Source organism: Cnephaeus nilssonii, assembly GCF_951640355.1.
Source record: "Cnephaeus nilssonii genome assembly, chromosome: 6".
Lineage (NCBI taxonomy): Eukaryota > Metazoa > Chordata > Mammalia > Chiroptera > Vespertilionidae > Cnephaeus > Cnephaeus nilssonii.
Genome location: NC_137077.1, coordinates 55,063,248 through 55,135,336, shown reverse-complemented (window position 1 = coordinate 55,135,336; position 72,089 = coordinate 55,063,248). Strand labels below are relative to the sequence as shown.

Genomic DNA, 72,089 nt, shown 5'->3' with positions numbered 1-72,089 from the left:
GCACTCTTTCTGTATTAATTTTTCATCCAAAATACTTTTGCTTTTCCTTTTCCTTTTGAAAACATCACAAAATTTAATTGCAGTTAAGGTAGAGCCTACCCAAGGTTCACATACCCAACTGCCTATTCATCATCCCCACGGGTACGTCCAAGTCAACCACAACACACTCCCACCCATCCTTCTCTGAAACCCAGCTCTCTTCTAGTGCCCCACCCAAGGAATAACATCCTCACCTCTCCAGTTTTACAAGCCAGGTATTGGGGAATTATCCAACACCTTGTACTCCCTCAACCCTATAGTCAATCTTCACCAGGTGCTCCTAAGACTCTCTCAATTCCATCTGCTTCTCTCCAGCTCAACCACCACTGAGATCTTTGATTCAAACCACCATTAGACAGCAAGCGAGTCTGAACTTCCTTCTCAGTCACCTTTGTTCTCCTGCAATGCACTGCAGGCTGAATGGTCTTAAACATGCTTAAGGCTCTTTTTTTTTCTTTATTGATTAAGGTATTACATATGTGTTCTTATCCCCCCATTTCCCTCCCCCCCCCCCACTCCCTCTTAAAGCTCTTTAATGGCTTCTAAACATGCTTAGGACAGCCACTAATCAAGTTTACAAGGTTTTTAACTGCCAGGCCTTTGTCATTCTCTCCAGACTCATCTGTGTATCTGTGCTCCCGCCATCCTGGCTCTTATCAATTCCTCAAATACGTCATGCTTTCTTTCATCTCTAGGTCTCTGCCCATGTTCATCCAGCCCACCTTTCCTTCACCTGGTTAATGCCTACTCATTTTTTAGATCTCACCACAAACATCATTTCCTTCGGAAAGCTTTCTTGAGTTTCCTTGCTTATGGCTTCATTACATATAAACCTTTTCTTTATATCATTTATCAGAATTTATGAATGCATGTTAAATTGAATGATCACATTATTGGATCAGTTTTCCCCACCAGTCTATGAGCTCCATGGTTCACCATTACTTTCAGCAGTTAATACAGAGCTGGACACCTAAGAGATGCTCAACAAATATTTGTTAACTGAGTGAATGAGTTGTAACATCCATATTACTCATTCCATTCACTCACAATGCATGGCACAAGCTAGGTGCTATGGTTAATGTAAAGTAACAAAATGTGATCTTACATTCCAGAAGATTTAGAGATGAAAACAGACATGTAGTAACAGACAAGATATGAGAAGTGCATCAGTAATAGAAATTGCAGGAAGAGATTAATTTCCCAAAGGAGAAGAGGGCAAGGTTAAGAAAGGTGATCTAAATTCCCAACTTTTATCTATACATTTCTTCAGTCTCCTAACAAGTTATATTTTATATCCTACTCAACACTTCAGCTTTCCAAAATAAAAATCTAATTCTTTGATCTAATAATCTGTATGTTGAACAAAAGTATAAAAAGGTGAAATGGAAAAAAGAAAGTATGCATTTTTCTTTTCAAACTTAAGCCAATATGTTCATTCTTCTCCTACCCAAAGCTGCTTGGAATGACATCGGAAGACTTGAGCATAGGGCCCCACCCCATGACCTCATTTAACCTTAATTATCTTCTGTAGGCTCTGTCTCCAAATACAGTTACATTGTGACTAGGGCTTCAACATATGAATTTTGGGGTAGGGGCACACAATTCAGTCCATAGCAATATAAGGTCTTGAGTAATCCACTTTATTACTCTGGTCTTCATCCAGATTAAGGTTTGGCAACTATAACTCAAAGGCCAAATCCAGCTGGCTTCTTATTTTTGCGTATAAAGTTTTATTGGAACACAACCATGCCCAATTATTACACATTGCTTATGGCTGCTTTTGTACTACAAGGGCAGAGTCGTGTGGTTGCAGCAGTGATCTAATGACCTGCAAAGCCTAAAATATTTACTATCTGTCCCTTTACAGAAAAGTTTGCTGACTCCTTACCTAGAAGATCCCTTAAGACTCTTCTTGTTCTAATAGTCTAAGATCCTATTCATGCCTTCAGCCTAAAATATCTTTTAGCTTAAGTCAGCGATTATCAACCGTTTTCATCTGATGGCACACATAAACTAATTACTAAAATTCTGCAGCACACCAAAAAATATATTTTTTGCGGATCTGACAAAAAAAATAGGTATAATTTTCATTCATTCACACCAGATGGCTATTGTGCTGGCTGTTGCCACTTTTTTATTTGACAATCTAAGGGAAAAGAGATCAATGCCCCTGACTAAGTAGTCAGATATTGCATGTTTTAAAAATTCTTGAGGCACACTGGTTGAAAATCACTGGGTTAAGTCTTCAAGTTCTGCAAAAGGCATTAGTGACTTAATGATTAGTTTAATAAGTATTAAATGCTTACATTGACAGAGGTGTTTTCATTAATCTCACATTGAAACTAACCTCTGCACTGTTATTAAGTGAGCTTAACTAGACATGGAACAAAGTCTTTCCATGTAGTAAATTCATTTTATATCTCCATAGCCAAATACATTCTCATTAATGATTGTCTTAAGGGCTCTGTTGAGTGCCTAATGCAGCAAGAAAAAACAGAGAACTAGAAGTGTTCCGGCCTCATTGGTTTCCCCTCTCTGCACTTGGATAGCCCCTTTAATCTGCACCACACAATTTGGCACAGAGATATGTGCCATGTTGAACTGCTTGCTAGTTATGTCATTTGTATTAGTCTTGTACCCCAAGCTGGACAGTTAGCACTTTGGGGCCAGGGATTGTGCTTTATGAATCAAAAAAGCATAGAACTAAAGAGCTAGAAGAGACATTAGTAGTCATTATTTAACCTTCTCATTTCACAGATGAATAAACTGAGACCTATACCAAACAAATAATTTATCTTACTTCCCTTGACTATCATGGTAGATAGCAAGTGCTTGATTCAGGATTTCTGTTTGGCAATGATTAGAAAAGTAAGTAAGGAGGGGGGAATTTTTTCTGGGTCCTGACTTGAAAGGCTTTTGGTGGAATGTTCTAGAAAACAATCTAAAATCTACTTGTTCATGCATCTCTAATACCGCATTTCTTAACATGTATTCTGTGGAGCACCAACTCCAAGAGATGCTCCAAGTAAACATGGTCCTGGAGTAAAACAAGATTGAAAAAGGCCTCACACTGTGCACCCCTCTTGGAGAACTGCATATCAGCATAGCAAGGCTCTGAGAAGCTCTGCAGTAAATGCACCTGATTAACACCAAGGTGCACAAACATTGGACAACAAAACAACGTTTTTTCATAGATTATCCATCAGCACTTGAGAAAAAAAAGAATAAAATGGTGTTTCTCAGATATTACTTTAGAAAAAAAGTCTGTCACCAGGCAAATTTTCTACGTGAGAATATTTCCTAAAACAATTTTGCACATTTATCCATGTATTTCTGCTAATGTGTGCCACAAATCTGAGAGGGAAAGAGGCTATCTTTCTCTTTGTTAAACATCCTTATATAGAGTTCCTATCCCTTCCTTTACAGTGAGTTACCTGCCTCCTAATGCACCATGTGCAAACTCTAGACTGCCCAGGAATCCATCCGTACTCGAGAGTGGCAGGTAGAGGAAAATGGAGAGGGATGGTCAGGAAACCAGGACTGCCATGATCGCCAGCAGTTGAAAGCAGATGGATTTCCCCAGAGACTTCCTCCTTTCTGGTTCTACTGTAATTTACAGAACAGAAAGAGTTATGTGAGCAACTTATTGTGTGTTATAATCCTTGGCATCTCTTTTAGATATAGTAAATCTTAGACCTAATTTCTAATTGAATGGCTAACATTTTAAAGGCCGATTACATCAAGTAAGTGGAGCAATTGGAACACACTGCTGCTGGGATGTAAAATGTACAAGCCCTTAATAACACAGTTCAGCAATTTCTTAAAAAGTTAAACATATATGAACCCTGTGATCCAGCCACTCTACCCCTATATATTTACCCAAGAGAAATGAAAGTATACAAACACTTGTACATGACCGTTCTTAGACTCTTTATTTGTAATAGCCAAAGGCTGAAACAACCCAAATGTCCTGCAGAAGGCTATTGGATAAACAAACTATGGTATATCCATACAGTGGAATACTATTCAGCAATAAAAGGGAATGAGCTATTTGTAAACTCTGCAACATGATGAATCTAAAAATAATTATATCAAATAAAAGAATCCAGAACCTCCCCCCAAAAAATGAACACTGATTTCATTTATGTAAAATTCTAGATAATGCAAACTAATTATATTGACAGAAAGCAAATCAGTGATTTCTTGGGGTGGGAGGGCAGGGGGATAGCTGGGAAGAATTACAAAAGATTACAGGAAAATTTTAGGGGAAGTAGATGTGTTCATTATCCTGACTGAAGTGGTGGTTTCCTTGATATAATCATATGTGAAGACATCATACTGTATAGTTTAAAAGCATAAAGTCCATTACATATCAATTATACCTAAATAAAGCTTTGTATAAATAAATAAATAAACAAACAAACAAACTCTTCCATGATGTCACTCTCTGTTCCCTGAATGCTGCAATCAAGTTCCACTATTTCTAATAAATGTATTTGGTATAAATACAGCTCAGAAACATTATGGTGTATTTCAAAACTAATACCTATTTATACAATGCACTGAGAAACAGAACCTGTGATTACTAACCAATGTCTAATGATCTTTCATTTGGCACAGGACAATTAACTAAATTCTACTAGAGACTTGCTGAGCTTACAACTTAATCCATTACTTTCTGGCAGAAAACTGGAATGGTGCCAATATAGCCTAACATCCTATTGTACCTTTCTCTTCCACAAGATTGTTTTAGCTTCTCACAGTTCCTCTAGGTAAGAGAATGTTAATTTACCAACGGGGAACCACCTCACACCACAGGAACTCAGAGGCCATCTAAGGCCTCTTGGGGTCTGAACCATCTGAGACCTCTGTGTCTGAACCAGGCTCACCAGTCCTGGCAACCCACACCTATTTTATGCACAAGAGGCAAATGGCCATATGGCAGAGAAAGTAGAGAAGTGTGTAGATTATCAGCCTTGAGACTAAAAAGATCCATGATGATAAAACTGCTGACATTTAACCTAAAATCTAAAACTTCATGTCTTTTTGCAGCTCAGTGTTTTCCCTCCTTTCTCCCAAAGCATCTGAGGTAAAAGTTTCATTTACACATTTTGCTAGAGTTTGACTACTGAGCACTTCTCAAGAAAATCATTTGTGAAAACAATTGATGTGATTTGTCCAAGTTCAAATATCTACAAAATTCACTGCCTTCTTAATTAAGAAAGCAATTGCTGCAATGTTCAATTTGTCACTGAGCTTCAAATTCCAAAAATTCTACTTGGTCAGTCTCAGTTTGGAATTGAGAAGTTATTGTCCATGAAAACGATGCTCTTACTTATTGATTCATTCAGCATACTTTTTAAAGGGCTGCCTATACTATTGAAGTTCCTGTACACAGAGTTTTTATTTTAGTAGAGAAGTATAGATGTTCAAAAAATAAAGTAATATATATGTAATATAAATTGGTATATGGTAAGTACTATGAGTATCATTTAGAGCAGTGTTTCTAAAAGTTGGCCCATGAACCACCCACCCTCCTTCCCCTGGCAATCACCACACTGTCCATGTTCATGAGTTCTCTCTCTCTCTTTTTTTTTTTTTTTTTTTGCTTAATCCCTCCTTTTGATTTAATATTATGCTAACTAAATCTCTACCTCTTTATTCCAATTTACAAAAGATCCCCTTCCTACCTGCGATGAGAGAAGAAATAGAAGCTGTCAGGAACAAAGAAAATCCTATCTTGCCAGGTAACTGTGTTAAGCACAAAGTTTGTCTCGGCCTCTAGAACAGAGTCTAAACATGGTAGTCCCCTAATAAATGTTGGATGGATGAATAAAAGAATAAACACAAACTCCAGAGTAAAACACGGCTGACCTGAACAGCAATGACCATGGCATTCATGATAGTCTCTCTGAGCCTTTTGTTTGCACTCTGTGTTAGATTGGTTGCAATAAGAGTTCCAGTTTTTCACACCACCCTGATAAACACCTTTTGGTAGTGCCTTCTCACATTGACTTTGGACGTGGCCAGGTGATTTGCTTTGGCCAATAGGAAAGCAGCAAATTTGACTAAGCAGAAAAACCACTTGCACATTAACTGCCACTGACATGAGAACAAGCCTGAGATAGCCTGCTGGAGGCATGTGAGAAACACATGGAGGACAGGTGAACTGTCCCTGCCAAGCTCATCCTAGACCCACCAGCCACCAGCCTACCCATCAATTGACCACACAGATGTGTGATGAACCCTAGTCGAAATCAGTGGAACCACGCAGCTGACCCTTTAACTCATGAGATATAATAATCAGTTACTGTGCTAAACCACAAGGTTTAGGAAGTATTCAGCAGCAATAGCTAACTGATACACTTCTAAACCCCAAATCCCCATCCAGTTGTGTGATGCAGAGCCTATATGGCCATGTGCAGAAGCACTGCTGGGAGAGCACCAGAATAAGTAAAACTTTCTCTCTCCTGCTTGCCCTTCACCTTTAATTACATAGGGAGAAAGGAAATGAAAGTTAAAGGCAGCATGAGCTGCCAAGACTAACTGCATATTGCAAAAGGAACCATTTTCTTTGACTAAACACTTCCAAACAAGTTTCAGCTCCTGAATGCTTTAAATAACATAAATAATGTATGTGTGTGTATATACACATATACACATAGATATGTATTTATATCTATATGGCTCTTAATGAATCATTGCAAGGGACATTTTGAATGTTAAAATGGTGTGAATTTCTACACTCCTTCTATCTGGCTTTTCAGGCACCAGACCCATCAATCTCTAAACCCTGACACCAAGCAGTTCATTGTTTTTCAAATTTATGACATGTTTCAGTCCATTGTTTTTAAACTGTCACCCTCAGTGGGTTGCTGGCACAACTCATTGCTACTCTGAGCTCCCACTGAATTCATCGCCCTAAGAGTGATGTGCTAGCAAAATTTTCAGTTGACTGATCTCCAGGATGGTAAATTCTCTCTGTGTGCTTCCTCTGCTGACATCATTAGTACTGTCCTCCACCCTTATCCCAAACAGAAATAATTAAGATTGTGATTGTCCATCCTAAACACAGATCATGAAAATGACGGAAATTGAAAACAATAATTCTATCCAAGTTCTTGGTAGGATGGAAGACTAACTCTCATCCAGACATCCCAATAGTTTTATATCCCTGCAGAAATGTCCCTAATATTGCAGCATCTATCTGGTCTCTTGAGAAACTATTCTGTATCTGATTCTCAGTTTTTAAAGGCTTATTTTGATCTGCTGAATTTTCTCATTTGTTTTCTGAAATGCATGACTCAATGTACTTTATTCTCATCCCAGGGAATGGCCTGATTTTCTCTCCTGGCTCTAAAAGTAATTGCATGGGGTTCAGTGAACATGGAAGTCAGTTCCTTATCTCTGTCCTTGGTTGGGCACTAGCATAGGGTGGAGTATGTGTCTGGATTCAGGAATCAGAAAACTAGATCCAGCTGACTCTGTCCCTAACCTGGAAGGTGGCCTTGTGCAAGTCACAATCATGTGTGATCCTGAGGTTCCTCATCTACTGAATGAGGAGGATTTGGATGATTTCTAAGGCTCTTTTTAGCACTGAAAGCTTATTAAATTATCCATAGATTTTGGTGACATTTTCTTTTACTGTAGAGAGTATAGCTGCTCCTTTACTTAAGAAGGGGTTACATCCTGATAAACCCATCCTAAGTTGAAAATATCATGAATTGAAAATGCATTTAATACTATACTGTAGAGTAACTAAAGGTTGTTTACCCTTGTGATCACGTGGCTGAATGAGAGCTGTAGCTCACTGCTACTGCCCAGCATCAGGAGAGATTATCATTCCACCTAGCACTAGCCCAGGAAAAAATAAAAATTCAAAACTCCAAGTGCAGTTTCTACTAAATGAGTATAGCTTTGGCACCAACATAAGATCAAAAAATTATAAGTTGAACCATCAAAAGTCCAGTACCATCTGTTCATGTTTTTTTCAACATTTATGGTGTTTCCAATCAGTATGGTCTCTTATTTAAATTGTACACCTGAAAAAAATGTATACCTGTATACAATTTTTATAAATATATTTTTAGTTTCCCATTCCATCTTGAAATTGGAAGGATTTGGAAAGTAATTAGGTCATTTGATCAATCAACAAACATTTATTGAGCACTTATTATGTGCCAGGCCTTAAGCTAGGTGCTTGAGAAAATAAAATGAAAGTGATTACAATACTGATGTAACTAATTACTTCTTTACAAAATCGTTGAGTGGATACTTGTACACATCTCGGCCTCAACCCAAAGTACACATCTAGCGCAAGAAAATGTTTAATTTAACAGATAACTATATTATACAAGACTCAATAAGAAGCTAAAATCTTTTGTTAAAACGACTGTATTGATAATACACATCCTCCAGTGTATTCTAAAGAGATAGTGTGAAAGTGATTTGAGTTCTGATACCTATTTACATTAACTAAATTGCTGAGCTCGGTGTCTGGTATAGTAGGAAAGAGCTGTAATAATTTTTATGTTCCTATCCCTCCTTTCTCTTTCCATCTCCTTTCCCTAGGATTAATATGATTTCTCTCTCACTCCTCCTACCCACACTGTACTCAAGGATACACTAGTGAAGCAGTAGAATCACCAGGCATCTCCATCCTAGCTATCAACACTGTGAAAGACAACTGCCTTCTTTGGTTCTAACCCGACCACTTCCTACCCTCTGCTCAGTACATGCTTATGCCAAAATGACCTGGAAACCAAGAAGGTGATAGAAAATCTGTTATAATCAATAGGTTTCTGTGTATTAAGAAACTCACAGAAGTCCTTGTATTAACCAAGAAGCCCAATAATTCACACAGGCAGAAAACTCTACATCTGTCATTCTCCACTCTTTGACAAGGCTCATAAGAGAGAATCTGTTTTGTGACCACATTTTACAAAACAGATTTTTCTTTGGGTTTTTGTTGTCATTGTTAGTGTTGTTGCTCCAACTAATTAATTTAGAATACAATTCTAATCTCTACAACCCCTCCACACCAGGAACTAAGTCTTTTAGAATGAAAACCTTTGTAACTTGCTTTTTTAAGTATAATGAAGGCTCATTAGTGGTGGTTTATAAGTCATTAGAAAAGATAGTTTACCACACAGAGAAAAGAAACCATTCAAATATTTTTTAAAACACAGTATTTGAGCCATACTTATTTAATGAGATATAGTCCAAAGACAAAAAAAAAAGAAAAACTTAAACTTTATCCAGTAGTCTAACCTCTAGCAGTAATATTGGTATTGGTAGTTTTAAGTATTTAAATATATAATCCTCTCTAATAAAATGGTAATATGCAAATTAACCATCACTCTGCTACATAAGCCACGCCCACCAGCCAATCAGGGTGAGTATGCAAATTAACCCCAATCCAAGATGGCTACAGCCACAGAGAGCAAGGTTTCCCAGGTAACAGAGGAAGCCAAGCTTTCCATAGCCGTTGCAGGCCTAAGCCTCCACTCAAGCTACAAAGTTTCAATTATAGAAGGTAAACAAATTCAAACAAATGGCAGCAGAATGGAGCTTGAGAGAGCAGGCCAGGGTTGCCGGCGGCAACAGGGGAAGCAAAGCTTTCCGCACACCCTGGCTGGGCTCACCCGCTTAAGGCTACAAAGTTTCAATTGTAGAAGGTGAATTAACTGCCACAGAAATGGCTGCCGGAGCCACAGAAATGGCTGCCGGAACCCCAGGCTTGGCTCTGCTCCAGGCTACAAAGTTTCAATTGTAGAAGGAAAATAAATTCCAGATACCAGGGCCTCCCCTTGGGTTGCCAGGGGGCGTGGCCGGCCTGCAAACCACCACAGGCCCCTCACTCAGGCCGCCCCACACCCCAAGGGAACCCCCACCCTTATCTGTGACACCTTTCAGGGCAAACCAGCTGGCCCCCACCCGTGCACCAGGCCTCTATCTTATCTAATAAAAGAGTAATATACAGATTGATCATCACTGCAACACACAATATAGCTGCCCCCATGTGGTCAAAGATCCTGCCCCCATGTGGACACAAGATGGCCACCACAAGATGGCCAGCAGGAGAGGGCAGTTGGGAGGCACCCAGCCTGCAAGGGAGGGCAGTTGTGAGGGACCAGGCCTGCAAGGGAGGGCAGTTGAAAGGGACCAGGCTTGCAAGGGAGGGCAGTTGGAGGTGATCAACCCTGCAGGAGAGGGCAGTTAGGGGTGACCAGGCTGGCAGAGGAGGGAAGTTGGGGCAAACAGGCTGGCAGGGGAGCAGTTAAGCATCAACCAGGCTGGCAGCAGAGTGGTTAGGGGGTGATCAGGCTGGCAGGCAGAAGCGGTTAGGGGCAATCAGGAAGGCAGGCAGGCAAGCAGTTGGGAGCCAGCAGTCCTGGATTGTGAGAGGGATGTCCGACTGCCTGTTTAGGCCCGATCCCGCTAAACGGGCAGTCAGACATCCCTCCAGGAGTCCCAGATTGGAGAGGGTACAGGCTGGGCTGAGGGACAACCCCCCGCCGTGCACGAATTTCGTGCACCGGGCTTCTAGTATGATAATAATATGGAAAACATACTATTGTTATTAGAAATTAAGATTTTCAGTGTAAGAGAAAAAAGGCAAATGTGTAAATTTTTTTAAAGTAAAAACTCTAGAGCTTGAAAGCAGTAATGGCCCAGTAATGAACACCCCTGCTGAACAGATTTGGGACTCAAATATTATAAACCACAAAAATGAACCAGGACTCCTTGGGGGGAAAGCTGATTACAGGTCTGCAGCAGGAAATTATATAAGATGAGCTTGGAGCATTTTGTTGCTCTGGAAAGCAAGGAAGCCATCTAAGTTTAAAGGTATTCAATAGGTCACAGAAGCCACCTTCAGAGGACTCCTGCTGGCCAGAGATGGGACAATTTGAGTATCAAAATGAATAATGATTGCAATTGGTTGAAATACACTGAATATATCAAAATCCATGATGAAATTTTTTTTTAGAGACAGAAAAACCTTTGAGGAAAATGAACTTAGAATTTACCTTCCCTTCTTTTTAAAAAAAAACAAAAACTTTATTTCAGTATACCAGTTGATAAGAGAAAGCTCTTCTTTTTTTTCTACTCATATCTTTTATATTTTTTATTTTATTTTTCAATTACAGTTCACATTCAATATTATTTTGTATTAGTTTCAGGTGTATAGCATAGTGGCTAGGCAATCATGTACTTTACAAAGTGTTCCCCCTATATTTCAAGTACCCACCTGGCCCCATTCATAGTTACTACAACATTATTGACTATATTCCCTATAATGTACATTATATGCCCTTGACTATATTATAACTACCAATTAGTACATATATATATACTGAGTGGCCAGATTATTATGATCTCTGAACACACACACACATATATATATTAGAGGCCCAGTGCATGAATTCATGCATGGGTGGGGTCCAGCCAGCCTGGCCATGGGGAGGGTACATGGGTGGTTGGCTGGCCTGCCTGCTGGTTGAACTCCTGGTCGAGGGGACAATTTGCATATTAGCCTTTTATTATATAGGATATACACTGAGTGGCCAGATTATTATGCATTCAGAGATCATAATAATCTGGCCACTCAGTGTATATACTATATAATAAAAGCATAATATGCAAATTGACCAAATGGCAGAATGACCAGTTGCTATGACATGCACTGACCACCAGGGGGCAGATGCTCAATGCAGGAGCTGCTCCCTGGTGGTCAGTAAGTTCCCACAGGGGGAGCACCACTCAGCCAGAAGCCGGGCTCAAGTCTGGTGAGCGCAGCAGCAGTGGCAGGAGCCTCTCCCGCCTCCATTGCAGGTGGGCAGTAAGGAGTGAGGGGTCCCAGACTGGGAGAGCCCCGGACTGCGAGAGGGCACAGGCCGGGCTGAGGGACCCCACCCCCCCACAAGCCTGGGGGATTGGCACAAAACTAGCTCTCGAACATCCCCTGAGGGATCCCAGATTGCCAGAGGGCACAGGAGAAGTTGGCTAGCCAGAGAGGGACCGCAGGAGGGCTCTAGGGTATGTCCGGCCCATCTCTCAAAGTCCCGATTGGCGAACCCCAGCAGCAAGCTAACCTACCAGTCGGAGGATCTGCCCCCCAGGTCAGTGCACGTCATAGTGAGCAGTTGAACAGCCTTAGCATGTCATTAGCATATTATGCTTTGATTGGTTGAACAGATGACCGGACAACTGGACACTTAGCATATTAGGCTTTTATTATATAGGATTTTTTTTTAATTATTATTTCAGGGAGGAAGGGAAAGGGAGAGAGAAGTAGAAACATCAGTGATGAGAGAGAATAATTGATTGGCTGCCTCCTGCATGCCCTTACTGGGGTTTGAGCCCGCAACCCAGGCATGTGCCCTGACCAGGAATTGAACCATGACCTCCTGGTTCATAGGTTGATGTTCAACCACTGAGCCATGACAGCCAGGCCGAATTAATACATCACCTTTTTCACCCAATTGCCCAATCTCCCTCCCCTCTGGCAACCATCAGTCTATTCTCTGTATCTATGAGTCTACTTCTATTTTGTTTGTTCATTTATTTTGCTCTTTAGATTCCATATATAAATGACATCATATGGTATTTTTCTTTCTCTATCTGACATTTCACTTAACATAATACCCTCTAGATCTATCCATGCTGTGACATATGGTAAGATTTCATTTTTTTATTGCAGAGTAATATTTCGTTGTATATATGTACCACCACTTTTGATGGGCACTTGGGTTGTTTCCATATCTTGGCTATTGTAAATAACGCTTCAATGAGCATAGGGGAACATATGTTCTTTCAAATTTGTGTTTTGGATTTCTTCTGATATATACCCAGAAGTGAAATCATTGGATCATAATGCAATTCCCAGTTTTAATTTTTTTTAGTCCATGTATAATTTTTCAAGGAACGTCCATATTGCTGAGAAAGCTCTTCTTTACAAAAGAATCTTAACTAATAAATGTAGTAGGAATTTCAGCACTAAAAAATCACCATTTTACAACCCCTAGTCACTAGGCCCTAGTGGAATAATTATTCAGGCAACCATTAAGTGTTGCTAAAACAATTAAGTGAAAGAATAATGATAACTGACATTCATAGGCTACCAAGTAACACCCCATTGATTATTTGCTGAGCTTAAGGGAGGAAATGCAACTTTACAACAGTAGGATCAGATGATCATTCTTTGCATCCTTAAAATTAGAAGACAACATTTGCCTCCTGATATGGTGTAATATGAAGTACCCATATACACCTATGAAGTATTCTTGTCGAAAATGTTGAACCTGAAATTAATCAAGTATATAGCTCTAACTTTCAGTTTATGAGAAATATAAGAAAATAAAACCATGTTAAATGCCATCATTCAGAAGCAATCATATAAATCAGAATGAAAGGTATTCTCCATGACAACTAACCTGGTCTTTTCAACAAGTAAATGGCATAAGTGAAAAGGGGGTTAAGGATACTTTTAAATAGTAAAAAAAGACTCCAGAGGCACAATAATCAAATGTATGCACCTTATTTGTATTCTGACTTAAACAAACCAATTCTTAAAATAAAAAAGAACAGCAAGGAAATTAAAAAATGGACTGAGTATAAAATAATGAGGAAATATCGCTAATTTTGTTGGACATTATAATGGTAGAGTGGTTAAGTAGAAAATTTCCTTATTTGTAAAGATATAAAAATATGTTGAAATATTTAAGGACAAAAAATATCAGATTGTGCAAGATTTGCTTTAAAATTCTTCAGCCAAAGGGGGAAAAGCAAACATGGTAATATTTATTTAAGATGAGTATGTAGAGCTTCACTACACTATTTTTCAACCTCTATATGTTTGAATTTTTTTAATAACAAAAATTTAAAAGAAAAGGTTTTTCAAATGTGATTTTTTAAAAGCCCTTGCCTCCTGGATGGCTATAATTACTTTCATTTTAGGAAAATGACCTTTGGCTTTCAGAATCTCTCTATAAGCATCTGAAGTCTTAAATTCATGGTGAATATTTTAGTACTCCCTGTTACTGTTTTCCCCAAATTGGGTATTATATTTCTTCTGAAATCTTTCCTCTAAATACTATATCAACTGCCATCTGCTCCACTAAGTCTATTCATTCATTCATTTAACAAATAACTATTGGATGACCTCAAAGTGCTAGATGGATCCTGTGCTACACACAGAAGATATTGTAGAAGCAATAAAGACAAGTTCTTGATTCTCTCTGAGCTGACACTCTATGTGACAGAGACAAGCAAAGAGGAAATTACAATGCACAAAGAAGCGTGCTCTGATAGGGGAACCGGAAGATATAAGAAAGAGACATAACTCAGTCTAGAAGGAGTGATTTGTGCACTGAAACCTAGAGATACCTTAGGAGTGAACCAGGGGTCAAGAGACTAAGAGTAGTCTAGGCATAGGAAACAGCATGTGCAAAAAAAAAAACAGACATAAATGAGAACAAGGCATATTCTTGAAAATTGTGATGGTTAATCTCATGTGTCCATTTGACTGGGTCATGGGGTGCCCAGACATTTGATCAAACAATATTATGGGTGTGTCTGTGAGGGTGTTTCTGAATGAGATTAATATTTGAATTGGTAGACTGAGTAAAGCAGATTGCCATCCTCATGTGGGTGGGCCTTATCCAATCAATTGAAGACCTGAATAGAACAAAAGGCTAACTAAGAGAGAATTTCACCTGCCTGGCCATTTCAGACTGGAACTTGCACCATCAGCTATCCTATTTCTCAGGCCTTTGGATTCAGACTAGAGCTACACACTGGCTCTCCTAGATCTCCAGCTTTCTGACTGCAGATCTTGGGACTTGTCGGCCTCCATAATCACGGGAGCCAATCCTAAGAATAATAATAATAATAATAATAATAATAATAATAATTTACTATTATAACACATATATACATACACTTTTGGTTCTGTTTCTCTGGAGAACCCTGACTAATACAGATCTGAAAAATGTCTAGTAGGAGGGAGGAACCAAGATGGCGGCAAAGGTAAACAACTAAACTGCCGCCTCGCACAACAATTTCAAAACTACAACTAAAAGACAAAAACGTCTACCACCCAGAACCACGGGAAAGCTGGCTGAGGGGAAGTTTTACAACTAAGAAGAAAAGAGAAAGGAGCACAAACGCTGAAAAGCTGAGGTACGGAGGCACGCGAATCGGGCTGGTGGCTGGCGACTGGGCGCGCGGCTTTTTATCAACCCGAAGGGAGACAAGCTCCCAATCACTCTGAAATCCAGTTTCTGGGGACATGCAGGGGACCCAGACGCCTACAGGGAGAAGCTGGACTGTCGGCCATCGGGTCAGAAAGTGAGAGTGACTTTTTTGCAGAGGTGCACCCAGCAATCATTGTTTACTGCACTGGAGCACGGGTCACGAGGACTTGGAAACGCGGAAAGGCAGAGATGGCTGATGGCAGCCCTCGCCGTTTGCCACGCCCTAGCCTAGTGACACCCTGAGACCCCGCCCCGCACATTCTACAAACCCGCCCAGGTTCCACACAGCGGCTTTTGCATATAAATGTCCTGCCTTGTGGCAGCTTAACCAAATCAACTGAAGCTCCAGTCAGACTGCTCCAAAACCGCCAAACCCCAAGCAAAGAGGAGAAAACTGTAGTTCTTGCTGTAGCTCCTGCTGGGTGGCCTCAGACAGTAGCTGACCTGCACCCCATTGGAGATCCACAAACTAGTGTATCTAGTGGTCAGTGTAAGACGACACCACATTTCAACTACTCTCATCAGGGACACATTCAAGAGGCAGACTCAGTGAGCACCAAAGCCCTACTGGAACAAGTCCTGCCCCATAAACGTGTCTCCAGCACAGCAATTCTCCCATTATAGACACAGTGGGTCCTCACAGCCAATTGGCCTGGAGGTCAATTCCTCCCAGGAAACAGATCACAAACAAAAGAAATGGAGGAGAACAAATGACTGGACATAGAATTCAAAACCATGGTTATAAGGTTTTTCAAGAATTTCCTGGAAAAGGCCGATAAATTTAATGAGACCCTCAAGGATATGAAAAAGGATCAACTAGAAATTAAACATACACTGACTGAAATAAAAAATATTATACAGAGACCCAACAACAGATTAGAGGAACGCAAGAATCAACTCAACGATTTGGAATACAAAGAGGCAAAGAACACTCCTCCAGAGAAGCAAGAAGAGAAGAGAATTCAGAAAGTTGAAGATAGTGTAAGAAGCCTCTGAGACAACTTCAAGCGTACCAACATCAGAATTATGGGGTTGCCAGAAGAAGAGCGAGAGCAAGATACTAAAAACCTATTTGAAGAAATAATGACCAAAAACTTCCCCCACCTGGTGGAAGAAATAGACTTACAAGTCCAGGAAGCACACAGAACCCCAAACAAAAGGAATCCAAAGAGGACCACACCAAGACACATCATAATTAAAATGCCAAGAGCAAAAGACAAAGAGAGAATCTTACAAGCAGCAAGAGAAAAACAGTTAGTTACCTACAAGGAAGCACCCATACGATTGTCAGCTGATTTCTCAACAGAAACTATGCAGGCCAGATGGGAGTGGCAAGAAATATTCAAAGTGATGAATAGCAAGAACCTACAACCAAGATTATTCTACCCAGCAAAGTTATCATTCAGAATTGAAGGGCAGATAAAGATCTTCACGGATAAGAAAAAGCTAAAGGAGTTCATCACCACCAAACCAGTATTATATGAAATGCTGAAAGGTATTCTTTAAAAAGAGGAAAAAGAAGAAAAAAGTAAAGATAAAAATTATGAACAACAAATACATATCTATCAACAAGTGAATCTAAAAGTCAAGTGAATTAAAAACCTGAGGAACAGAATAAACTGGTGAATATAATAGAATCAGGGGCATAGAATGGGAGTGGATTGATAATTCTCAGGGGGAAAGGGGTGTCTGTGTGGGGAGTACAGGAAGAGACTGGACAAAAATCATACACCTATGGATGAGGACAGCAGGGGGGAGGTAAGGGCACGGGGGGGGGGGGGGTAGTGAGAACCGGGTGGAGGGGAGATATGGGGGGGGGCGAGAAACAATTGTAATAATCTGAACAATAAAGATTTACTAAATTAAAAAAAATGTTTAGTAGGACTAGCACATGAAGTATATGTTTGGGAATGAGAGAAGTGGAGGAAAAGAGATGAAACTGGAGAATTAAGCAGAAATTCATATATTGAACAATTTATCCCAAAGAAAATGAGAATCCATGATTATTTTTAAGCATAGTCAGATTTGCATTTGAGAAAGAACATGTTGGCTGTTGTGAGGAGTAGATTGGAGGGGGCAAGACAAGTCAAGCAGATGGGGTAGGAGGTTGTTACAATATCCCAGCCAATAGTTTATCTCCATAGCACCCACATTGAGGCATTTTGAAGCTCCTCATAGCCTTTATCCCTCTCACCTTGAAGCATAGATATTTGTGCGCATTTTCTCTCTTCTTCTAGAATGGGCTACTTAAGGATGGGAACTAAATCTCATCTTTCTTTGCTTCACATAGTCTAATAATATTAGCAAGCACTTAATACTTAAGATGTGCCAATCACGATGTATACATAATGACTAATCCTCACAATAACCATACAAGATAGCTATTATCCCCATTTAGAATGAGGACATATTCAGTATTTGCCCAGGCTCACACAGCTGGTAAATGTTGGAGTTTGGATTCCCACTCAAGTTTGCCCCACCCCAGATCTCATGCTCTTCCCACTATACCATGTACTCCCTGAATAGTGCCTGCCCCTCATAGGTGAGCAATAAACTCATATTCAGTTGAGTTGCAAGATGTCTGAGTCCAATCTTATTAAACTATGGATTTTTTCTTTTGATGTATGCTTACCTATAGATGTGTGCTTACCTATAGATGTGTGCCTATCTACAGATTTGCCCATATTTCAGGGCTGCTGGGGATTTTTGTTGTTGTTGTTGTTGTTGTTGTTGTTTTAATTTCTAAAGTACTCCAGAGCAGAGGCTTCTTTTATTCTCACAATGAATGTGAAGGTGCATCTCAGGGATTTTCTATATAATAGTGTAAGCAGTGAAGTGACTTGACTGGTGATGTCGAGAGAAGTAGAAGAAGAGGATGCTGGAGCCAAAAAGGAGAGCCAAGGCCGGCAGGAGCATCCGCGGCAGGCAGGCTCTGGTGCAATTCGAGGAAACATTAAAGGCTGGCATCACTCTCCGCTTAATCCATAATGCGACTGAGCCGCAACCCCAGGGGTTTTGAGAAACAAGAATCAGCAGAATTTTGCAACTTTAATAGAATGTATAAGCAACTAGAAGTTTCAGGGAAGCCTTCACTTCATTACCTCAGCAGTTGTATCCTGACCTTTTGGCTGCTCTTTGTACAAAAACGCTTTTATGTGTTTTCACTTAAGTAGAATTAACATTTTTTCCCTTCGTGGCATGAACCCGTGGTAGAGGAAGGCTTTAATAGATGGCAAGCAGTTTTTCAATGTCACATTCCTATAACAGTGTTATGGAACAAAACTAATTGTTGTCTGTATTGGAGGCAATTCTATTCACAGCGAGATAAATTGGATTTCTGAACTGTGATTTCCATTGTGTTACCTCTATGTATCATGAAAGCTATCCTGATGTGCACAGCGGTCAGACTACTTACTTATACAGTGAGGTCCAGCTTTATGCTGAATCCATCATCTCTCCCTTCCCCAGGGAGGACAGAAGCACAACGGAAGCATAATTGTAAACCAGCATCTAATAGAACAGGTTCATGAGGATACACTACTCTAAATATCAGTATGAACATTCAAAGACTAAAGAAGATAATCCATTCCTTAAGAGGATTAACATCACTGTGAATTTTCCAGTTTATCACTGCGGAGTTTGTGTATATGTGAGGCTCTCTCTGTCTCTCTCACTTGCTTTTTTAAATAACACTTTTTTAACATATTCATACATACAACTATTTCAGGATTCAAACCACCATCAATAAAACAAGCTTGTCCTTCAATTTGTAAATTTAGATGCCACTGATCTCAACTTTTAATATGTTGGGCAGTATGTTGGATGGCATTTTCAGGCTCTATTTAAAAAGATTTGCTAAGGGAATTAATAGAGCAAAAATATTATGGAAGACAAGATGGAAAGTGTGGATGTTCCTACTGTTGTAATTGAAAGGCAAAGTTGAGACAGTAAAACTTAAGGCGACGGACCTAGACACAGTCCTCCTGGGTTCAAATCTTGTCTCAGCACTGTTATGATGAATTACTTAACCTGACTCTGCCTCAATTTTCTTATCTGTAAAAAGAGATCACAATAGTGGTGATTGCCATTGTACAGATATATACTTTCACACAATATATTTCAAGTAGATTGTCATGGAGGTCAGCATTAACATACAAAGGTTCCTGGCACACAATAAACACTGGTCAGGGCACATACCTAGGTTACGGATTCAATCCCCAATTGGGGCATGTATGGGAGGCAACTATCACATCGATGTCTCTCTCTCTCTCTCTCCCTCCCTCCCTCTCTAAAAATTATTAAGGAATATATCCTCATGTGAGGATTTTTTAAAAACCATAGTAAGATATGACTGTACTCTGGCCAGATTTGCAAAAATTTTTAATCACACTATCAAGCACTGGCTGGGAGGTGGAATAACAGAAACAGTTCTATCTGCTGGTAGGAGTGTAAATTGGTAGATTCACTTTGACATCATCTAGTGAGGCTGAAGGTGTGTGTTAGCTCCACTCCTAGATAAACTAGAGAACCACCTACCCATGGGAACCAAGTATGAGAATGTGCAGAGCACCACTGTTTTCTAAGGGAGAAAACCAGAACTAACTCAATGGTCATCAATAGAGGACTGGATAAATCAATTATACTATTTCATATCATGGAATTCTTTGCTGCTGTGGATTACAGCTACATGCAACAAAGTGGGTGAATCTTAGAAGCAAGTTTTATATCACGCAACTCACCAAAGTAATGATTCCATTACTATAAAGGTCAAAAAACATGTAAATAAAACAATATATTGTTTGTGGAGACAGATACATGTAGCAAAACTATAAAGAAAAGCAAGGACATAAGAAATTCATTACACACACAGACTAATTCATGTTACTCTGAATGTGGAGAGAAGAGGTTGGGACAGGAGGGATGCACAGGACTTCGAAGGTAATGAGAAAGTACAAGTTCTTCAGCGGGGTCATGAATTCCTGGGAATTTATTGTATTGTCATTCTTCAGCACTTAAACACATTTCATATACTAGTATACTCTTTTATAGCTGTAATATTTAATTTAAAAATGTTTAAAGAAAAGACAAATAAATGACAAAACATGTTTATCACATATTTAAGACAAAGGATTAAAAGTATAAAATAAAATTATCCCCTATCAATTACTAAGAGAAAAAAAACACAGTAGAAAAATGAGCAAAGGATATGAATATGCAGGTCACACAATGAGAAATACAAATGGCCAATAAATATATAAAAAGCCATTCAACTTCACTAGGCATAATAATGCAAATGAATCAGAAGTGTATTTCACCCATCAGATTGTAACTATTTTTTTAATGTGATGCTATCAGGATTAGTAATGGTATAAAGAATGAACTGACAAAGTCCTATAGTGAGCAATTTGATATTATCTACCAAAATTTAAGATGTAAATATGCTTTCACCCAGCAATTCCATATCTGGGGATCTATCTGATAGAAATACAAACACATTTGGTCAAGTTTTATGTCAAAAGTTTATTGTAGCATTATTTGCAATAATGGTAAATTAGAAACCACTTAAATGCCCATCAATAAATAGTTAAATTGGAACCCAGCTGCATTTTATCATTTTAAAATGTTTTCAGCTGCAAGTAGAAATTGTGCTTTAAATGAATAGGGCCTCGTTTTTATCACATAACTGAAGTCTGGATAAAACTAGTGCCAATGTTGGTTCAGCTGTTCCACGTTGTCATCAAGGACCCAGGGTCTTTTTATCCTTCTGCTCCTTTATCCTGGATTATTGTTCTCAGCCATTCGCTCTCCTCTGCAGTGTAACCCTGCAGCGTGCTAGAATGGGTTAATGTTGGACTTGGATTTGCAACATGCATTAGCCAATTGAATGTATGTGGGAGGAACTGTGTGTGCTAGTTCTAGGCCAAGTTCTTAAGAGATATCTCACTCTCAGACACTACTGTGATCCACCATAAGAAGAACTTGGAAGCCACTGACACAGAAGAATGAGGAAATGCATAGAATAGACTTGAACCTGAACTCACAGTTTGGAACCAAAACCAGCAGAGCCAGAGATGACTTGCACACTTTTAAGCAAGAAAATAAATGTTTATTGTTGTAATGCACTGAGATTTCAAGGTTTGTTAGAAAAATTGACTAATATACTTTGCATGTTGACTTCCCATCCTTATGCCTGTAGCCTTATGGTCTCAAAGTGGTTACAATCTCCAAAAATCAGTAATTGTTTTCAAAGGCAAAAAGTTGGAGATGTGAGGAAAGCAACCAAGGTGGAGAAAAATCTCCTTGTGACTCTTTTTTTATCAAGGAATAAAGATATTTCCCAGAAGCCTTTCTGAGAACTTTTGTAACCTAAATCAAAGTTCAACTGCCTGCCACCACAAAAGCCAACCTCATGACACAGGTGCTGGTAAAAAAAAAAAAAAAAAAAAAAAAAAAAAGGAAAGAGGTTTATTCAAGTGTCAACCACCTGAAAAGATGGGGGACTCTTGTCCAAAGCCCATCTCCCCACCTTAGTGCAGGCAGAGGTTTTTATAAAGAGGAAGAGAGAGCCCAGCCGGCATGGCTCAGTGGTTGAGTTTGTTGTTAATGTGCGAAGCACACTGAAATCTATATTGTGTAGAGGAAACGCTTTTAAAATGCATTTAAATTTATAAACTTCCACTCTACTATCTCATCCCTGAGAGGCTGGCATTTCCCTGAGCTCCAGACCTACATCTGTCACCTCCACATTTAAACTCTTCATCTTCCCCCCAGCAAGCCTGCCTTCCTTATCTTAACAGGTAAAACACCATCAACCACACCCAAACCAGAAACATAGGTACTAGCCCTCTCTCCTCTCAGCTTCCCCCTCTACAGTGAGTCACTCTTGGACCAATTCTATGTACTAAGCACCTTCCAAATGCAACTCTGTAAGCTCCATGCTCCATGTCACTGCCTTAGTTCAGAATCTATCGTTGCTCCTTCCTCCCCCCAATAGCTCTCTATGTGGGATCTCTGCTCCAGCCTCATCAGCCTCTAGCTGCTCATCTTTCCACTGTTGTCAAATGATCTTTCTAAAATGGTCATTTGATTATGCTGCATTAAAATTCCTCAGGGCTATCATTCACCAACACAACGTTCAAACCCTTTTTAACATGGTGTACAACATGCATGATCATTTGTCCCTACCAGCACTTTCAGTCTCCTTTCCCATCACCGCCCCCCCCCCCGCCCCCGCTGCCGCCCCATACAAATCCTATCCTAGCCACATTAGTCAACTCATGAATGCCCAGACGCCTTCTCTGGGCCACATGCTATATAGAGTAAGCACTAAAGATACAACAGTGAACAGGAAGACATGGCCCCGGCCCTCCAGGAACGTAGAGTGCCCTGGCAGGTCATTGAAGATAGCACAGTCTCTTGGCCTCTGTACCTTGACACTTGCTGCCTCACCTGCCCCCAGTCCTGGCTTGTCAGAACCACAACCTCACTGGCCCAGCCATTGGCTAGCTGGGTGACCCTGAGCAAATCACTTCACCTCTCTGAGCCTCAGTCCTTCTGACTAGGTAGCCCATATGCTCTCCATAATTTCTTCCGGCTTTTGCAAGTTATAAATCTTAAAGAATAACTTTAAATCTTAAAACTAGACAAGAGTCTTCATACATGTCTCAGCCAGTAGTGATGTTTAAACTACTATAAGCAGCACTATTAACATGTCCAAACTGCCAAGTTTTCTTCTACTGTAACGAAGGAAAGGATTTCTATTCCAAGAAAAAAATATGCCCTCCATTGACTTATGCTCCGACACCCTGTAACAAGTGTAGTTTTATTTAACTAAAGTATTTTGTAATTTAGAAAGCACTTGAAAACGTTTCTGTCCTTCCTGTAACTGTAGATGTGCTACTTCTCCATGAAATCATGATATAAGTGCATTCCCTGAATTTCAAGGAGAAGAGAGGTGACCTCACCTCTGAAAGGCTGTTTCTTCTGCATCTAACAAAAAGAAAGTGGGCTTTGGGCATGTTTGTCCTGGACACCCAGGATCCAAATTTATACCATTGAATTACAAATAAATCTCCTGGAACAGGATCACACGGCGCCAGTGCTGTCTTCAGACCAAAATAAAGCTAGCTTTGATGTATTTTAAACCTCGCTTCATAATTTAACTTTCAGAGAAAAATCTTTATTTTGAGGTGGAACAGAATTGTGAAACTCACATCTAATTAATCAAATCATGGACAGTTTTTATCTTAATTCTTTCACTGGACTTGTAAAGGAAAAATGTTCTTATCAGAAAACTTTTAAAAACCAATTGCTATGGTACTGGTGTCAATTTCCTAGTTTTGATACTGAACTTGGGTTATATAAAGAAGTTACTTTTATAGCTGAGGGAAGTTGGATGAAGGGTACATGTGACTCTCTGCACTATTTTTGTAACTTCCTGTGAGTTCATAATTATTTTAAAATAAAAAATCAGAGTCCATCTCATAAATTATTGAATCTAGTCAGTGATCCCCAATAGCTGACAAGAAAAAGAGGCAACTAGATAGGATGCTCCTCCTGCTGCTGGAAGCACACAGCACCAGAAGGCGTCTCGCCAAAAGGCAAATGTGAGTGTAATCAAACCTCCAACCACTGACCAGTTTATAGGCAATACAAAGAGCAGAGGAATCTGTTAAGAGACCTTCCAAGGATGCTATCAGCAAGATCCAGACTATGAAAACTCTACAGAACAAATTGTTTCATTTCTTAAACAAATAAACTGCACAGAGACACAGAGGAAGAGGGACAGAGACAGAGACAAAGGGATAGAGAAGAATCTGTAGATAAAAAGAGGATTAAATATATACAGGTTATTCAAAAAAACGTATACACACTTTAACAGCTGATTTCTATTACATTTTGAAAATGAAATATATTTTTAATAAACACTGCCTTAATAAATTATTCAAAGTGTGTATACATTGTGGGGAAACACCCTGTATACATACCAACTATAATGCAAGGACCTTGTTTAGATCTTGATTTGAACAAACTGTGAGACTAAAAAGTCCTATAACATTTAAGAGATAATTGGACATTTTAACACTCATTGGCTATGTTACAATATTAAAGAATTAACTTTATAATAAATAAATAATTTTGTCTAAATTATATATGTGGAGGCTGCCGTCCCTTCATTCATTGTTGGAATTAGTTGTAATTAGACATAATAATGAACCAAAGCACTGGGCTGCAGGAAATACCTGGCCACTGTGAGGGAAAGAAAAAAGGAAGGTTGAGAATTAGACACTGGTTTAAATTTGTCCTCCTTTTCAAATGAGATTCCACAGCCCTTCAACTGAAATATTAAACACTGCTTGGCAAAGGTAAACACTAGATCCGTTTCTTCGGCCTGGGTGGTTCGGGACCAGGAGTGAAGAATGCCTAACTAGGAAACACGGCTGCATTAGCCTGAGATTTGTGGAGGAGAACCTTTGATTACTGCACTTGTTCTTAAGCGTTTGTCATCTGGACAAATGACCACTTCCACCTACTTTTCCTGTAGTTTTCTCAGCAAACAGAAGAGTGTTTTTCAGAGAAGCGCTGACTAAATTTTAATTTTAGAAGTCTTGATATGTTAAGTGTGTTTTCACCTTTGCTCTGGAATTTTTCAGCAAAACTTCATTGAGATCTGCCTCTTTCAGGAATATTTGTCTTTATTATATTCAATGTCCTTTGAAATTTGAGAGTAGAGTTCATAGTGTTTTAAACATAGTTCTCAGAAAACAGCTGAGATTTTATAAACACACCAAGCCTCCCCAAGGGTGGACTGAATTGGGGTGTTTGCCCTAATCCTTCTGTTTTAGGGGACTGCTCAGCTGAAAATAATAATAATAATAACTGAAGATCCCTTGGGACAACAGCAAAAGAGAAAAAAGGAGGTGTCTCCTATGGCTGGTTTTTTAAGAAGAGCTATACAGAGATATATAGAATTCGTGGGTTTGCATATAAGCCCAGATATCAGCGTCTGCTGCCACCCGTCACCCATTGTAAGGTGACTTCCTTCCAGCATATTTTTCCTTTGATCAGCTCCTGCATGGAACTCAAGCTGCAGCAGCTTCTCTGCACCAAGACAGATTGTTGTTCCCTCCAGCCACAGCCTGGAACCCTGAGATGGGGACCCCTCCTGCGGCCTCAACACAGCATCATTTCCCTTTGTTACCTGCTTCTTTACTTGCTCACATCATCCCTATACCTAGTACAGAGAGACTATTAGATTTTGCTCAAAGGATTGTTTTCAGCAAAGCAAACCATCAGCAATTAAGTATTAAATATCCTGTTCTTAAAAGGCTTTTACGCACGGCTGATGTGGCTCAGCAGTTGAGCGTCAACCCAGGAACCAAGAGGTCGTTGGTTGATTCCTGATCAGGGCATATGCCCAGGTTGCAGGCTTGATCCCCAGTGCGGGCGGGGGCGGGAGGGGGTGGCGGGGAGGTGCAGAAGGCAGCCAATCAATGACTTTCTCTCTCATCGATGTTTCTATCTCTCTAACTCTCTCCCATCCTCTCATTCTAAAAATGAATAAAATATTTTTAAAAGGCTTTTAGCCATTCCACTTAAATCCATTTATACAAGAAATATGTACTGATCATCTAAAATATGCCAAATACTCTGCTAAGCTTTAACCCTGACCAATATAACCTCTGAATGTTACATTGGTCAGGGTTAAACTGCAGACAACAGAAACTATACCAGCTAGTTTAAGCAGAGAGTGATTTAAAACAGAATTTAGATACTCTATTTAAAAAGTCATTGAAAAAAATAGGAGGAGATGCCTCCAGGCTGAACAACGCAGCCACAGGAGTGTGCTGCTCAGATCTCTCTTGAGAAAGAAACTGCTCCAAGGAACGTTCGCTGGCTGACAGCCTCCAGCTGCCGCAGTCAGTGGCCACTGCAGCATGCACACGAGGCCACGCATTCCAGGGCCGGAGCACAGCAGGCTTCTAGACCGTGCTATTCCTGCCTAGTGCCAGGCTCCTCTAACAAAGTCTTTGCTCAGAGCATCCCATCAGCCTGGCCAAGATTTTCTCAGACCTACACTGCAGTCCAGGGCTCTTCCGGCCCAGTTCTCCTACCTTCCCTCTAGATGTCAGAACTCCATCATGGTCTGAAGCTCTCTCTGCCTGCACCTGCTGCCTCCCTCTTGGTATTTCCTCAAAAAAAATCTCTTATACATCTAATTCCATTTTGACATCTGCTTCCTGGATGACCTGAACTGACTCACTCAGTTTTTGCCTCCAAGAACAAATCCCAGAACGATGCGATGAAACTGGCCCACCAAAGAGCGCACGGTTGCCACATTCAGGAAGTTAGAGGCTTGGGTAGCCATCATCTCAAAGGCTGGGTTCAAGGAACACAGTACCTCTGATCCTATCTGGGCCACCATGACCTACTTCAACACCCACAGTTTGGAAGAGACACTGAGGTCTCTACTACAGCTGCCATGGGGAGAAACAACATCCACAAGACCATGCTTGCCAGGAAAAAAATAACAGAAACAACTAGAAGTGTGCCTCTTCCTCATAGTGTCCATGCTGGGCACCTCAGGTTACATGGTAACTTGGTGACCTATGGTCAATGTTCAATCTCTTTTAAGGTCCATTAGCAAGCCAGAAGGTCATTATCAAGGGAATGGTTTCCTGGAGAGGAGGCAGAGCTTTGCTCAAAAGCCTAAAGGCCTGCACTAGTGTTTGTCTACAGGGCCCTGCCACAGACACTGCCAAAGCCACTAGATGAGCTGGACTGTATGTTTATCTTTTTCTTATTGACGTTAGATATCCTGTGTATATTCTGGAAATTCAGCCCATGTCAGGTATATAGAATTGATATTATCTTCTGCCAGGTTGTGGATTACCTATTCATGTTCATTGTATCCCTTTTGATGAACAGACGTTGTTTTTAAAGTAGTTGAATTTATCAGGCTTTTCCTTTATCTTTGTCTCTTGTTTTAAAAGTCTTACCTTTTATTTTTCCTTTTTTTTTTTTTTTTGCTCAGTCACTCCGCTCCCACCCAATACCCACCTCCTCCAGAGCTGTCATAAAGATATTCTCCAGTAGGTTCTTCTTGAAGTTGTAAGTTTTCACCTTTAACATTTCAGTCTTTAAACTTTCTAGAGTTGATTTTTGTGTATAGCATGAGTAGTAATCTTTTTTTGCTATAAAACAGCCAGTTTTCCCAGCACTTTTTATTGAATGCCCCATTTTTCACCACTGTTCTGAAATATACCGTTCCTATTACAGACAGTCCTCAGGTTACATTGGACTCGACGTATGTCGTTTCATGGTTACGTCGCCATCTCCCATTTATTTATTTAAAAAAAAAAGTTCCGTCATTTTGACATATGTACATATGTGCTTTATGTTTTTTATTATTTATTTACCACAAGTAAAGGTCAGAAATTGTTATCTTTCTTTTAAATTTTTTTTTACTGTTTCACTTCATTACTGCTATGTATGTGCTTCATGTGAGTGACATAGATGCTTATGTAGGTGGGTTCTGACTTACAGTGAAAATCACAATACATCGTGCCATGGGAATGGATCTTCAACGTAACCCGAGGACCTACTGTATATCTTTTCATATATGGATGGATCTGTTTCTGGACTCTCCATTTTGTTGCATTGACCTGTTTATCTGCACCAATGCCACCTTGTCTAAAAACTATACACTGTACAATAAGTTTTACAGGAGGGTCAGTTCCCCCAACACGTTGTTCTTCAGGAATGCATTGGCCATTCTTGGCTCTTTGCTTCTCAATTTTAATTTTATAGTAAGTTTTTCAAGGTTCACAAAAACTTCTTTAAGAATTTTTACTGGAATTTTATTGAATCTATTATTGATCAATTTGGGAAAAAATTACTTCTTAATGCTATTGAGTATTTCTATCCTTGAAAATGATATGACTTTATTTTTTAAATATCTTTCAATAAAGTTTTATGATTCTCTCCATGAAGGTTCCACATATCTTTGGTGCAATTTATTCCTAGATACCTTTTATTTTGCTACCTATCCTATATAATAAAAGCCCAGCAACCATTATGGCGTAACGACCAGAACGACCAATAACCAGACCACCAGCCGGTAGCTATGACGAGCACTGACCCAGACCTTGTTGTCGGTGCCCTGACAGCCCCGAATCCTGTTCACCCGCACCCCTGACCCTGACAGGAGGGAGGAGGGAGCCGGATACCCACACCCCGGACCCTGACAGCAGGAAGGCACTTGCCCCATTCCTCCTGGAATCGACCTTGGTCAGCTTACTGTTGGTGCCCTGACAGCCCCGAATCCCATTCACCCACACCCCAGACCCTGACAGCAGGGAGGAGGGAGCCCCATTTCTCACGAAATCAGCTGTTGTCCCTTATAACCCATATCTGTGCCTTAAATATAACTGTCATATAAACGGTGAAGTCTGTGCATCGATTAAGAGTGTTAAATATTTATTTAAATACATCTATCAAGGGCACGATTGTGCAAATATCCAAATTTCTGAAAAAAAATATTATTAATCATGATGACGTACAGGACTTCATTGACTCCAGGTATGTGAGTGCTCCTGAGGCTGTTTGGAGACTTTTTGCAATGCGAATGCATGACCAATCTCATGCAATCACAAGAATAGCTATTCATTTGCCAAATGATCAGAATTTGTATTTTCATACTGATGATTTTGCTGAAGTTATAGATAGAGCTAAAAGGCATAACTCAACTTTGATGGCTTGATTTTTATTGAATAGAGAAAATTCTGACATGTGTAATTATTATTATTAGGAGATTCCACAACATTATGTGTTTAATAATTCTTCATGGAGAAAAATGCCAAAAAGATGGGAATAAGTGAACAGTTGGGTAGACTGTTCACTGTGAGCTTTAGAGAACCAGAACAATATTACCTTAGACTTTTGCTTCTACATGTAAAAGGTGTGATAAGTTTTGCTGATCTGTGAACTGTAGGAGGTGTAATTTATGATACATTTCGTGAAGCTGCTAAACATAGAGGATTATTAATTGACGACACTATCTGGAAAGATACAATTGACGATGCAATCATCCTTAATATGCCCAAACAACTACAGCAACTTTTTGCATATATATGCATGTTTGAATGTCTTCTGATGCAGACAAATTATGGAATGACCATCTCATTTTATTGAAGATTTTTGTTGGAAATTACACCAAAGAGAAGGTGCCTGTGTGAACTCTGAAATGCATGCCCTTAATGAAATTCAAGAAGTATTCACATTGCATGGAATAAAATTTTCGCATTTCAAACTTTCAAACTATCCTTTATTAACGAATACAACTACATGTGATGAATCGTACGAGCGACAACAGGCAGAGGTTTTGATAAGTTCTCTGAACAATGAACAGTTATCAGCCTTTCAGACTGTAACTATCACCATTGAAGATCAAACTGTACACCCCAAATGCTGTTTCTTGGATGGTCCAGGCAGTAGTGTAAAAACATATCTTTATAAAGTTTTAATACATTATATTAGAGGTCATGGTGGTACTGTTTTACCCACAGCATCTATAGGAATTGCTGCAAATTTACTTCTCGGTGGAAGAACCTTTCATTCCCAATATAAATTACCAATTCCACTAAATAAAACTTCAATTTCTAGACTCACTATAAAGAGTGAAGTTGCTAAAACCATTAACAAGGCCCAACTTCTCATTATTGATGAATGCACCATGGCATCCAGTCATGCTATAAACACCATAGATAGATTACTAAGAGAAATTATGAATTTGAATGTTGCATTTGGTGGGAAAGTTCTCCTTCTCAGAGGGGATTTTCAACAATGTCTATGCTGGAGGCTAATTCCAGTGGGTCATAAATGCAACAAGTTCATCAAAAGGTTGATTAACCTTGGGGCTTCAGCAGGACTGAATCATATTACCTGCTGCTGGAATAGCTGAAAGCATTTCCCCAAACCTAAAAATCTGCATATATTATTGCCTGCTGCCAGACAGCTGAGACAGTTCCCCCAACCTAATAATCTTACTGTTTACCAAACCTAACCTTTGATATGTATAGCTGCTTTGCTATAGGGAAAAATGTGTTAATAAAAAGCGAGGGGCCCAGAGACTCGAAGAACTTAGCTACTAAAGCTAAGCCTTCCCTGGCTCCCCCAAAAACATGCCTTCCAAATTTATATTTCATGTCTAGTTTATTTAATTTACTCACAGCCCCTTCTCCAGATTCCTGAACCCTTCTAGATGTGGATAACACCACAGCATGTCTCAGTATTGTGCCACATGCTATGCAATCAGCCATAGTACAAACAAGTTTAAAGTACTGTAGTGTTTGGGGATGTTTCAGAAAGTTGTCTCTTAAAATAAATATGAGATCAGAGGATTCTGCTAATAGTGAATGTTAGTAAAACTTGGAGATGGCAAACTTGATAGCAGTTTTCATTTAGGAATGAATATTATTGAAATCCTCCATGAAATGATTTGTAACAGATCTATTATTGAAGCTACCTTTTGGAAATAGTATATCTATAGATAATATTAAAAATATATCTAAACGTTCAATTCTTTGTCCTAAATATGAGCACGTTCATAAATTAAATGAAGAAATTTTGGATATACTCAGTGGAGATTTTCACACCTATTTGAGTGATGATTCCATCGATTCAACGGATGATGACAAAAAGGAAAATTTTCCCATCGAATTTCTTAATAGTATTACTCCTTCAGGAATGCCATGTCATAAATTAAAATTAAAAGTAGGTGCAATTATCATGCTACTGAGAAATATTAATAGTAAATGGGGTCTTTGTAATGGTACTAGATTTCTGCAGAAGGAGAGGTTGTTCTGATTCCAAGAATTGATTTGTCCCCGTCTGACACTGGCCTCCCATTTTAATTAATTTGAATACAGTTTCCCGTGATGACAATTAATAAATCACAAGGACAAACTCTAGACAGAGTAGGAATACTCCTACCTGAACCCATTTTCGGACATGGTCAATTATATGTTGCTTTCTCTCGAATTCAAAGAGCATGTGATGTTAAAGTTAAAGTTGTAAATACTTCATCACCAGGGAAATTAGTCAAGCACTGTGAAAGTGTTTTTACTCTTAATGTGGTATACAGAGAGATATTAGGATAAGTTTAATAAATTTATCAGTCATTGTTTATATCAATGTTGTTTTTATATCATGTTTTTGTTGTTTTTATATCATCTTTGTTGTTGTTATATCATGCTATTGTTTATTTATTAAAAATTTATATATTATTTTCATATACATTTTATTACTTTTCTTTAATTTCTGACACTTCTATTATAGAGAAAGGGTGAATAGCAATATTAAAATATTTCTTCTAATTAATTATCTTTCAATGTGCATGAATTTGTGCACCAGGCCACTAGTTATAAATGTTAGGTGTTAAAATCTTGTTTTTTAACTGTTTACTGTTGATGCACAGAAATGCATTTGATTTTTGTATAATAGTTTTATATCCAGCAACCTTGTAAAATTCTTATTCTAATAATTTGTCTACAGATTCTTGGGAGTTAAAAAATCATATCATTTGAAAAAAATTGCAATTTTTCTGCATCCTTCCAAATTTTTTTTTTGGTCTGTTATCTAGTACAAAATTGAATAGAAGTAGTGATAGCATTTATTCTTATTTTTTAAACAGAAGGTTTTCAACAATTTAACATTAAATATTGTGTTATAATTCACCTCTTGCCTCTTGGCCCAGACCTACCCCTACATACTACATTTCCCAGACACAAGCTTCTTGTTAGATTCTGCCAATGAGGTAATACTGATGGGAAATTAGAAGGTGGGATTTGAGGAAAAGAGACTTCCTGTTTTCTAGCTCCTGTTGACGTTCTTCTTACAGCAGCAAACAGAATAGCTTCAGCTCGCTAAGACTTTTGGTGTCCCAAATGCCAAACCCCAGGGAGCCCCCTCAGGGGGTAAAACACTAGTTCTGAATCACCATCTCAACAATCATCAGCTAAGAGCCAGAAGGTGGCTTTCCTTAGAGGTATAAGATATATACAAGCTTCACAAAATGAGTTGAGAATATTCCCTCTTTTCCTAGTCCTAGAATAGTCTGAATATTACAAGAATAGCAATCTTCTACTTGAATATTCAATAGAACTTGCTCGTGTAGCCATCTGGCATTTTATTTTCTTTAAGAGAAGAAGTTAATTTCTTGAGTCATTATAATATTGTTTAGGTTTTCTAAAAAGATCATTTACTGTTTACTTGGAATTTGTATTTTTCAAGAAATGTGTCCATTTTGGCTAAAAAAAAATTGTAGGCAAAATGTTGTTCATTATATTCTTACATTTTCTTTCAAATTCCACATCATCTGTGGTGATGCTCTCTTTTTCATTCCAAATAAAACCTATTTGTGCCATATCTCCCTTTTGATCGCTCTTCCCAGAGGTTTGTCAATTTTTTTAATCTTTTCAAAATACAATTTTTGCCTCTTTTGTCTTTCTATGATATCTTTGTTTTCTGTTTCATTAATGTGTGCTATCTTTACTATTGTCTTACTCCTCTTTGAAGGAGTTTATTTTGCTACTAGAGGCCCGGGATACGACATTCGTGCACTGGGGGGGTCCCTCAGCCCGGCCTACACCCTCTCGCAGTTCGGGACCCCTCGGGGGATATCCACCTGTCAGCTTAGTTAGACAACCCTCTCACAGTCCAGGGCTCTCCCAGTCCAGGACCCTGCATTCCTTACTGCCCGACTGCAGCAGAGGTGGGAGAGGCTCCTGCCACCACCGCAGCACTCGCTAGCCATGAGCCCGGCTTCTAGCACTTTAGGAGTGCACTGACCACTAGGGGGCAGCTCCTGCATTGAGTATCTGCCCCCTGGTGGTCAGTGCACGTCATAAGCAACTGGTCATTCTGCCATTTGGTTGATTTGCATATTAGGGTTTTATTATATAGGATTCTGTTTTTTTCATAGGATTCTTTTAATGTCTTAAGTAGAATGCTTGATTCTATCATTTTTGGCCTTTTTTTAAATATATGCATTTATGACTATATATTTTCCTCAAAGTGTTATTTTGGTTTCATCTTTCAAATTATTTGTTTTATATTATTGTTTAACTAGAGGCCCAATGCACGAAACTTGTGCAAGGGGCTGGGCCCTCACAGCCCCGGCTTCATCCGGAAGGTCGTCCGGACAGTCATTCTGCTGTTCTGTCTAATTAGCATATTAGCTCTTTATTATATAGGGTATCTTTTATTATCATTTCTTCTTTAAATTTTCAGAAGTGTTTTAAATTTTTTTAAGATTGTGGGTACAGTGTTATAGGTGTATCCATTGGACCAAGATTGTTAATTGTATTATATTCTTTCTGATTTTTTAAATCTGCTTAATTTTTTAATTACTGAGAAAGATGTTAAAATCTTCCACTTAGCTACCAGATATATCCAGTGGCTCCATCTCTTGTCTTTTTGCATCTCTGTCAATTTTTGCTTTATAAATTTTAAAGTATGTTATTAGTATATTACCAGTTTATATTTTTCATATCTCCATGGTGAATTGAATCTTTATTATGTGGCAACCCTCTTCATCTCTAATAATACTCTTTTTTTAAGCCTCTTTTATGTCACTTAATATTGCTATATCATCTTTTCCTGATCCTGTGCATTTTATTATGGTTACCAGTCTATGTGAAGAATTGAAAATGGGTAGCGATGTCACTACTTCTTTGTTCAAGAGGCCCAAATGACTCCAGCACCTTGTTTTCCCGTGCTATAACATAACAGCTTCTTATGGGTGGATTCTCCTTGCAGGCAGCCTTCAAATGATTATCTTTGGCCACAACAATAGCAGCATGGCCAACTTCCTTCTCCCCCTCCTCGCCCAAGCTTCCATTCAGTGGCCCTATAAGCAACTATACATAGATATAGGCATTGCCCCTTTACCTTGGGTGGCCAAATTTCTTTGTCTGAAAGCTGCACTGATGGAATTCTATCTTCCCTGAGCAATGAAGCCTCAAAAAGGGTCCTATACTAAGTTGTTTCTTTATCAATTAAAGTATACAAATAACCACTTCAAAATGTCTAAAGCTGAAATAGTATCCTTTTTTCAATTATCAAGCTCATTATGAATATGAACCTACTAACCTTACTTGAAAATGTCTGCCATAACTGATTAAATGAAATTGTTAAAAGATAGTTGACTGAAATTGAAATTGGATATTGGAGAGCTTCCTTTTAATCATGCATCTTTCAAGATGACATGATGTGGGTGTGGGACTTAGCAGAGTTGACACAATAAAGTGGAGGCAAAAGTATGTTGTGGAACAAAGTCTCAGTTCAGTGAGCTGGCAGCTATGTGACCTTGGGCACATTAATTAATCTCCTTTTTCCTAGATTTCTTCATCTATGAAATGGGAATAAAAAGATCTACCTCAAGCCCTGGCGGGGTAGTTCAGTTGGTCATCCCAATTCGCCAAGGTTGTGGGTTCAATCCCAGGTCCGGGCACATACAAGAATCAGCCAATGAATGCATGAGTAGGTGGAACAACAAATCAATGTTCCTGTTTCTCTCCTGCCCTGCCCCTCTCTCTCTAAAATCAAATTTTTTTAAAAAGTCTACCTCAAAATTTGGTGTCAGGACTAAATTACTTAAAGTATGTAAATAAAAATGGGCACTCAATAAATAAACATTCGCTTCACATTTTCTCCCAGTCTAGGAGAAAGATCCTTTTTTGGGGGGAGGAGAGAGTTGTTTGTTGTTAATCCTCACCTGAGGACATTTCTTCCACTGATTTTTAGACAAAATGGAAGAGGAAGGAGGGAGGGGGAGAAAGAGAGAAACATCCACATGAGAGAGACACATCGACCAACTGCCTCTGGCACACGGGCCAGGGATTGAACCCGCAACCCAGGTACATGCCCTTGATGGGGAATTTAACCCGAGACCAACTGAGCAATACTGGCCAGAGCAGAAAATCCTTCTTGGAAGCAATGATACAATTGTACTACTCTCTGTGAAATGAAAATCCAGAACTTTTTTTTTGAGGGATCAACCTTCCAACAATAGACCAACTCTATCTTTACCAGTCTTAAGAGAATTAAGTCCCAGCTATGCCTAAGCAGAACAGAACCAAGTTAAAATCCAACAAAGTCTTACTATCGCCATAGGACTGAACTATAAACTGAAACTTGTGTTATCGAGTCTTAAGTTAAAAAACATTGCTGGTATTCCTAAGTATTAAAAAATACTCCACACCTTTTTGAATTACTAAAGTTAAAAAATTGCCTAAAACCTTGGAGAATTTTAAAGCTGAATTCAGACGTTAGAGAGCAGCACCTGCTGGCAAACTGTGATACTGCAGCCCACCGGGTCACTGAAGAAGTGGAATGGATGGTGCTGGTAGTGAAAATCCCACTGGTCAGAAGCAGTCCTACATTCATACAGAGGGAGCAATCCTCTCTTCCATCCCTCGGCCAGCCCCCAGTCACCACGACCTATGCATTTGCCTCCTCAAAAGCTCTTAGAGTCTTCCTCATTTTATTCCCAGGCTCCTAAGAGATTTCCCAGATTCCAGTCCATTCTTTACATAGCAGCATGGGATCCTTTTTATACAGCACCATTATGATCATTTCGCTCCCTGTCCAGTAGTTTCTCATTAAAGAGGTAAATCTTTTACTATAGAATTGCCAGAGTCTTCTCTTTCTTCACCATAGTTATCCTTCTTCCCTCCCAGCATCAGCTGTCTACACAGCCTCCCTCCATTCTTTGCTCCAGCCACACTGAAACCCATGAACTCAGAAAGTGACTTGAAAAAAGCAAAAACAAAGATGTGCTAGCTCTTAAAAACACAATAAACTACCAAACGTGAACGTTCTGACCTTGGTGAGTGCTTTGGCTAAAAAACAACTCTCTGACCTCAGCATCCGAAAATAATAATCAAAACCTAGCCATGCATTCAAGGGAGTTATATCTAGGCCATTTTCCATTGTGCCAAATACGTATTGCAGCTGTTACTTTATCCCTCATTCAACACTTCCCCAAGTGGATATCGCCACCCATCATGTCCAGCCCCAAAACCGCTGCCTTCGTTTGAGCAGGGTTTGGCAGGCAATGCCAAAGAAGTAAGCCACTAGTTAAATAAATACATCTGTGCTTCCTCTGGAATCTGCTCACTCGTTCATATAAACATGCTCAGTGGGATAGAACAGGTCAGTGGGCTCCAGGACAAAAGGAAATCTGTCAAGCAGATGTAGCTTTTGTGTAGTTGATTATTCCTTAAAGGTTTCAAATAAAACTAACAGAAGGCAGGGGGCCAGGGTGGAGGGGTAATTTCCTTTAGCCTGTTTAGAGACTTCTCTACATTTTTATGTGGTGATAGCCTGGTTCAACTTCCACGTGCAATCGATTCCTCACAAACATTCAGTGATTTGGATATTTTTATAGATTGCATAGTCTGTATTAAAAATTCTGTACAAAAATCATTTATTCCTGCCAAAATACACGACTTTCTTCTTCTGTTTATTACTTTAGTGGCTGGAAAAAAAAAAAGGCTTTTCTTACTCTCTGTTCCTTGTGTCATATTGGCTCCAAAATAATTATATTTTATGCTACAACTTCTCCCATTTTCTTCCCAGCCAGATGTGATTTGAGGCAGAGAATTTGGAAAAATCCATTTACTTGTGGTTTTGTTTTTATTTATTTGAGCATATATTTTTAAATACAATTTTAAATGTAATCATTTTACTTCTTATTTTAATGATCTCACTCATTTGTGGAATATAATGAACAACATAAACTGATGAACAGGGACAGATCCAGAGGCAGAGAAGCATTGATCAGACTGCCAAACCTCAGAGGGAAGGTAGGGAAGGGTGGGGGAAAGGAAGAGAGATCAACCAAAGGACTTGTATGCATGAATATAAGCCTAACCAATGGACACGAACACCAGCGGGGTGAGGGCATGAGTGGGGGGAGGGAGTTGAGGGGTTAATGGATGAGGAGACATATGTAATACCTTAATCAATAAAGAAATTTTTTAAATAATTTATGAAACCTACAGAATTGTGTGTGTGGTTTTTTTGTTTGTTTGTTTTGGGTGGTTTTGTGTTTTTTTTCATATACACATCTTTATATTTATACTAGAGGCCCAGTGCACAAAATTCCTGCACGGGGCGCCGGGGGTGGGGGGTGGGCCTCAGCCTGGCCTGCACCCTCTCCAATCCAGGACTGCTGGCTCCTCACCACTCGCCTGCCTGCCTGCCTGATCGCCCCTAATCATTCTGCCTGCCTGCCTGGTCACCCCTAACCGCTTGCTCCCCCACCGGCCTGATCACCCCTAACTGCTCCACTGCCTGCCTGATGGCCCCTAACCGCCTCGGCCCCTGCCACTGTGGCTTTGTCAGGAAGGATGTCCAGAAGAACATCCGGAAGACGTCTGGTCTAATTAGCATATTACCCTTTTATTAGTATAGATATTAGGTACAGGCACAGTTGGGCAGGGGCATGGGGCTCTCCATGTCCCCACTTCCACTTCTGTTCACCCACACACAGAAGCAGCAGTAGTTAGATGTGGCAGCTTAGGGGGAGGGGGCTTAGGCAGGGCCCTGCTCCTCAAGGATGCTAGCTCTTGAGCCTTCGGAATGTTCCTTGAGGGAAAATGGGTGGGGTTTGAATGAGGTGAGTGGGGCATGGCTGTCCCTGAGTCCCTACTCAGTATCCCCTATCCCCCACTATCCCTCAGGAGGTCACAGGGCAGCCAGAGCCCTTCGATTCCAGAGCCACCAGAGACTGGGATAGCTGGGGGAGAGGAAGGCAGAGCAACTGAGGGGAATATTCTTTGGGGCCACCTGAACCCCACAGGTCCTAGGAGGTGGGTGGGAGGAGCTTTGGCCTGCCTAAAGCAGGAAGCCCGAGCAAAGTGAGAGAAGGTGGCCAGGCCCGCCCTGTGCACCGACCTGGACTGCCAGGGTCCGGGCTGGGCACAGTGTCCATTTTCAAATAGTCCAACAGGGGAAGGGCAGACAGGAGGCAGGGCCAAGCTCCAGGGAGCAGAGGCATATGTTCAGGTTAGGTGGCCTCCAGCACCCCAGGCTGGAAGGAGGCTATCTTGTGGAATATGAGCTCATTCAGCCACTCCTTGGGTAGATCATCCAGCCCCATGTCAAAAGTGAAAGGTTCCTGGCCATTGGCTTATCTGTTGGGTCGTAGTACTACTCCAGGTAGGGGTGAGCCAGGGCTTCTTCCAATGTGATCTGTTTGTTAGGGTTAAAGGTCAGCATCCGGTCCAGCAGGTCAAGGGCTTTGAAGTCTGACTTGGGGAATAGCTTGACCCAGGCCAATTTGGTCTTGGAAGGCAGAGGCTGTAGGTAGTTTGGGGATTTCTTGTTGATGATACAATTCAGGTCCTCTGGGGATGGGGAGCCCAGGATACCCAGAATGTGATTGAGCTGGTCCAGGTAGTGCTTGCCAGGGAAGATGGGCTGGTTGGAGAGCATTTCAGCCAGAATACAGCCCAAGGACCAGATGTAGATGGACTTGGTGTAGCCCTTGGAATTAAACATGATCTCTGGGCCCCAGTACCAGCGTGTGACCACATATTCTGTCAGGAAGCCAGTGTGGTCATGCTCAGGATCAGCAATCCGGGCCAGACCAAAATCGCAGACCTTAAGGTCATAGGTGGTATTGATGAGCAGGTTGGAGGGCTTTAAATCCCGGTGGAGCACAGTGGCTATACTTGAGGCCCTGCAGGATCTGGTAGAAGAAGTAACAGATGTGGTCGCTGCTCAGCTGCTGGCTTTTGAGCAACCTGTACAGGTCTGTCTCCATCAGGTCCTGCACAATGTAGACATCCCTCATGGCATCCAGGGTAGGTGCCCAAAGAATGTCTTGGATGCCGATGACATTCTCATGGCGGAAACGCAGCAAGATCTGGATTTCCCGCAGCGCTGGCAGTAGGTCTGATGCTCGAAGGGGCTGATTTTCTTGATGGCCACGTGTGTCTTGTGTAAGTGGTCCTAAGCTGAGGTGACCATGCCCTACGCACCCTGGCCAATGTACTGCAGCTGCGAGTAACGCAGGCCCACATCAAACGGCTGTCCTGGCCCACCCCCTCAGCTCCCTGAGGCTCTCTGCACCTGCCCCCCTGAGCCGCACTGCTGCCATCTTCACTCCTCCCTCCCACTGACCCAGAATTGGTTTAATTAACCAATAGAGGCCTGGTGCACAAATTCGTGCACCAGTGGGTCCCTCGGCCTGGCCTGTGGGATCAGGCCAAAACCGGCTCTCTGACTCCCTCAAGGGGTTGTGAGAGGGCACAGGCCAGGCCTAGGGACCCCACCGGTGCACAATAGGGACCGAGGAGGGATGCAGGAGGTTTGCCAGCTGGGGAGGGACCATAGGAGGGCTCTAGGGCATGTCTGGCCCATCCCCCTCAGTCCAGATCAGCAGACTCCAGCAGCAAGCTAACCTACCGATGGGAGCATCTGCCCTCTGGTGGTCAGTGCCTTCATAGCAAGCAGTTGAGCAACCTTAGCATATCATTAGCATATTACTCTTTGATTGGTTGAATGGCCAACCAGACAATCGGACACTTTTATTTTATTATATAGGATGTCACCCCTCCTGGCCAGCATGGCTCAGTAGTTGAGTGTGGACCTATGAACCAGGAGGTCACAGTTCAATTCTCGGTCAGGGCACATGCCCAGGTTGCGGGCTCGATCCCCAGTTTGGGACATGCAGGAGGCAGCCGATCAATGATTCTCTCTCATCGTTGATGTTTCTCTCTTTCTCCCTCTCCCTTCCTCTCTGAAATCAATAAAAATATTTTTTTAAAGTAATTAAAATTAACCAATGTCACCCCCAATAAAGCCAACAAAAAATATAAATAAATATGTTTTGAAATAAAAATGGAAAATTTAAAATCAACATCTTGCTGAATGTCAAGCTAAAGATCCACAAATATCTTGATTCTCTCTCTCTTGCTGTCATCTCTCCTGATGTGAAAATATAGTGTATGATATGGGAATATGTTTATCTTCTTTTCAATGTGTTAATTAGATGTCTTTATTGAAGACCTAGGCAAAACTATAATAGGGAGAAACCAAGATGGCGGCATAGGTTAAACACCTAACCTACAGCCGGGCACAACAATTTCAAAAACACAACTAAAAGTCAAAACGGACATCATCCAGAACCACAGGAAAGCTGGCTGACTGAAATGCACACAACTAGAAGGAAAGAGAAAACCACAAGGAAAATCAGAGAAGCCGTAAAAGCTTGAGGTATGGAGACACGGGCGGAGACACGAGCCCGCGCGTGTGCGGGGAAGACGGAGCCGGAGAGGAAGGGGCGGCTGACGGCCTGGCTGGCGTTCTCTGGCGGGAAGGAGATAAAAGCGCCAGATTGTGCTGAACCCCAGCTCCGACTGCACTGAACCCCAGTTCCGGGCGAAACCCTGGGAAGCCGGGCTCATGCTGGGGGAGTCTGGGCTGTGGGGCGGAGACACAGAGGAGTTGCGCCGGAGCCGTGCACGGGAATGTGCGCAGAGGAGGGTCTGTTGCCTGTGCCGCTGGATTGCCCTAGCGGGAAGGAGACAAGAGCTCCGGACTGTGCTGAACCCCCAGTTCCAACTGCACTGAACCCCAGTTCCGGGAAAGACCCGGGGAAGCCAGGCTCATACTGGGGAAAGCTGGGCTGTGGGGCAGAGGTGCAGAGAGGCGGCGAAGAGCAGAGCACCGGAGGCGCGCACGGGATTGTGCGTGGAGGATGGGCTGTTGACTGTGCCGCTGAGTCGCCCTGGAGGGAAGGAGACAAAAGCGCCAGGCTGCGGTGAGCCCCAATTCTGACTACACGGAAACCCAGTTCCGGGCGAGAATCTGGGAATCCAGATTCATTGGGGGAGAGACTAGACTGTTTGGCAGCGCGCGAAACTCCAGGGCACTTTTCTCTCAGAGGTGTTTGCTGGGAGTACGGAGGGACACAGGAACCTCATAGGGCGGGGCTGACAGGAAGCCAAGGCGGTAGGCTCCGCCCTGTAACTCCGCCCCATCCAAGCTGAACACAGAGGCTTTTACAATTTTGCAAGTCTAGTTGAATGGGGCTGTCTCCCGGCATAGACACAGCTGATCCTCACAGCCAATTGGACTGGAGGTCACATCCTCCCAGTGTACCAACAGCAATCAAGGCTTAACAACACCAAGACTTTGCACTCAGCCCACAAAGGGGGGTATCAAGAGCGACCACCTAGGGAGATTGGGGAAGCTGAGCGATAGGGAGGCAGCCAAAAGGGGAAGACACCGAAACAGGTCATGAATATAAGGGATGCTGTAATTCCTGCTGAGGGGCCACAGGCAGTAGCTGACCTACACTCCATTGGAGACCCAGAAATGAGGGCATCTAGTGGTCGGTGTGAGATGACACCAGATTTCAACCACTCCCATAAGGGACACATTCAAGAGGCAGACGCAGTGAGCGCCAAAGCCTTGCTGCACCAAGACCCGGCACATAAACGTGTCTCCCGCACAGCAACTCTTCCTTTATAGACACAGAGGGTCCGCACGGCCAATTGGCCTGGAGGACAATTCCTCCCAGTGACACCAACAACAATCAAGACTTAACTATACAAACAAGGACCAAGATGGAGGCATAGGGCAGAAGCCTGATTGCTGCCTACCACAACAATTTTGAGACTACGACGGGAGAGCAGAGCAGACACCATCCAGAACCACCGGAGGGCTGACTGAGCAGATGCTCTACAACTAGAATAAAAGAGAGGGGTACGCGGGATGAAGCTGATGCCGGTGACCCAAAGACCACACTTTAAAAACTACGGCTCAGGCGACACAATGGCGGCCTGGAACGTGCTCGGCGCAGTTCCCCCAGCGGTCTCCGGCTGAGGGGAAGGCTTCACTCGCTGCCGAGCACGGACAGACGAGCCCCTGGGAGACATGGGGTGGGAGACTACGCGCTTGCTGACCTCCGAGTCCTTCAAGAATCTCAACGCCCCGGAAGCGGCCAGGTGCGCACGCTCGGCGACCGGCCACCGCTGCAGACCCAAGGGCCGACGCAGCCACCCTGGACCAGCCCGCCGCCGCGCACCGGGCACACCGGAGCTTCGCCGAGCCCGCCGCCCAACGAGTTCTGCGGTGGCTGCCCTGGAACTCTGAGAAAATGGCCGAAGGAATTGCTGAGAGGGAATTGACCAACAGGAATTGGGATCAAGAAGACGAAACCCCGCTGGGTCCCGGATCCGGGTGAAGCCGCGTGCCCCTGGGTCCGGGTGAGGCTGGGAACTGGGTCAGGGTGAGGCTGGGCCCCGGGTCCGGGTGAGGCCACGTGCCCCTGGGTCCGGGCGAGGCCATGCGCCCCTGGGTCCGGGTGAGGCTGAATCCTGGGTCTGGGCGAGGCCGTGTGCCCCTGGATCCGGGTGAGCCTGGGTCCTGGGTCTGGGTGAGACCGTGGGCCCCTGGATCCGGGTGAGGCCACGCGACCTTGGGTCTGGGAGAGGCCACGTGCCCCTGGGTCCGGGGGAAGCTAGATCCCGGTTCCGGGCGAGGCCGTGTCCCCCTGGATCCGGGTGAGCCTGGGTCCCGGGTCCGGGCGAGGCCGTGGGCCCCTGGATCCGGGTGAGCCTGGGTCCCGGGTCCGGGCGAGGCCGTGGGCCCCTGGATCCGGGTGAGCCTGGGTCCCGGGTCCGGGCGAGGCCGTGGGCCCCTGGATCCGGGTGAGCCTGGGTCCCGGGTCCGGGCGAGGCCGTGGGCCCCTGGATCCGGGTGAGCCTGGGTCCCGGGTCCGGGCGAGGCCGTGGGCCCCTGGATCCGGGTGAGCCTGGGTCCCGGGTCCGGGCGAGGCCGTGGGCCCCTGGATCCGGGTGAGCCTGGGTCCCGGGTCCGGGCGAGGCCGTGGGCCCCTGGATCCGGGTGAGCCTGGGTCCCGGGTCCGGGTGAGGCCGTGGGCCCCTGGATCCGGGTGAGGCCACGCGACCCTGGGTCTGGGAGAGGCCACGCGCCCCTGGGTCCGGGTGAGGCCATACGCCCCTGGGTCCGGGTGAAGCTGAATCCTGGGTCTGGGCGAGGCCGTGTGCCCCTGGATCCGGGTGAGGCTGGGTCCCGGGTCCGGGTGAGGCCGTGGGCCCCTGGATCCGGGTGAAGCCATGCCCCTGGGTCCGGCCGAGACCAAACCAGAGGGAGTCGGACCTGCATTACCACCATTTGTCCACCATCCAGAGCTGAGGGGTCAGTGCCGACATGTACTCATAGGGAACTGGTGGACATTGATATTGGGTCTCAAAAGAACTGTTGGTCCAGAAAGAAACTCACTACAGACTGATTCATTTGCCTGTCAGCATAACTATTATTGCTCGTCGCACATTCAATTCTTATAAGTATATCTCTAGTGACATATGATTTCGCTCATCTAGGGGAAATGATGAACAACATAGACTGATGAACAAGAACAGAACCAGAAACAAGGAGGCATCGATCGGACTATCGGGCCTCAGAGGGAGGATAGGGGAGGGTGGGGGGAGGGGGGAGAGATCAACCAAAGGTCATGTGTGCATGCATATGAGCCTAACCAATGCTTAAGTTCAACAGAGGGTTGGGGCATCCATGGGGAGGGGTGTGGGATGGGAATGGGGGGATGAGGACAAATATGTGACACCTTAATCAATAAAGAAATTTAAAAAAAAAAACTATAATAGGTCCTTCACAAATAGGCATGTCTTACACCACAAATCAAAATGTATAGTTAAAGAATATGGAAAGGGTAGGGTACAATTTTGGTATAAACAATGATTGACTCAACTATTGTAATGCAACATCCGTGTAGTAGAAAGAGAAGTTGATTTGAGTCAGAAAACCTGGGACCAAGTTCATGACTCTCTGTTTACCTGCTGGGTGGTTCTAGGCAAGTCTTATAAACTCTCCAGTCAGGTCTCCCTGTTCATGGCACTGAGGATTAATGACCATTGATGCTGTGTGAAAACAAAATGTAATAAATGTCAGTCTTTACTTTCTTACATCAAGTTATCTGGCCATCTCCCTGCCATGTGCACTGCTGGTGGCCTTCCCAACAATCAGCGGACTAGTGGATAAAGATGCACTGGTACATTTACACAACGGAATACTACTCGGCCACACAAAAAGAAAGAAGGATCTCTTACCCTTTGGCACAGCATAGATGGACCTGAAGAGTATTATACTAAGTGAAATAAGCCAGTCAGAGAAATACAAGTGCCATATGATTTCACTCATATGTGGATTCTAATGAACAAAATTAACTAACAAACAAAATAGAAACAAACTCATGGATACAAAGAACAGACTGACAGCTGTCAGAGGGGGCAGGTGAGAAAGGTGAAGAGATTAAGAAGAAAAAAAAATCTCAGACACAGACAACAATATAGTGATTACCGAAAGGAAAGGGGGATCGGGGAGGTAAAAGAAGGTAAAGAGGGGATAAATGGTGATGGAAGGTGACTTGACTTGGGGTAGTAAATACATAATACAATATACAGATGATGTATTATAGAATTGTACACCTATAACCTATATAATTTTATTAAACAACTAGAGGCCCAGTGCATGAAAATTCACGCACTGGAAGGGGGTCCCTCAGCCCGTCCTGCCCCCTCTCACAGTCCGGGAGCCCTCAGGGGTGGGAGGTGACCCGACGATCAGGGTAAGGCGACCCCATCACACCTCTGCTCTGCCACTGCCAGCAGCGCAAGCCTCAGCCGGCCCTGGTTACCTGAGCCTCGGGCAGCTGGGCAGCCACCATCAGAGGCTTGCCTGCATCTTGGGCCAGCCCTGAGTGGCTGGGGGGATGAGGGGACTGAGGGACTCCAGAGGCAGGTGCGTGGAGCGGCCGGACCCGCCTGGGAGTGGGCCTGGCCATACTGTGTACCTACCACCCCAGCAGGGCTGAGGGTACCGGGCGCCACCATCTTGTGGCTGTGAGCGCCACCATCTTGGAGGGTGGGGCAGTCAATTAGCATATTCCCTCTTTATTGGCTGTGGGTGCCGCCATCTTTCAGGGTGGGGTGGTCAATTAGTATATTCCCTCTTTATTGGCTGTGGGCACCACAATTTTGCGATGGTGTGAGGGTCAATTAACATATTCCTTCTTTATTAGATAGGATGTCATCCCAATAAATTCAATAAATAAAAAATAAACCTGTGATTCCCCAGACTTTGACCACAGGAGAATAGGATGTAACTATTATGCTAATGAGCTCATTAATACCACAAATACAATTAACAAATGAAGTTGATTATCACTAGCAAGCATTCACTACAAAGAGATAAGTTGCTGTGCTCCAACCACACAAGTAACTATTTTGCTGTGTTTGTCCAGAAGCAGTCTTTTCATCTCTGCTCATTTATTAGCATCAAATGGATAAATGCCTGGGAATGTGGGCTCAGCTCATTACTTATATATATATTACCTTGATTGTAATTTGACCTCATGCACATTTCAGTTAGAAGAACCCTACAAAATGTCACTTCTATTTATAACACAGCCACATCTGCCAAGTCTACAGAGAAACAACATCCTAATTGGAAAGAATAAAAGGTTACCTTTGTGCATAAACTGCACATTCATTTAGTCATCGATTTTATTTCTTTTTAATTATCAATGGCTGTGCATCTCCTGGTAGCTTGGATAGAGTTTTTTATTCTCCTAATAACTCCTGAGAAATGGAAACCCTAATGATCAGTTCAGTAGATTGGGAGGCTGTGGCTTTAATGTGTGGTTTATTGGGGCCATCAAAAATTAAGAAATGTTCAAACTTTGACTTCTACAGGACTGGTGCTGCAGCCAAAGGACTATTTTCATGAGGCTCCTTCACTATCTGTGTCAGAGGAAGTGCATCATCTTTGTAGTTCACGCAAAAGTATGCTCTTGCTATCCACCCAAAATTAAATATTCATCTTGTCCCCAGCAGCTTGTGTTGCTTCCCAGCCAGGGGCACTGAAGTCGTGGTTCCCAGCTGTGGGATCTAAACCCTTTGAAGGAAAGGATGCAGCTGATCTCCACTGGGAACTGTCCCAGTCACCAGTCCTCAGCACCAACTCATGCACAGCCTCCTTGCTCTCTCCCCCTGCCCATCGCATCCTGCCTCTCATTCAGAGTCATCCCTTGTATTAGTCTCCTCAGGCTGCCATAATAAATAACATAGGCTGGGGGGCTTGAACAATAGACACATATTTTCTCATGGTTCGGGAAGCTGGGAGTCAGAGATCAGGGTGCCAGTATGGTGGGTGCTGGCGAGAGCTCACTCCTTAGTTGCAATGGCCACCTTTTCGCTGTGTCCTCCTCTTATGAGGACACCAGTTGTATCAGATAAGGGCTCCTCCTTACAACCTCGTTTAACCTTATCACCTCCTTAAAGACCCTTTGTACAATACAGTCACATGGGGGTTAGGGTTTCAACATATGAATGGGGGGGGTGGCACAATTCAGTTCATGGCTGGCACATTGATTCACCAAGGCACAGTATTCTTTCACATACAAAAAAAAGAAAAACGGTTTGAGGAAGCCATGTGGGAAGAGTGGCTGGTGGGTAGCAATTCACCAGGCTGTTTCATTTTTGCCTTTTGGTTCCTGAAACAGCTTCTCCAGGTGGCCCCTTGCAGAGGCCAAGATAGAAATTTCTCAGGGAGGCTCTACGGGTTGATGGAGTATGGAAGGGCCATTTGGCCAAAAGCAGTGGCTATGGTTCTCTAAGCAAAGAATGGCTCTGACTGTGCACTGTTACTGCATCATAAGATCTGAGAGGCACTGAAAATGCCTATTAAAAATACCTCCTTCCTGCCCGACTGGCATGGCTCTGTGGTTGAGCATTGACCTATGAACCAGGAGGTCATAGTGGTTCGATTCCTGTTCGGGGCAAGTGCCCAGGGTTGTGGGCTCGATCTCCAGTCGGGGGCGCACAGGAGGCAGCAGATCAATGATTCTCTCTCATCAATGATATCTCTCTCTCCCTCTCACTTCTCTGAAATCAATAAAGACATTTTTTTTAAAAAAATACCTCCTTCAGTGGGCAGATGCTGGAACTAAAACTTATTCCATTGAGCTAAGGAAATGGAATTGTCAGTTAAGAGAAAAGTCAATGTAGTTGTCAGTTAAGAGAAAACGGAGGTAGAGGAAGAAGCCGTTTCTTATTATTTTTTCCTAGATCCTAAGAGCCACTGTGTGTTTGAACCCCCAAGCACCTAGTGTGGTACCTTGCTCAAAAGTGGGTGCTCAGTAAGTATGCCTTGAGTGACTGAATATTGCCCAAAGGATTTGCATTTCTTTCACTTCCACGTGCCAAGGGCTGAGTAGAACTGATTACCTTTACTGTTAGTATTTACAAGTATATTTATCCATTTTGTTTTCACTGCCCGAGCCAAACTGAATGTGGATGCCATATAAAGCCAAGCAATAAACCAACCCAAGCCGTCACATACTAATATTGCTCTACCCACTTTGTGAATATGTTAAGTAGAAAACAAGCTAGTTTCTATTTGGTGTGGATATATATCTGGAAATTATTCTGGGCCGCAGTAAAAGCACAACTGATGTGCTATTCACATTGCAAATAAATTTACTCTTTAGCATTGTAACCACGGATTCATTTACTGTATTTTCTGATTGTTCTTATATCAAACAGCTAAATTTTCTGCCTTCTTCAATTTGCAGCAGTATTGGAAGTATTTCTGTTTTGAAACTGCACCTCTTATTGGAGGAGCTGGCACTGAAAGAACGAACAAGTTAACAGGGTCAGAAGAAGGTCTTGCCTGAAGCACAAACGTGGTGTCACCTGATGGAGCGATGGGAAAGGTGCCAGGCTGCAGCCTGAGGGAGAGCGATGCCCAGGGATTTGTACCTCACACAGGCCTGACCGGTGGGCTCCTCTCTAGATGCTGATGTATCTCCTTCTTGACCTAGCCCAGACACATCTGTTTGTGAGGAAGGAACAGAATCCCTTTCAAATTAGCTCAAGAAAGGGGGCTCTGTTCAAAGGATACATCTCTTGTGGAATTTGTGGAAAAGCATGGCAAAAATAAAAACAAACCTCAAGGACAAAACCAGAGCTTGTCTGTGACGCTCTGCAGCACAAGTTCCCTGCCCTTCACACCAGCATCACAGTTAAGGTGTCTGAGCTCTTAATGCCCTCTGTCTCTATGCTACCCAGAGCGACCAGCAATATTACATCACCTGAACTTGTTAGAAAGCAGAATCTCAGGCCTCACCCCAGCCCTAATCAGAATCTGCATTTTAGCAGAGGTAGGGCAGGAGGGAAAGAGGGAGGGAGAGAGGGGGAGAAGGGAGGGAGGAAAGGAGGGAGGGAGGGAGGAAATAAGAATGAGAATATAATTTAATTGGCTGGTTGTTTGGCAGTGGACTGGCCATCCCAGAGGCAAGAGGCCACCCTTGATTGAATTCTGGAGGCGGTGGATGAACCAAAGGCCATGGGCAGCAAGAGAAGTTAGGTATTGCAGACAAATTGGCTCCACTGTGTATTTGAAATGTGTTTCTGAGCTCAGTTGAGCCGGAGTATATTTTGAGTGTTTAGCTCCTGAAAGAGTCTACACTGCGAGCTGATTGTTATCACCTTTATGCACAGCTCCTGAAAGTAGGCATCCTTGTGTCTCAGGTGACTAGAAATGTCAAGTGTCATTAGCAGAGTGAATGTGTGGCTATGTATGAGCATTATTGTTACACCCAATAAAAATAATAACAATACATTCAGTGCACATATAAACTAAAGAGAAAAGGGAGCTCTGTATCATTCTTACTAGTTCAGTGATCCAGTAATGAGCTCTCCCAACCTCTTCTCTAAAATCTGAGTCTCTCCAAAGCAGGATCACACTGCTGCTTTCATCTGGGCCAGTGGTTTCCATGCCTAGAGATACAGAACAGAGCTGTGTGTCATTTATCTTCAGGGTTGAAACCTAATTTGAGGAGGCCCGGCTGTGGTTATGTAATTAATAATTGTTTTTATAATTGTAGGTACCTGGCATTTTTCTTATTAAATTTGAAAACTGATTAAAAATTAGACCAAAATAATAATCACATTTTTTCCCTGCCTTGTAGAGCTGAAAACTAGCTGGAGAAGCTCCTGAGTTGGGACACATGCCAAGAAATAGAGGAAGGCTGTGAACACAAGGGTCCAAAATAGGATAGGCATAGTTTTTCTCTCTCTTTCCCTCGCTCCTCTCATCCAAGCAGGAATCTATGTTCTACTTTTCAGCACACAGAAATGTCTGGTTCTTATCTACCAGCAGCCAGAAACACAGAAGCCCCTCCAGAATCACAGACTCGGCATTTCTACTGTAGCCCCTTTCCTGTGTCCTGCCAATCAACACACACTCAATGGGTCCTGCTCTCTGGTGCCAGCCAGCCTCAGCCCCACCCTGAGTTCCTGGGGCTCCTGCCGGAGCTCTCCCTCCTTGTTAAAAGACACATTGGCAACTCACCTTTGTTAAGAATGCTCAGATGCAACCATGAGGTAAAGAGAGACCTAACAGAGGCTCTTGCTCCTGATGTTAATTTTATAAGTATATGACTATAAGGAAACGGAGGGAAAAAGAACTTAAAAGAAAAAGTTTGTTAAAACTGGTTTCCAGAACAGCATCTGCAGATAGATGCTTTCCTAAACCATGTCGCTCTGATGCATGTTTCCAACACATGCCAAGAGGTGGGTACCTGATCCAAGATGGGCCAATCATAAAGTCTCAACCCTCAGTCACTAGGATTGGTTCAGGAATAGTCACATGACCCAAGTAAAGCCAATCAAAATCTATGCTGGCTTGGACCCTTCCTCTCTGGTCTTGGAACTATAAATAGGTGAGACTCGAGCTGCAGCCACAATGGCTCCGCCACTTGAAAAGCCAGTTCAAGCAAACAGGCTGATGCTCAAAAAAGCCAGGATAAGCAATAAGAGCAAGAGTCCTCCTAATGCTTAAGTCCCCAGCTTCACCCCTGCCCTTTTCTGCTTCCCTTAGTTCAAATTCAGTTCCTTTCATTTGCCACAAAGAGATTTCTAGCTAACCTGCCTATCCCCACTACTGCTGCTATAGCTGTTCTCAGCGAACCCCCCTTTATAAAATAGAAATGACTCCTTAGAAGCAAGCAGATTTGACCAACATGGATTGCACATACCAGACTCACATTCATATCTGTGTGTGCAACCAGCCAGAAGGAGTCCTGTCCTCACTGCACAGAGAACATTCAGTGGGCCCTACCAGTACAGAGTACAGAGGACTGAAGGGGACATCAGAGACCATGTGACCTTGGTGACCAGTCACTTCACCACTCTGGGTATACAAACAAAAATTCTGTTAGAACTAATAAATAAGATAGCAAAGTAGTGGAATACAAAGTCAATACCCAAAAATCAGTTTCAGTTCTATACACTAACAATAAATAATCTGAAAATAAAGTTACAAAACCAATTCCATTTAAAATAGCATCAAAAAATAAAATGCTTAGGCCCTAGCCAGGTAGCTCAGTTGGTTAGAGCGATGTTCTGATATGCCAAGGTTACAGATTCAATCCCCAGTCAGGGCACATACAAGAATCAACTAATGAATGTATAAATAAGTGGAAAAACAAATCAATGTTTCTCTCTCTCTCTCTCTCTCTCTCTCTCTCTCTCTCTCTCTCTTTCTCTCTCTCACCAATAAATAAAAATATTAAAAATAAAATAAAATATTTAGGAATTAACCAGGCAGATAAAAGATTTGTACAATGAATACTACAAAATATTGCTGAAAAAAATAAAGAAAACATAAATAAATGGAAACACATCCCATGGATGTGAAAACTTCATGGATTGAAAGACAATATTATTAAAATGTTGATACTAGCCAAAGCAATCCACAGATTCAGAGCAACCCCTATCAAAATCCTGAAGATAGCTTTTGCAGAAATAAAAAAGCCCATCCTAAAGTGCATGTGGAATTTCAAGAGAATCAGAATAACCAAATCAATGTGCGTTGTTGTTGTTGTTGTTGTTTTGGGAGAGACGTAAGTTGCTTAATAAAGATACTTCTTTATTCATTAGTGGCCTCTACTCATATTTGAACAACATCAAGGGGAAAAATACATGTAATATGCTTGAAAGAGTTTGTTCTCTTAGGCAAGTAACCAATTCTTCTTTGAAATCTTGTTGACTCTGCTTTTTGTTCAGTAAGCTTTCCCATCCCTTTTTATTTAATTAGCAATGGTAATTTCAGCCCACTAACAGATAGAGAGTGCTTATTATATATCAGGCACCATTTTTTTATTGTTTAAAGTATTACATATAGTAGTACATATATCTCCTTTTTTTTCCCATTGACCTTCCACCAGCCTCCCCCACCCCCTGTTGCATGCCCTTATCCCACCCCACCCCCCAGTGTCTTGTGTCCATTGGTTGTGCTTATATGCATGCAGACAAGTCCTTTGGTTGATCTCTTTCCCCCCCTCCCCAACATACCCAGCCTTCCCGCTGTAATTTGACAGTATGTTCAGTGCTTTACTGCCTCTGTATCTATCTTTTTGTTCATGAGGTTATAATGTTCTTTATTTTCCATAAATGAGTGAGATCGTGTGGTATTTTTCTTTCATTGTCTGGCTTATTTCACTTAACATAATGCTCTCCAGGTCCATCCATGCTGCTGCAAATGGTAAGAATTCCTTCTTTTTTATAGCAGCGTAGTGTTACATGTAGTGTAGATGTACCATAGTTTTCTAATCCACTCATCTGCTGATGGGCATTTAGGCTGTTTCCAAATCTTAGCTATGGTGAATTGTGCTGCTATGAACATAGGGGTGCATATATCCTTTCTGATTGGTGTTTCTAGTTTCTTGGGATATATTCCTAGAAGTGGGATTACTGGGTCAAATGGGAGTTCCATTTTTAGTTTTTTAAGGAAACTCCATACTGTTTTCCACAGTAGCTGCACCAGTCTGCATTTCCACCAGCAGTGCACGAAGGTTCCTTTTTCTCCGCATCCTTGCCAGCACTTGTCGTTTGTTGATTTGTTGATGATAGCCATTCTGACAGGTGTGAGATGGTACCACATTGTTGTTTTGATTTGCATTTCTCGGATAATTAGTGACTTTGAGCATGTTTTCATGTGTCTCTTGGCCTTCCTTCTATGTTCTTTCAAAAAGATTCTATTTAGGTCCGTTGCCCATTTTTTTATTGGATCATTAAATTGTATAAGTTCCCTGTAGATGTATAAGTTCCTTTTATTAAGTTGTATAAGTTCCCTGTAGATGTTGGAGATTAAACCTTTATCAGTGATAACATTTGCAAATATGTTCTCCCACAGGCACCATTCTTAGCAGTTCACCGGTATTACTTTATTCAATCCTCTCAACTTTGTGATACAAGTAGACATTATCATCCCCATTTTGCAGATGAGCAAACTGAGGCAAAAATGGTTAAGTAACTTGCTGATGTCACAAGCTAATAAAAAGAGAGCCAAAATTCAAATCAGTCTGCTTCCAAAGTCTATGTTATGCTATACTTGTTTTCTAATTCCCCTTCAAAAATTATCAAAAATTTTATATTAGTGAAGTAGGCTCTATAGAAGCATATGTAGTCCATTTGTTACCTACTACAAATGTTCTGTAACTGTGTCTACTTTTGATATCAGAAAAGGTCATTATTTTAAACTCAACTTTTTATAAGCTGAAGAATTTTAAGGAAAATTAGAGATGACCATCTTTATTTGAATAATGTTTCCCAGCCATTAGAATGAGCAATTTCCATTTGATCGATAAGAGCAGTTCTCTAAACACCAAAATGATGGTTGATTTTTAGTATACGTATTTTAGGCATTTACCACATGTCTATGAAGGCAGAAAATTGTTTATATAATTCCTCTTTCATATCTGCTTCCCTCCCTTTACTAAACACCATTCTTTAATTATTTGTTCCAAAAGCAAATTTAATATTCTTCATGTTTACTACACTAAGATTCCGTTCCATAGGAAATCCTGCACAGCATGAAAGTTAACTCTTTCCACGGGTCAATTATGATTCAGGTAAGCAGCTTAAACTGAGAGTGATTTTTGACTGCCATGTGGAAACGCAGCCACCAAATGCTTGTTGTGCATTGGGAACTGGGCCAATGACTTAAAAGGGCCAATGACTCCTCGGAAGAGAGTGATCAAACAAGACAGTCCTCGGGACAGTGGTCTTTGGGTGAGCTTCTCACAATGTAAGATGTTTGTATTATTGTTTCAACTGCTCTTACTCATGCTCCCCTTCACTGGTATTTCATATATATTGAAAAGGGGAGTGCATTTTTCCCCCATTAAGTCTGGTGATATTTTATAGTGGAGACAGGGGCAATTAGCCGTGATGCAGTTAGCAAAACATAGGGGACTATCTGCCACGTGTGTCCCCTCCTCCTAGACTACCTTGGCATCTGCACAAAATTATTTCAGGCCTCATCTCCCCTCTGTTTTCTTTGGTCCTTTCAATATCAGAGTCCCCTCAGTCTCTGACTTTCCTGGTTTAAAATTTAGCTTCTTGTCTTCCCACAGTCCATTTGGACAGATAACAAACAGTTTTAGACTGTTTGCATTTGCTTTGCCTCTGATTTGAGTGTTAGGCATTGTTTTGTTGGGCAGGGAGAGTAGGGTTCCTGTTATTTGCCTTTATTAATCTCCACAACTAGGTCAATTCCCCTAACTAAATGCTCTCATTTACCATACACATCTCCTCTAGAGCCCTTAATGTGTAACACAGTTGTGACTTATGTATTTATTTGTCTGCATTGCCCAGTGAATTTTAAGTTCACCATTGTATCCCCATCATCTTTTACAGAGCCTAATATATGGGTCAATAAATATTTGTTGTATGGATAAGTGTATTGATTAGGGTAAGGCTAAATGGCTAAAACAAAGAGACTCAACAATAATTTAAAGATTTTTTAAAAGAGTTTATTTTTCACCTAAAAATTAGTGGTGACCATTCTACGTCAGTGGGTGCTCTGCTCCACATAGTCATTCAGAGACCCTGGATGTTGTTCTCCACTGCATGTCAAGGTTGAGTTGATGGGTTCCAACCAATAGAAAGAAAGAAACAAGCTTGGAGATGCCTATCTAACTGTCTAAAGTCCCAGAGCTGCTAGTGGCACACATCACTTCTCCCATTCCACATGGAAGGGGAGGTTGATAAACAGAGGATACAATTTTGTTATTATAGAAGGAAAGAACAGAATACATTGGGCAGTTAAGAGTCCCCACCACATAGTGAATGAATGGATGAATGAATAAATAAATAAATAAATAAATAAATAAATAAAGTCCTCCCAACTTCCACATAGCAAAACATCATTTGCCCCTCATCTTCTCTGGCTTTCTGCCAAGGTCACCAAAGTCAACAATGGTATACCCAATGCCCAACAGCCAAGGTCAGATGTCTTTTTATTTGGTCAAGGCAGCTGGCACCAGTGTTGCTGAACCTGTTGGTTTATGTTCTCACATCCCAAAGGAAGATCAACTGAAGCTGCTTCTCTTCTTTTAGTTATGCTTGTATTGCCAATCCCCTCTCTCTGGGATTCAGGCTTGAGTCCACAGTGGCTGAGCTGAAAGGCAGGTAGAGTGATGGTACTCACAGTTAACCCAGCCCTCTAATACTGGACCATTACTCAGGCACCAACTTCCTGAACAGGGAGTCTCGTTTGAGTTCTTTCATAGGAGACTCATCGGTCCTTTGTGCAAAGACTCCTGGGGAAATTACCCCACAGACAGAACCCCCACACACACCCTGACTACCCAGGCATGTTTGAACTAAAGGACTTTACAGACACAATTCTTAAATTAGGACCTCAACAATATGGGATAAAGAAAATAAAGCATTTTGAGATGATCAAAACTCACAGAATTGTCAACAAAACAGAAAAGGGTGTGTATGCTGTTTTGGTTAATATTGCTGTATAGCAAACACCTAAAACTTAGTGGCATACAACAGACTTTTCATTATGTTCACCACATTATGACCTGATTCTGTGGGTCAGGAATTTGAACAGAGCACAGCAGGGAGGGCTTGTCTTTGCTCTCTGATATTTGGTTATTCAACTATAAAGTATCAAAGATTGAGGGTCATTCAATGACTGAGAGGTGAAATCATCTGGAAGGATTGATACTGACATGTGATTGATGTTAATGATGGATGCCAGTGTTCAGCTGAGATCTCAGCTTGGCTGTTGCCTGGAATACCTATACATAGCCTCTTCATATGGTCTCTCCATGTGGGATAATTGTGTTTCCTCATAGCATGATGGCTGGGTACCAAGAGCAAATGTCCCAATACAGTAAAGCAGAAATGTACAGCATTTTTATCAACTAACTTCGATAGCCACATAGCATCACTTCCATCATACTCTATTAGGCGAGACAGTCATAAAGGTCTACTCAGGTGCAAGAAGAGGAGACACAGATCTCACCATTTGATGAGAGGAACATCAGAGTAGGAGTATATAGGATGGGAGATATCATTGCTATCATCTTTGGAAAACACAATCTGCAACATGTGTCTAGTTACCTCAATAAAAAAGCAGATTTTTAAAATAAATAAACCCATTAGCAATATTTTTGACACAGTAAGGATCTCAGAGTTTTGCTTTAATGACTTGAAAAGCAGGGTCATATGGTTAATGTAGACAAAAATATTTTCTTCTATTAAAATAAAATCAAAGCTAATAGTGCTCAATGGCTTTGAAGATCAAATGGCCAGACAGACAGACTGTCAATGTGTTTATGTCACATGTATACAGTCAAAATGGAAGAGTGTGATAATGGATGATTTAGGAATTACTTCTATACCATGAGGGGCACAACAAACTATAAGGTAAAGGAACTATTCCTCTTGCAGCTTATATTTCTTTTAATATCTTGTACCGAATGTCCTCAGACCTCAGCAGCCTGTGAGGTCACAGTAACACAATGCCTACATCTTGCTGTCTTCTAGCCTCCATTTACAGTCACGAGATTTTGCAGTTCCTACTACCTCCCCAGCCAAAAGTCTCACCCACACTGAGAATCTCCAGTTGTTATGCTGAGAAATAACTGCTGTTCATGCCCTTCTGCTCCAAATGTCCACTGTCTATTGGGGGGAGGTGTCCAGACCCCACCACACCTGCAGTGTCCACCGTAAGGACATGGGACTCTAAGGACCACACTCTCACCTGACACTTTGTTGCCACCCTGATCCTTCAGGTGCCAAGATGCATCCTGGGGAAATGGCTTCCTCGCCATTCTGACACCCAGACACCCAGGCAGGTGCTGTTGGTTTGCCAAGGCTTACAACATCCCTCATCAAAGTGACCCCTCCTCTCTACTGTCTCCCACCACTGCTGCCTGAAATGCCTTATACTATCAGAGGCAGACAAACAGAAACAGATGGGAATGTCCATGTAGACACCAAACCTAAACCACAAACCCTTAGGGTGCCAGAGCAGGGCTGGGTTCTATGCAGGGGTATGAGGGATGAACGAGAGAGAAAGAGAGATAGAGATATATAGATGATAGATGATAGATAGATGATAGATAGATAGATAGATAGATGATAGATAGATAGATAGATAGATAGATAGATAGATAGATAGATAGATAGAAGTATAAACAGTTGGTGAATCTAGAAGGCAAAGATTATACATCTTTTTGTTCTATTATTTCAATTTTTCTATAGTTTAAAATATTTCTAAATAAAACATTGAGGGAACATTTAAAACAAAAGAGCTATAGAAAACAAAAATACAATTGCTTTCATGGTTACATCCTAAATCTGGTTCAGTATATAGGCTTAGTCATTAAAATGAGAAATAGTGACGGCCCAGATGAAGGCTGTGGGAGTGAGTGTAGAAGCTAGATTTGAGAGAAATTTCTGACTAGAAACAAAAGGATGTGGTTAATTGGATATGGGTTATGAGGGAGGGATGAGTCAAGGGTGACTATGATATTCAAGTTAGGATAGATGATTCAAGAAAAACAGATGAATTCTGTTTGGACACGTAGAGTTCAGGTTCCAACAAGACATCCAGAATGATGGTCAGAAGACATCCAGCAGACTGGACCATGAGCAAGAGGTCGGTGCTAAAGTCATAAAGACAGGAGTCAATAGAAACTCGAGCAGATCCACCCATGAGGTCACCCAGGGAAATTAAGAAGGAAAGTGAGAAGAGGGGAAGACGAGGATGGGCTGTGGAGGGGAATCACTTTCCAAGATGAGGCCCTCTGTGTTAATCCCACACTCCACGGTGTCTCGGTATAACTCATTCCTGGGCAATTTCCATTCCATTAACACTCCTGCTTTCTTTAGATTGTTTTTTATTATTTCAGTTTTATTATGCTGGTACAAACACCAAGCACTTCTAATAAATGGCCTTTTTCATCTGTTATATCACCCAAATGAATTCAAGCGCTTATAATTAGCGAGGTTTACATAACAGGTATAATTTCTTCATAATAAAGTCAGACCATCATCATTGATTTTTCTTAATGGAAGCATTTTGCTTTTGAAATAAACAGCAGGCATTAGCCAAAGATATCTGGATAGCAATAATATTCAACTCTGATCATAACCTGTTTGCTACTCTCTTGAAACTAATCATAATTCTAGAACAAAATAAAAACATGAGGAGATTAATAAAAACCATTTTATCAGACAAGGCTCATTCTTCTTCAGTGCTACATTTATCACACAAGGGAAAATTACTTTATTACATGGGTAGCAACACATTTATGACAGGCACTTGAAAAATAAGTCTGATGTTCATTTTGAAATTTCATTTCTTAACGGTCATATGCCATTCAGTCATCAAAAATCCTTTAAAATAAAACTACCACATGCTTTTAAGTGCTTTCTTCTTAAATAAAAGGACTTGACAGGTGCATATATTACAGTTTAGACTGTTGATATATGGTTTATGTTAAATTGTAAATGAAATTCAATACTGTGGTCATCCCAGATCAAAATAATTAGGCAAAAGAAGAGGGTTCTTAATTATTTGGTAATTTTATATAGTCAAGCAGATAATTCCAAGGAAGGGGGAGTGGAAATGTCACTTCTGCACTTAGAAGATCAATGAGTAAATCACTGGCCTTGTCACTCCTGTATCACTGGCTTACCCCACCAGCCAGTTCAGCACTCCAGGGATCTGCAAATTATCTGCCCCACCCCAATTCTGGGAAGGCCTGGATGTCCATTCTCCCGTTTCATGATATAAAGTTGTAACCTGGAAGCAGCTGCCCAGCCAGGGAAACCCAGTTCCCACTCCATCACTCATTCTCACTGTGCAATGGGCCAGGAGTAACATGTGCCACTCTGGAGCCAGGCCTTTAAGACGCAGGCAGCTCTCCTCCCTGCTCTCTTTTCCCCTCCTGCCAGCTCACAGGTCCACAGGGAGCGTGAATCTCCACATGGAAGTCTCCTGAGATCCTGGGTGGAGAACCATCACTGACCACTACACTGTTATGGAGGCAAAACAGAAATCCCTATTGTATTGAGCCATTAGACATTTTGGGTGTAGATGTTGCAGCAAGTTATCCTCTCTCAGAAACCAGAGGATGAGTCATATGTGCTCATAAACAAGCCAAATCAGCTATCAGTGAGCTCCTGTGTACCATAGCTCTATTTTCTCTTTCTGCTCTATTCCTAGTGTCAACCAGGAACCACCACTACCTCTGCCGGGCTTCACCTCTCACACTACCTTAGTCAGGCACATCTGCCACTGGTGCTGTGATCACCAGACACTGCGGCCACAGCTGCTTGGCACAGCTGCCTCCACTGCCATCCTCTGTATACTCTGCATACTGCATATGCTCCGAGCTGGCACTCCGGCCCTGCCCGGCCCCTGCCGCAGCTGGAGCCCTCAAATTACTCACTCCTCCAAGCTTTGTGGTAAAGGGAGAGAGCCTCTCTCCATTTTGATGTTAAACTCATTTGGCTTCAAGCAACTCACAGAAAGAAAAAGCCCAGTGAATGGTGGCTTTAAGCAAAAAAAACCTTTACCTAATTCACACGACAAGCAGTCTGGAAGTAGAGAGTTCCAGGTTTGGTGCAGCAGATCCACAACACCATCGAACATCTAATTATTTCTTTGTGTCTTTGCCTTTCTCATCTGTCAGCTTCTTTTTCTTCTTTTTTTTCTTTTTCTTCTTTTTCTTAATTGATTTCAGAGAGGAAGGGAGAGAGAGAAAGAGATAGAAACATCAATATCAATGGTGGGAGAGAATCATTGATAGGCTGCCTCCTCACGCCCCCTACTGGGCGTGCAACCCAGGCATGTGCCCAGAGCGGAATCGAACCTGGGACCCTTCAGTCTGCAAGCTGACACTCTTCCAGTGAGCCAAACCGGCGTGGGCCAGCTTCTTATTCTTAGGCATATCACCCCCTAGATCACAAAATAACTGCCACAGATCCAAGCAGCCCCTCTTCAGAAAACATCAGTTGAGCAAAAAGCTAGGCGAGATTTTCCCAGAAGCCCACCTGCAGATTCTCCATACACAGCATTGAGCAGAACTCCTTGCATACATGGTCACCCTGTCTCCGGAGAGCACTGGGGAAGGGGAACTCTGTCCAGAGGAATGAGATTGGCTATTGGAGGTGAAGAGGCAGTGAACCGTAGCTGCCTTCCACTCACAGACAATGTACTCAAAGGCTCCTCTGCCTCCTGTGACCCAGCCATGAGTCCAGGGGGAACTGGCCAGGTACAACACCAAATGCCAGACATCTGCCCTCTATACCAACACATATGCATGCGCACACACTTGCTGTGACTCTGGTTTTGATCATGGGTCACCCTGTATCAAGCCTCTCTCTGTCTCTCTCATATATGAGAGCTCATCTAATCATCATCAAACGGCTTTCTTGCAGGGGAGTCCCACCAGTTCGAGAGATGAGCTCACCACACGAGTTTAGTACTGTATGTCCCATTTCAGTCATTGCTTGGGCTCAAGCCACAAACTGCCACCCCAATCCTACCGCTTTCCTTTGCATTGACAGAGCTGGTCTGACCAGACTGCAAATGCACAAGCACGTCATTTTTTATACATACACAACACTGGCCAGAATGTATTAGAAAAAGGTTTTATTCTAGAACTATATATTTCAAAAAGAAAATATTGCTGGTGTTCAAGTCACATTAACTATAAGCACTAATAAGGACAACAGATAGTTTATTCAATATTAACTGCATTTAATTGTGTGAAAAAGCAAAGGTTGCCACAGGGAGCACACTGCTCGTCAGGAATGGGATGTGCTAATAATTCGGGGAGAAAAATTCTAATTCATCTACAACTTCAAAGGGTAACGTTTCCCAGGGGAAATGAAATTAATCACAGGGAAGGAAAATGCAACGGAGTTAAATGCATTTTTTAGGCTCTTAATGTTTGCCTTCTTCCTTGTTAAGTGAATTCCCAAAATGATGGGCTCCAGTTGGTGAAAAACTCCAGAACAATCTGAGATGAGACTTTCGGATCGTCTATACCCCCTGCTCAGGGCCCTTCACAGGCCTTTGTGATCAGACAGGCTGTGCAGCTGACACTAGGCTTCTGAAAGAACGAATTTATTAAAACACATTCTCTATCAAGGCAGTAACAGGTAAGATGTCTTTAGGGCTTCAGTTTAGGTCGGTGATTTCTAATCTACATAAATTTCCCTGGAACTGACTGTAAACTAGTTAAATGGTTGGCTGGTGACAAAAAGATGAGGAAAATAATGAATGCATATCAAGCAGCACAAAAGATTTGGAGGGATTTGTATCTGCTCTGTAATTACGTTGGCGCATGGGAAATTAAAATTCTTGTCTGGGCCTCCTCATTCCCTTCCTCCCGCCCCCCCCCCCTCCCCCCCAAGCCTCCTCATCTTGTCCTCAATAAAAGAGCTTTAGGAGCAAATGGAAATGGTAGTTTAAGGTCAAAGAAAACAAAGAGAAGGGAAGATGAGAGAAAGGAATGAAAAGAAAAGACGGCCGGCCCCTGGAGGCCTCTCCATGTTCCCCAGTGAGGCAAAGGGCTCTCACACAACCAGGAAAGGCTATTTTCACCAAAACGTCTGGTTGGCTCAAGGAAGAAAATAGTCCCAATGAATTTTTTACCTCAGACTTCTATCAGCACAGCTTGCACATTGGAGTGATTATCTGTTTGTTATTCCTCTAGACCAGAGGTGGACAACTACAGCAGGACCAGATCCAGCCCACCACCTGTTTTTGTGCCACCCTTAAAATAGTTTTTACATTTTTTAATGGTTACGTAAATACTTTCGATTTTGCCTCTTGGCCCCCAAGTCTAAAATATTAACTCTCTGGCCCTTAAAAAGTTTTCCAATCCTTGCTCTAGATGAGACCTCGAGGGAGCAGTGCTGCTCATTACATTTCGTCTCTTGGATCCAGAAAGTTCTAAGAGAGCATCTCAATCTGGGGAAAGACATTTTTCTCATTTACAAATGAAGAAGCTAAGGTCTAGTGATGCTAATTGACTGGCCCAGGGTCCAACAGCTTTTTAGTGGCAGAGCTAAAACTAGAAACCCCACTGCAATACCACCTGGATCTGGTGATATCAATATAAAGCATTATATCACCTTTCGAAGTCTCTCTTTCATTCAAACTCATCAACCTCCATGCTTCAGTAAGTACAAAGACAGCTATTCAGAGCGTACCTCGGTAAAGAGAAACAAATGCATTTAGTAGGAAACTCCAAAAAAAATTAATCTTATTCCTAAATTGAGGTACAGTTTGAAACTCAATCCCTGGGTAAGTGACAAATCTGACATTGTCCTAAATAATTAATCTCTGACTATATGGGCCTGATGCGGAGACACTGAAAAATACATTTACTGTGAGGTTCAAAAGTGATTTGTAACATACTGAGTGGTAAACTGATAGAGAGAAACACATTGACAAAATAAAAATAAATTTCTTTTACTATATATACTCAGAATTACATCAGAGAGAAAATAATTGGCTTGGTTCACTTTATATCCATGTTGAATGTCTCTAGTGATGAGAGTTTCTGACTCTTTCCCGGGGAGGCTACTCCCTAAACTAATACTTTTCATTGTCATTCATGTTTTCCAAGGCAATATTTCAAGGCCTAATGGGTTTATTCACCACTCAACACAGATGCCGAATTGAAACCTGTCTAATAATACTCAAACTGTATTATAATTTTTGCTATGTTTTCTAAACTTGAGGATATAAAATCTTGATGTGTATATTTTAACAAATATTGAAGCTTTCTTTGGAATTTAGGAGGACAGAGTCAATGAATTGGGTCTGATTGAGTACTTTGGCCTGCCATCTGAGCAGCTATAATTACCCTAATGCTATGCATAGGTGACTTGTGGCTTTATGTCATCTAGACAGTGTTAGAGAAAAACCTCTCCCTCCTCTCTCCAGAGTGCTCTTTTGAAAGTCTTGCTGCTCTAGTTAGTTCAGTGCTATTTATTTTTCACTTGTGTTCATTACTTTAGTCCTCAGGAGTATTGTTCAATGTTTAGCAACAATAAATTTTATTTCCCATGTGTCAGTCTGGTTACAAATCCCTCTAAATCTTTTCTGCGGTCTCATATGCATTCATTATTTTCTTCATCCTTTTGTCACCAGCCAACCATTTAACTAGTTTACAGTCCGTTCCAAAGTAATTTATGTAGATTAGGAATCAAGAGTAGTCCAGAGTCCTGCAGGCATCTCACCTGGCCCTCTCTGCAGTGAATTGGGTTCTTTATCAAATCAACCCTTCATGCACCCCACTTAAGAGCTGCGGTACTGGCTTGCTTTGACCTCCAGCTTCAGAATACACACTCTCTAATCATAGCCAATCAACCAGCCATTATTTATTTCCACCCATGTAATGCTCTCCTAAGGAGTTGCTCTGGGTTAAAAAATAAATAAGTAAAAGCAAAATAAATGACATCAGATGGGGAAAAAGGGCAATATTAAACAAGTAATTTTTCAGAATTGACTTAAACTTGGCTAAGGGGTTCAAAAAGTCTCATTGTTCAAAAAGTGAGTGTCATATATAAAAGGGAAAGGAAACAAAGTGATCCTCAACTAAAAGTCTCAGTTTTCATTTATAAAAGGATGGACCAAAGATAAACTACAGTAAAATACATTTTTACTCTTTAAGTTGTATTGGAAATTTTATGAATTTCACTCCAATACAACAAATATCCTTTGTCCATTTAGGCTAAATGAAAAAGGGGCAAGGTCATTTTCACTAAGGTTACACCAACCAACAAATATTTATTGAGTGCCACTGTTTACTCTGTCTTGTGTTGAGACCTATAAAGAATGTCATAATTGGTCCCAAAGAAGTGATGACTGTAGACCCCTCAATACAAAATGTCAAGATAAAAGAAAAGGCCAAATACAGAAGGCTGGAAATCATGGAGGGAAAGAGAGGCGTATCTCTTCCCCCTTTTTCTCTGTCCTTTTCTCTATTTCTCCTCCCACCCCCATCATCAGGTTAGCAAATCTTAATTAAACTTGATCCATCAGAACATGGGTGCCACTAATGATTTTAGAATGGATAAAATGAGGTAGTAGAAACCAGAGGAACCAACTTTTTTTTTTTTTTTTTTTTTTTACAAACAAGGCTTCAGAGAGACTATTTACAAAGCTCTGTCTGAATTTTCTAAGGCTCTGATGAAGTAATTCACACACACACACACACACACACACACACACACACACAATCCTGCCTTCAGGTGAGATTATAACTAGATCACGTTCAGTAAGTTCAGGCTTTATTTTGCCTTTTTTTAAAATTACATTATTAAGAAAACAACCTCTGAGAAGAACAAAATTTATAAATTATGTCTTTTTAGGAATTTGTTCATGGGAGATTGCATCAAAACAAAAGATATATGGCTGCCCAACCCAAATAAGCTAGACAAAGCAACCAAAAACTTCAAGTGCAAACAAAAATTCACCAAAACAGAAGTAATGGTGTGCAGGAGATAAAATCTACAAACAACATACTGAATATTCTTACTGAAGCAATTAGGATATTCTGGAATTTTATTACATTTGACCATCTAGTCATTAGTTAACATGCAATTTTTTTAAATCTATTATTATTTGGCCATGTCTTCTGTTTACAAAAATAAAAAGTTATAGATCATGATTTCCACTGTGGATTAATAATTAATCTGTTCCTACTGGGGCTGATTTTCCATACCTCTTTTCATACTGTTAGCTTCTTTCAAAATTATTTTAATCTTTTGGATGATTCGAAATGAACAATAGTCCAACCTTCTTTAATAACCACATTACAATCCTCTAACCTGGTTTTCCTGCCTCTTTGTGAGGGACGGCTCAGGGGCAGCCGGGAGGATGTGCACAGTTTTCTTCAGGGTCTCTGCTTTGATGGTGACTAGAAGCAGGCAAGCTCCCTTGGCTAGTCTGCATGTTAAAGGTACTTCTGGCAGGCGTCTGGCTGAAGATCTAAATGCTCCTCTCTCCTGTGAGCAAGGGCAAACTCCCTTCAATGACATGAATTGACAACAGAAGCATATTCAACAAACTTCAATAACCCTTTGGACCTCCTTTTTTTAAGCCATAAAGCCTGTATTAGAGAAAGTTTAGACCTAATGTTTTCTAATGTGTCACTCTGCCCTACTTCCCCCAATTGACAACACTGGAAAACCTTCTAACATGTTACTACTTCTTAATTCTAGCCAACAGGCAGATATCTCCAAGGCTGGCTTTTTAAATTATTTTTGAAGTCCTTTCCAATTCCTGATTTTGCTTGCACATCACTCACTTATTTTCTATACAGAACAGAAATGCTTGAGTTATGCATAAAACCTTTTAAAAGGCATTTTCAGACAAAACATTTTGCATTATTAAGCATTGTAAAATTATTATTACACATCACTTTTATTATGTAGCTCATTTTAAATGGACCAATCATCCAAGAAAAGCCATTGTTTATAGCTTAAAATTGAAAATATATCCGCACATTTTTCCATAAAATATAAATACATGATTTTCCATTTCTTTTAATGATGTTTTGGAAATATGTTACAATAGTAAATGCAATAAATCTCAGTCAAGGATAAAAGTAATGTAAAAAGTGTTATTAATAGCAACATGTATTTTTTAATTTTACAGACATCCCTATTTTGAAGTATTAATCATTTTACATAGATAACCCCTGTGTTACCATGCCATTTATCTAAACTGTAGTATATTACAACTCTGGGTGAAGAATTGCAAATTATATCAAAGAAACAAATGGTCAAAACAACATAAATTACCCACAATGCATTTGCAGAGAAAAATTGCAACTGTTAAAGAATTAAGGAGTAATCAAAAAAATCCAGTTAGGCCCACAGCATGGATGTATGTAGGATCAGAAATGTAAAATATTTGCAACCGTATTACTGCAAATTATTTCTTAATTAAACTAGTGATGTGAAAAAGAAAGTTATTGGGTTGATGATCTTCATAATTAGCTCCTGGTGAGCATATTAATATTAAACATGCATGGTCCTGTATGTAAAACACATTTTTTTGATGGTATCATTTTGCTCAGTTGTAACTTCACAGTAAAACTGAGCCAGTCTTTAAAATGTGTACTAAAATTTTGGATGAGAGCGCATTTCTGTAAGGCAAAATTGGTTTGTGGTTTCTACTATAAGAAAGAGAATTACTGTGCACAGTATAGGAAGTCTAATTTTACGGTTTGTAAGGTTGGGGAGTAGCTAGAGTTTTCAGCTGCTCAACCACACCTGTCATGAATAACAATACAATGAATTTGCAAAGCTATTTCCTCAGTGGAATTCCAAGAACTGCATAATCTTATTTAGACTCATAACATCTCTCCCAGGAGCCACCACGTAGGAAATGTCTCCATTTTAAACAATGGAAAGGAGGAGGCAGAAAGCGTTCAGACAATACCTTGCACCAAACAGATTAGAAGGTACTTCCCTAGTAATGGCAGAACTCTCAACAATCCCCTTAGAGAGATTCCAAGCACACTGGGACAGGCGCCTCATTTCCTCAGTAGCATCACCAGGCCACCATTGTCGGACAAGCCTCAGTACTGGAAGAACCAAACCTATGCATTTTCAACACCTTCCCCCAGCACCTTTCCACAGCTGGCCCACTAGCAACCACCACCACCACCCAAGCTACTCTGTCTCAAGACTTTGGCTTCTAGGGCCTAGCACCCATCCCCTATCTCAGCCCCCAATGGTTCTGATCTTTCTCGACTTTGGCTTCTGGATCTTCTCTGCTTATTCCTTTGGATTGGTATATCTAACCACAGGACTCTCCTCCTCAACTTTGACTTCACCGGTCATTCTTGAAACCAGCCGACGCATTATTCCATAGGACAGACCCTAACCAGCCCAGAGATGGGCAGTCCGGCCCTGGGAAGCAGCCCCACAGTGCATATCAGAGTTCCAGCTTTGACGCATTCAGCAGGCTGGATGCCCATGACCCCAGCTCCCACTCTAGCAAGCAGCTCCTGTAGCAGTGAACTCTAGCGTCCTTCTGTGTGATACTGATGGCCTGAACATGGGGCTAAGGAGAACAGAGTCACAGACCAAGGCCCCAGGAAGCCTGCCATTCTGTGGTCACAAGTGTACTGCCTGGTGACTTGCCAGCATTGCTGCAAAAACCTAAAGCTCTTCACAGGGGACACAAGGAAAAAGTGGAGGTGATTAGTGGCTGGACAAATAATTCCAAAATGCATGTTCTGCAAGCAACGGAATGCAGCATAATCTTCCTAGGAGCTGTGCATTGCATAATCATGGTCTTCTTGCTCAAAATCCAGCACCATGACTGTATTGCTCCTACAATAATCTACTTTTTTTTAAAAAAATCTAGCACCATGTGGGGCTTTCTGCTGAAAAGCAGACCAGTTTCCTGAGACACTCTGAGTTATATAAGTGGACAGCTTGCAAACAAGGCCACTTTAAGACAGGCAAGATACTACCTCTTGGATGGTAAAGTCTAGCCTCCAGAAGCCACCTTGACTATTTGATATGACTTTTAAAAATACACCCCATAAACTCTGGCATTTCCTCTTGGTGTTGGCCGTTTCCTGATTGGACTCCAACTTGCTTCCATAACCTCTCACCATTATTCCACCACTTAGCTCTGCCTGCTCTTCAATGCTAGTTGCCAGTGAGCCCTGCCCAGGGAGACCCATGTAGCTCCTCATTCATTAGCACACACCCAAGTACAGTGTCCTAGTTCCCTCCTCAGCAGTCTATCCCAACTCAATGTTTGGTTTAAGTGATTTTCAATCGCTACCATCCATTCACACTCACTCCCAACCTCTCCAACCAAAAAAAAAAAAAAAAAAGATAGAGCAAACATATATTCCCTTATTTTTTCTTCCTCACATCACCCTAATTCCATTCAGTATGGAAGTGGGCTGAAATGAAAATATTCTCCTCCCCTGACTCCCCTGCAGCTAGGGCCCTGCGATCCAGTTCTGGCCAAGAGATGCAGAAGAAAATCTTTGGAGAAAAGCATCCCTTTTCAAACAAAAGGTTAGACTCAGAAGCAAACAAGCTGGGCCCTTCTTCCAGGATGGAATGTGCATATGGAGCTAGAGAGAGAAAAGCTGATCACAATCATTAGGCAACAAACCTGAAGACAAGAGCCCCATGCTAAGCGTGGCAGTGTGGAAGGACAGAAGGAGCTGGAACTCTGATGCACTGTGGGGATGCTTCCCAGTCCTGGACTGTCCACCTTTGGACTTCTTGTTATGAGAAAAATAAATAGCCCTGGCCGGTGTGGCTCAGTGGATAGAGCGTCGGCCTGAGGACTCAAGGGTCCCAGGTTCGATTCCAGTCAGGGACATGTATCTTGGTTGCAGGCACATGCCCAGTAGGGAGTGCGCAGGAGGCAGCTGATCGATGTTTCTCTCTCATTGATGTTTCTAACTCTCTATCCCTCTCCCTTCCTCTCTGTAAAAAGTCAATAAAATTTTTTTAAAAAATAAAATAAAAATAAATAAATTCCTGTTTGGTTAAGGCACTGTGGTCAGATTTTTCTATTTTTCTATTACTTGTAGCCAAATGCATTCCTACCAGACACATTGTTCTCCTTTTACCCCATGGAATTTTGACTAGACTGTTATTTTCACATCCTAATGGTCAAAGCTCAGTGTCTTACTTTCACACTTTTTGGCTTTTTAATTTTTAGCTAGAAACACATGCTAATATTTGACCTGCAAAACCAAATCCCTTCATCTTTTGGGTAAAGCATAATAATGATTAAATAAAATAATATTTAAGCATGAATACTTCAATAATATACCTAGCTTAAACCAAGGGAACATGACGTAACAAAAAAAGAAAATTATTTTATCTCAGAAGATCTAGGTTTGAGACCTCTCTTCACTACTCACTAGTTGTGTATCCATGAAACTCTCCAAACTTCAGTTTCCTATATATTAAATGTCGATAAAAATAATGTCTACTCACAGGGTTGTTGTTAACATCCCATGAAACAGTATGAACAATAATGGGTATTGTTATTGGTCATAATAATTATCTAGGACTTATATCTCCATTGAGTAAAAAAAAGCACTTTTAATTAATCTTTTTTCTTAATATATTTCCTTTTTTGGTAATAGCCTCTTAACCATTTCCAGGCAAAAGATAATGTAAAGGTTCTAGAAGTCACTTATCTTGTGCAGGCTCAATTCTAATTAGAGGTAGGCCTGGAGAGCCCCTAAAAGAATTCCACTGGTCCTGGGTTGGATGCTATAATAATACAAGTTCATACCTAGTGAAGCAAAAAAGACCACCATTTTACATATGACCTACAAAACCAAGCACCCAAAACCAACTAAAGCCAGAAAACTGAAAATTTTCTAGTGAGCATATTTTAAATATTCATTAAGGGAACTGTCTTTCACTTTGCATACTGTGGATTTATCTATTCTTCTCCATTCCTTAATAGAGAATGTCTTCTAGGTGATATGAGTGTGTCCCATAATTTTTCAGAAAATATTTTTAAATAATGTGTAAAATTTGTGTTCGCTTTGCTCCTTTCATTTCTCCACTTATAAATATTTAGGAGCTAAGAATTAGAAAGAATTTGAGATATATCTTATAAACTTACAGAAGAAAGTTCCTAAGACCAAGGCACTATCCCGAGGATGCTAAAAAGCAGTGCATGTTTCTAACCACCTCCCCACAGTGACCACAGCTCTCCTGAGCCTGTCATTGTCATTCCCACAATGCTTAGATCCTGTGATTTTAAAGTGCGTGTATTGTCTGCAATATGCAGCACCACAGTGATGAGAGCTATAAACGTTTCCTTGTAGAGTTTAGGCTTTTGTTCCTTCTGTCAAGGTTGGTAAGTGTCACTGTCTTCATTTCCGCCTGCGTTTCATGTGGATCTGGACAGTAACTTCTGTACCAATTTCCATGAATACTCATTGCAACCTTGTTGATCATCAAGCCTGACAAGGTTAAACTTGAGAATGTGTAAGTCTGCTGAAAGCAGACTAGAGAAGTATGGTCAGGGAAATGCCTGGATGGTCCCGAGCATGAAAGAAGGTGATTGTGGCCCTTCTCGAATCCCTGAGCCTGAATCCAGCCCACTCCCCTACTCCCCAGTTCTATCCCTAGGGCACCTAGCCCTAAGCCAAAGGCCAATCTTGTCACATTTTCTGTTAGTTCTCAATAGTCATAGTGCTGTGTACAGGAAAGCAATTCATTTGGAGTTGGACAGAAAGATTATTTACCAACTTGAACACCTACTTACCTGCTCCAAAATGTTGTTTCTTCAACTATAAAATGTAAAAATACCAACAACATATGGGCACCTTCTTACATTTCTGGGGTAGGGAATAGAGGAGTTATTATGGTATGACTTCTCCCAAAAGCAATTTATCAAGAGCCCTAAAAATATCTAGATTATTTGACAAGGTAATTTTGCTTTGGGGAATCTATACTGAAGAAATAATCTTTATTGTTGAAAGTATTACATATATGCATATAAATTTCCTGGTTAATCTCTCCCCACCCTACCCCCTGCATTCCCTCTGAAATTCATCAATCTGTTCCATGCTTCTCTGTCTCTGGATCTATTTTGTTCATTAGTATATTTTGTTCATTAGATTCCACAGATAAGTAAGATCATGTGATACTTATCTTTCTCTGTCTGGCCTATTTCGCTTACCATAATACTCTCCAGGTCCCTCCACGCTATTTCAAAGGGTAAGAGATCCTTCTTTTTTATAGCTGCACTAGAGGCCCGATGCACATAATTCGTGCAAGAGTATGCCTTCCTTCCCCCGGCTGCCAGCACAGGCTTCCCTCTGGCACTCAGGACCCAGGCTTCCCTCCAGCCACCAGCAGGTACTCGGGACTGGGCTTCCCTCGCAGCCCCAGCTTAGTCCGGAAGGATGGAAGGACATCCAGAAGGGTGTCCAGTCTAATTAGCATATTATGCTTTTATTATCTATACTAATAAAAGGGTAATATGCTAATTAGACCAGACATCTTCCAGACGTCCTTCCAGACAAAGCCACAGTGGCGGGGGCAAAGGCAGTTAAGGGTGATCAGGCCGGCAGGGGAGGGCAGTTAGGGGTTATCAGGCCTGCAGGGAAGGGCAGTTAGGGGCAATCGGGCCAGCAGGAGAGGGCAGTTAGGGGTGATCAGTCCAGCAAGGGAGCAGTTAGGGGCATCAGGGCAGCAGGCAGAGTGGTTAGGGATGACCAGGCAGGCAGGAGAGCGGTTAGGAGCCAGCGGTCCCGGATTGCGAGAGGGATGTCCGACTGCCAGTTTAAACCGGCAGTTGGCCATTCCCAAGATTGGAGAGGGTGCAGGCCAGGCTGAGGGTCCCCCACCCCATGCATGAATTACGTGCACCAGGCCTCTAGTTATAGATAGTATTCCAGGCTATCTAATTTTTTATCTACTTCAGTAAAATTGGACCAGGTTAGTGTTGGAGTTTCTAAGGGAGACAGTAGTTTACAAATCTTTCCTTGTCCAATTGAAAAGTAGATGCAGGAGTGAGACAGGAATTTACAAACAGCTTAAAAATTAAAACACAGTTTAAAGCTTCAAGCTCAGTTAGTAAATGTAGCTTGAACCCTACACCAAAATGGGCTACTAAAAACTTATCCCCACTCTTTCCAGCCGGGGCCAAGCTATGGGCATCTCTCGGGACAACTGGCACAAGCGCCACAAGACCAGGGGCAAGAGAAAGTCCTACCACAAGAAGCGAAAATATGAGCAGTGATGCCCGGCTGCCAACCCTAAGATTGGACCCTGCCACATACACACAGTCCAAGGGTGCGGAGGCAACAAGAAGTACCAAGCCTTGAGGCTGAATGTGGGCAACTTCTCCTGGGGCTCTGAGTGTTGTTCACACAACAAGGATTATTGATGTTGAATACAATGCATCCAACAATGAACTGGTCCACACCAAGACCCTAGTAGAGAACTGCATCGTGCTTGGTGACAGCACACCGTCCCGACAGCGGTAGGAGTCCCACTGTGCACTGCCTCTGGGCTGCAAGAAGAGGGCCAAGCTGACTCCTGAAGAGGAAGAGATTTTGAACAAAAAAATGATCAAAGAAATTTCAGAAGAAATATGATGGAAGGAAAAAGAATGCCACAATCAGCAGTCTTCCCAAGCAGCAGCTCCAGCAGGGCAAGCTTCTGGCATGCATCGCTTCAAGACCAGGCCAGTGTGGCCGAGCTATGTGCTCCAGGGCCAGGAGCTGGAGTTCTGTTTGAGGAAGAGCACGGCCCAGAAAGGCAAACAAATCCTCTTCCCTCCTATCTTAGCTCAGGTAGTAAAGGTGTTTAT

At 41.7% G+C, this 72,089-nt stretch overlaps 2 pseudogenes across 2 annotated transcripts in view; one reads left to right on the top strand and one right to left on the bottom strand.

Moving 5' to 3' along the window:
- Window positions 1–38,370: 38,370 nt before the first annotated feature.
- LOC307101067 (mitogen-activated protein kinase 3-like) lies at window positions 38,371–56,553 on the bottom strand (annotated as a pseudogene). Its single transcript has 2 exons — window positions 56,484–56,553; window positions 38,371–39,400 (listed from the first exon to the last, which is right to left on the bottom strand). The product of its transcript is annotated as a mitogen-activated protein kinase 3-like (transcript).
- A 14,873-nt stretch (window positions 56,554–71,426) lies between these two features.
- The window catches only part of LOC307101066 (small ribosomal subunit protein eS8-like), an 8,319-nt pseudogene continuing 7,656 nt past the window's right edge, over window positions 71,427–72,089 (top strand). The window contains exon 1 of the transcript in view: window positions 71,427–72,072. The product of the transcript in view is annotated as a small ribosomal subunit protein eS8-like (transcript). The remainder of the gene's footprint in view (window positions 72,073–72,089) is intronic.